General features: G+C 34.4%; 1 protein-coding gene and 1 long non-coding RNA gene across 3 annotated transcripts; both read left to right on the forward strand.

Moving 5' to 3' along the window:
• Positions 1 to 1,869: 1,869 nt before the first annotated feature.
• LOC120195554 (photosystem I reaction center subunit N, chloroplastic-like) lies at positions 1,870 to 20,389 on the forward strand. Of its 2 annotated transcripts, none has more exons than XM_039197546.1 (3): positions 1,870 to 2,244; positions 20,115 to 20,254; positions 20,348 to 20,389. In XM_039197546.1, the coding sequence occupies exons 1-3, from the start codon at positions 1,944 to 1,946 to the stop codon at positions 20,387 to 20,389; spliced, it is 483 nt and encodes a 160-aa protein (XP_039053477.1). In that variant the 5' UTR covers positions 1,870 to 1,943. The 2 variants fall into 2 exon arrangements, with proteins under 2 accessions (XP_039053477.1, XP_039053478.1); XM_039197547.1 differs by having other exon boundaries at positions 20,115 to 20,277; positions 20,352 to 20,367.
• A 642-nt stretch (positions 20,390 to 21,031) lies between these two features.
• On the forward strand, positions 21,032 to 21,452 carry LOC120195550. The gene is made up of 2 exons (XR_005523070.1): positions 21,032 to 21,117; positions 21,300 to 21,452. It is a non-coding gene; the product is annotated as an uncharacterized LOC120195550 (long non-coding RNA).
• The last annotated feature ends 50,637 nt before the right edge of the window (positions 21,453 to 72,089 follow it).

The raw sequence follows: 72,089 nt of genomic DNA on the forward strand, positions 1-72,089 counted from the left end.
ATAATTCAAAGTCTTTAAAAGTGAATTTGAGCATAAAACTTATTTTCACGTACAAAAAGTATCGATATTGTTCTTACAGTATCGATAATGTTCGTATGGTATTGATACCAAAAGTAAGGGAAGTATCGATACTTACTATGTAGTATCGATACTACCAGCATTGTTCAAATTCCAGAATGCAAAAATGGTACCGATACCCAAAGGGGTACCGATATTGCTTTACATAGTAGTATCGATACCATCAGACCCCAACGGCTAGTAACGACTAGTTGATTTAAAATAACGAAGGTAGTACCGATACTCCCTATAGGAGTATCGGTACCCTCTGTTATGGGTTGTTTTATTTTGCAGAGAAAAACATCCCCGACGGCTCCAAAACACTCCCAACGGCTAGAAACGGCCACAACTTCATTCCAACATATAAATACTAGTCCAAGACACTTGAAGAAGGGTTAGAACACCTATCCAAACAATCAAACACAAGAGAAGATCTTTTCACTCTTTATTCATATTCTCTTGTAAATATTTTGTTCTTTTGAGCCTTAATTTTGTAATCACCTTACCTTGTAGAGGTTTTATTTGTTTACTTCCTTTTACCTTGTGTAAAGGGGATTGGTTTTAGTTTAGCCAAGTGAAAAACTAGGGAGTGTAAATGTTACTCTTGATCCTTGAAAAATAAAGAACAAATTAGTGGATTTGTTGGAAAATCCTAAGTGAGGAGCTAAGGTAGCGGAGGTAGACTTAGTTGAGAAGTCGAACCACTATAAATCGCTATGCAAAAGTTTCTATATTTTTTTCTCCTTACTCCCTAAACTGTTTTTGTCAATTCATCCCTCTTGCAACTTTTTTAGTTGTTCAATTGAGCTTCATAAATCCTAACAATATATATATATATATATATATATATATATATATATATATATATATATATTGATATTGGTATGTTTCAATATACTGGTTTACGTTTATACTTACCGTTTAAAATATTTTTCATCTATGAACTTATATATACATACAAATATATCTCAATAATATATAAAAATATATCTAAATAGAAATAAAATTTAAGAATTACTGATTAGAATTAATTATTTAATTAAATGAATATGTTATTGAAAACATTATTTTTAAAATATTAAAATTTTGTGCTAATGAAAATAAGAAAGTACTAGATATTGTTAATTATAAATAAAAATAAAATAATATTATTAACAACTAATTTAAAATATTAGTGCTAATTATTAAAAGCAATCAAAATTAAACTTAAAACTTCCAACAATCAGTTGGTCTGATGGGATGAGATAATGATTGAAACATTTAAAAGCCAGGATTGAATGAAATAAACTGAGTTGGGAGGTCATCCTCGTCTCTGCATTACTCGATCTAAATTAATCGATTAATAAATCGGATACTAGTGGTTATAAAAAAAAAAGCCTTAAAACTAATTGAAATTGGAATTGTGATAACTATGGTGCTTCCAATTGAGAAATATTTGTAAATTGTAACGAAAAAATCAACCATAATTCTGACGGACATTAAGTATTTCCAGTGGATAAATATTTGTAATTGAGAAATCAGCCGTATTGATGTCGGATATTAAGTGTTTCCCCTAACCCTATGGTGTGCATCAGACTCTCCCATGTTCTCGTTGAACATAAATGTTAAACAATTTATGCAACAGTGCTACGTATTGATGTAATAGAAAGAACAAATTTTAGATTCAAAGTGGACCCAAAATTAAAGCTTTCCATTCCACCAAAAATAGCACATGAAGAATGGAGTTTGCCAAAACGAGTGAGGCAATCTCACCTTATCCACACTCCAACCATAATCTTTTATCCAAATCATCATCACTGCTTTTCAAATATCCCCAGTCACTAATCTATTATACTCAATGACTTAATTTGTAAACAAATTTAACATTCATTTTCCATTTTGTAGCAATGGCATCCATGAACTCCGTTTTGACATGCAGCTATGAAATCTCAGGCAGTGGATCATCCGGGCTAAATTCCAAGCTCGCCTTAGTGCCATCACTCGCTTCCGCGGTTGTGTGTGGTGGTCACAAGTTGCCTGTCGTCAGATCCCAACAGGCTAAACTCTCTGAGGTCAAACAATCAGGTGGCAGTGAAGGAAGAAGAGCTGCTATGCTGTATTTGGCAGCTACCCTTCTCACCTCAGCCGCCGCTTCTTCCGCCAGTGCAGGGGTCATCGACGATTACCTTGAAAAGAGCAAAGCTAACTGTCATAACCATTTTTTTTTAAAACAATTAAGTATTATTTTAAAAAAACGATTACAACTTTAATTTGGAAAATTTGGTGGATTTGAATAAGATTGAAAAGAGTCGCCATCGACCTTTGGGTTAGGTAGGTCGAATACCTAAAAACGTCCTTTAAAAACAATTTTAAGAAAAATAATTTTATAAGACAAAAATTTGGTCTACGTTACCAAAGATTCATTTAAAACAGGTTCGGGAGTCGGTTACGTGTGGGGAAGGGTAAACGCCCCACAACGCCCAAAATTGGTACTGTGTAGCTTACACATCGTCGTAAATGGTGGAAATTACAATTTGAATATGAAGTAAAAAATATGATCTATTTATTGAATATTTGTTAAAATTAAAATAATAGAAATACTTCACTTGGTAAGAAATCTCAAGATTTGCAATCCTCCAACGGGAAAGCTATCTCATCTATTTCTTATCTATAAAGTATATCCTATCTTTGAATTACCACTAAATAATATCGTCATGAGTAGAAAATACAATATGCTTAATTTTGTATCGTTAATATTGACATAACAACCATTAATACAATAAAAATTATGAAAATAGAATAATAATAAATTATGATTATTTATTGAATATTAGTTAAAATAAAAAAATCCTTTTCTCGATAAAATCTCGAGATTTGCAATCCTCCGCCGGGAAAGCTACCTCGTCTATTTCTTACTTGTAAAGAATATTTTCTCTTTAACTTAAAAGATAATGACGAAAATTGACATAAAATACATCATATTATACTTTTCCAAAACATACATCACTCATATTAAGATTCAATGAAGAAATAATAATAAGATTAAAATTTAAATATTAAACAATATGACCATCAAATAAATTAATCAAAAAATAATAAAAATAAAAATAATTTCTATAGCTTGTAAAGGAAGAATTTGCATTTTTATTTATTCAGTTTGAACGTCGTATCGGATTGTACCACTTCGATCCAGTGATACTTTCCACGCCCGTTCTATAAATGTGTTCTTGAAATTATTCGATAATATACAATAGAGAATACAATGGAAATAAATATAAATAAATATGCGAAGTAGAATCTTTACATTAAATGAAACAAACAACATTATTTACATAATACAAATACCAAATAATAAATTCATATATAAATGACTACAATGAAAATAAGTAAATATTGTAACCAAGATAAAATGATCAAAAAGCAAGTAAAAGGACTAGAATAACAAACACATAAACTCAAAGAGCAAAAATGGTAAAATCAGAAACTTAAAGGACTACAATGAAAGAAACAGAAAAAAAACTAAAATAGCAATTTCAGATAAATCAGAGTTCATACTAAAAAACTAAATAGCATATGTACTAAGCTAAAATAGCCCATAAATCATGTATAGGACTAAAATGAAATGAAAAAAAACATAAAGAACTAAACCACAATTAAGTCAAATATTAAACAAGGACTAAAACGAAACATGCATAAAATAATATGGCCAAATTCGAACTCTAATAAAAATGTAATAATAACAGATAAGGACTAAAATATAATGAAAGTAAAATAAACAGACATTAATCGAAATTTAACCCAAAATATGATAGTAGTGATCAAATAAAAGTTTCATAAATAAAGGGTATAATGTCTAAACTTTCAGAAAGATTAACAAAACCAGTCCAGTGACCAAAATGAAGAAAAACATAAATTACATGTCCAAATTCGAAGATCATAAAACCTACATATATAAACTAGTGATGTAACAAACAAAATAAAACTATAGGCTCGAAATAAGATCGCATGGATTTCCTTAGTGACCAGATTACACCCTTACAGAAGCTTGGGGACCTAAACTGTTGTTTACCCATAATGCTAAGGACACGCGTGCAAGTTACAGAGGTAAGAGGACCAAATAGGCTATTAGCCCTTAATCCCATCACTCGGCTCACTCATGCTTCAAACGACGCCGTTCGACGTCTGAAATATAACCCTTTTAAGGGTTATTCTGAAACCTAAACTCATATACTCTCCCCCTCATTTCCTCAGCCGTTCGGCTATTCCTCTCCCTTCTCACATCTCCTTCTTCCCCGCCTAAACAGAGGCCTAACTCCCCGGCCACCGTAAACGGTGGCCACGGGGAGTATCCCAAACCCAGAGAAGGTTCTCTACGACCTTAGATCCACTCACTACACTGACCTAATACCCAAATAAATCCTTTGATTTCGAACCCAACAAGCCCCAAAAAAGACAAGTTTCTTTTACCTTCGGCGAGGGACGCTTGGCTCCGATGAAGCAACGGTGGTGGTCGAAAACCAGGGTAAGATTCTTACTCTATCTCTCTCTTTTTATTTTTTTTCGAATGGATGTTTTTTTCTCTTTTTTCTGTCCCCCTTGCTTTTCTTTTTTTCTCTTCTTTATCTTTGCTTGCCCCGGATTTCTGGTGAGATGATGATATATCTAGGTAGAGCCTGGCTTTTTCTGATTTGGTAGGATAGAAATCCCGAATATTTAGGGATTTATTGGTATTTAATTTGGAGTTTAGATTTTGTGAGATTGAACTGTATGTGATATATTTTCTTGACTGGTTTTGCTGTAGATGATAATAGTGCAACAGTTGGGGTCAGATCGGAACAGTGATGGTGGCGGCGCTGAGGCAGAGAAGGGTCACACGGCGGCTGGAAGGGGATTAGGGTTTGAAACCCTAATATGTTTTAGGGTTTAAAACCCTAATCTGAATTGGGCTTCGGGTCTCTGGGCCAATTGGGCTTCGGGTTATTGGGCCTCTGTAATCTGAATTGGGCTTCTAAGCCTGCAAAAAAAAAAAAATTGTAATAATAATAATAAAATATAAGATAACGATAATAATAATAATATAATAAAATAACGGAAAAAAACCCGGACAAAAACGGGTGTCTACAGCTGCCCCTCTTTGCATATTCTTGTGTTAACAAGAATAGGGCAAAGACGACAAGAAAACACGTTTTTTTTCTGGTCCTCCTCCTTTTGGTTTGAAAAAAATGGATAATTTTGTTGGTGGGGACGACACTGCTCGTACGCAATGAAGAGGTCTGGTCGTCTAAGGGTGACACGGCTCCTACGTGATGAGGAAATCTGGTCATCTTTAGGGATGATAACTCGTTCCTACGTAATGGGACGACTGGTTATCAGGTTGACACGGCTCTTACGTGATGAGAGATCTGGCCATCTAAAGGTGATAACACGGTTCCTACGTGATGAGGACGACTGGTATCTATGGTTGACACGGCTCTACGTGATGAAGAGGTCTGGTCTGGGGATGACACGGTTCATACATGATGAAAAACTCTGGCCACCTTAGGAGGGTGATAACTCGGTTCCTACGTGATGAGGACGGCTGGTTATCCTAATGTTGACACGGCTCCTACGTGATGAGGAAGTCTGGTCAGTTGATGTTGACTGATTCATTGCTTCAATAAGTCTTGATGATCCTGTAAAATGGTCATATGCTATGATTCATGTTATCAATATGCTCTAAGAATGATCTAAATGCATGTTTAAAGGGTTATGTTCAGTTCGTTCCTGGCATTGAGACTCCCTCATACTCTTTGATCGAAATATGCGATATTTATGCGTTTGTCCATGCCTGGTTACTTCCTTGACCTCTCATTAAATATTCTTTGACTTGGTCCTTCTGATCTACCCCGAGAGAGTTTCTTGCCTTTTGATTCTTTGGTCATTGATTGATTTTCAGAGAAAATTCATTCAGAATGGCTTTCCTTGTTGCATGCCTTTAAATTGGGACTTCTTTGCTTGGAAAAGTATGATTATGTTGAAACTGATTTCTTTAATTTAAACCCTCTTTTTTCTCAATGATTTGTTTAATGATTGATGGGAGCGTGCCTTTGTATGTGTTCTCTCTGGCGAACACCTGTTTCAAAATCCCATAATCTGACACTTTTCAGAGTAAAGCATAGTAACCGATGTTGTTATTGATTAGTAATTTGGTGAATATATGCGAGGACATTGAATCAAATCAAAATTTCACTGAAGATAGATAATGAGAAAGTACAATCTTTTGGGACAAGAAAACAAGTATACAAGGAAAAACATGGACAAATATAGTGAATATCAATGCTGAGTCCTTCTATTTCTTCACCCCAAATCTTTCTCGAAAGTTGACATGTGTTTCGAAGATTCAGATCGTACAAAAGATGTGTGAGCATGAGAGTCTTTCCCTAAACTGTTAGCCTCCAAGGGAAACCACCATTTCAATTTCTGATTATTCGAGCCGTCCATTACAGATTTTCAACTCGAATCCTCCTTTGGTTTCAAGATGCCCATTTTGGGTTTTCATCTTGAACCCTCCTTTATTTATTTTTCTTCTTCATTTTTCATTTTTTTCATTCCTTTTTTTTTTTATTTAAGTATAATATCGCTTGACCGAATCTGAATTCACGGGATTAGGCAAATCTTCTCCATCCATTTCTGTTAACACCAAGCTCCTCATGAGAATGCCTTTTTTACAACATAGGGACCTTCCCAGTTCGGCATCCACTTCCCTCGAAAGTCTTTTTGCATAGGTAGGATCTTTTTAGTACAAACGCCTTCACGAAATTCTCAAGGTCTGACTTTCTTGTCATATGCTCGTATCATCCTTTTCTGGTACATTGGCCATGGCAGATAGCTTTCAGCCTTTTCTCCTCAATCAAATTAATTGATCAAACCTACTTTTGTACCCACAGCCTCGTCCAGTTCAACTCCATCAATACTCTCAAAGAAGGTATTCCACCTCAACAGGTAGAACTGCTTCCATCCATATACCAAAGAATGGTGTTGCCCAGTAGATGTACGAACGAACGTGCGATAAGCAAGCAACGCAAAAGGTAATTTCTCATGCCCCTATATGTTTCAGTTGCTTTTGTGATGATCTTCTTGATGTTTTTATTCGCTGCCTACTGCCCCATTCATTTTTGGGCGATAAGGAGCCGAATTGTGATGTTTGATCTTTAACTTTGTGTAACTTCCTTCATTAATCGTTGTTCAATTCAATGCATATCTGTGATGATCCTTTCAGGTGTTCCATATCTACAATGATTCTCTTTTTAGAAATCTGCACACTGCTCCTTTTGTGACATTAGCATAAGAGGCAGCTTCAACCCATTTGGCAAGGTGCGTTCATTACATGGAGTGGTGAAGGAGGAACATGTATTTGGTTATCATGAATCTGGCATTTATGACATCTTCGAGCAAATCTGATTCAATCTCCTTCCATAGTGGACCAATATTACCCAAACCTCATGATTTTTCTAACCATTGTGAATCCATTAGCATGTGTTCCACAACTCCTTCATGGACTTCCTCAAGTATTTCTTGGCCTCGATTCTATCCACACATCTCAAAAGCACTGATCCTTGCCTTTTTATACAATATATCTCCATCAAGGACATACCCCATTGCTAATCTTCTTAAGGTCCGTTTATCATTCTCAGTTGCCTCCGCTGGGTATGCCCGATACTTCACATACTGGAGAATATCATAATACCATGGGAGATTATCATCCTCTTCTTCCTCTATGTTGCAACAATGAGCTGGCATTCTCTTATACTCATCGAATAGGCATCATTCGAGATTGATCATCGCCTTAAACATAGCTGCCAACGTAGCCAAGGCATCTGCCATTTGATTTTCTTCACGAGGAAGATAAGCAAAAGAAATTTCTTCAAACTCTTTGATCAACTCCATCACTAAGTTTGTATTCTATCAACTTGGAGTCTCGAGTCATCCATTCCCCACGAAGCTGATAAATAACCAGAGCAGAATCGCCGAATACTTCTAGGCTTTTAACTTTGCGCTCAATTGCAGCTTGAATACCCAAGATACATGCTTCATACTCTGCCATATGTTAGTGCATTCAAGGCGAGCCTACTAGTACAAGGATATGATCTCCCTCAGGTGAAACTAGTATTGCCCCAATTCCATGTCCCAAGCATTAGAAGCGCCATCGAAGTTCATTTTCCATGCTTCATTTTGGAGTATCTTCTTCAGTAACAAATATACTCATCAAGTCCTCATTCGGAAAATCGAATTTTACTGGCTCATAGTCTTCTAATGCTCTGCTTGCCAGGAAATCTGCAATAGCACTTCCTTTAACTGATTCTGGTTCATGTAGACTATATCAAATTCGGACAACAACATTTGCCATCTCGCCATCCTTCCAGTTAGAGCCGTTGATTCCATCAGGTACTTTAACGGATCCAGTCTTGATATCAACCAGGTAGTATGATACAACAAATACTGTCTCAGCCTCTTAGTAGTCCATACTAAAGCACAACACAGCTTTTCAATAGAGGAATATCGAGTCTCACAGTCAGTGAATTTCTTACTGAGATAGTAATAGCTCGTTCTCTTCTTCCAGTTTCGTCATGTTGGGCCAACACACATCCCATTGACTTCTCAAAGACAGTCAAATATAAATCAATGGTTTGTTTGGGATTGGTGGCATCAAGACAGGAGCATTAATTAAGTAACTCTTAATTCTATCGAAGCATTCTTGGCAACTATCCATTCTCCTGGGTTTGCTTTCTCAGTAATCGGATTGGATCACATTTCTCGGTCAACTGAGAGATGAATCTGGCAATATAATTTAACCTTCCCAGAAACCTCGTACTTCCTTTTGCGTTCTAGGGGGAGGTAATTCCAAAATTGCTTTGACTTTATCAGGATCTATTTCTATCCATTCTCACTGACTACAAATCCCAATAACTTCCCTGAAGTAGCTCCGAATGTGCACTTGGTTGGGTTAAGCTTGAGCTGGTATTTCTTTAATCTTAAAAATAGTTTCTTTAGACTTTTACATGTTCTTCTCCAGTTTGTGATTTAGCAATCATACATCCACGTACACTTCTATCTCCTTGTGCATCATATCGTGGAACAACGTAACCATGGCTCTTTGATATGTTGCCCCGGCGTTCTTAAGTCCAAAGGGCATCACCTTGTAGCAAAACGTACCCCACATTGTCACAAAAGTTGTCTTTTCCAGTCTTCTGGGTCCATCTTAATTTGATTGTAACTGAGAAACCATCCATGAAAGAGAAAAGAGCATGACCAGCCGTATTGTCAACCAAAGTATCGATATGTGGGAGTGGAAAATTATCTTTGGGGCTCGCTCGATTGAGATCCCGGTAGTCAACACATCCGAACTTTGCCATCTTTCTTTGGAACTGGCACTATGTTTGCTACCCATTCAGGGTACTTGGCCACTTGTAAAAATCCAGCATCGAATGTTTTTTTACTTCTTCCTGATTTTTAATAGCATATCTGGTCTCATTCTTCGAAGTTTTGCTGAACAGGCTTGCATTCCGGTTTTATTGGTAGCTTGTGCATCACAATGTCAGTCTCCAACCCCGGCATATCTTGATAAGACCAAGCAAACACATCCCTATATTCCCGAAGAAGGCTTATAAGACCATCTCTTATTTTTGGTGAGAGTGAAGTGCCATTTTAACTCCTTTATCCTCTTCTGTTCCCAAATTATTGTTTCAGTTGTCTCTTTGTGGGGCAATATTTGTCTATCTTCTTGCTCCATCATTCTAACAAGCTCAGAGTTTAACTCACATTCCTCTTCATCTTATAACCCTCAGATTCTTCGAGACACATGTCATTTTCAAATCAATTTGTGGTTCAAAAGTTCATTATTCGAACAGTTGATATCTGAAGACCTGCGAATCAAAAGGAGTATATTTGGCTGTGGACACAAAATTTATCTAATATTTATTAAGGAATAATTATCAATAAAGAATAAAGAATACTCAAGAGATGAATAAATACTTGCTAAGATTAGAATGAAAGAAGAACACTGTTTCATTAAAGCAATGACAAATAACAATTTGTCCTTTTACAAAGCCCTATTATATTTGGGTCAAAAGGAGACAGATTTGTTATTATGCATTACTTTGAAAAGTGCTTATAGAACACAGGGAGTTCTTCAACAGTGTAATTGTTCTGTTTCAGCGTGTTAATCACAAATCCTCTAGACACAAAAGATTTGGAGATGGTGGGATGACATGGGTCCCCAAACAAGATCTTCTCCCTTTACTCTTGCCTTCCTCCTTTCCATTAGCTTTTGTGCATCCTTGACTTTATCATGGTACGTTGGTTTGTATCCGAGACCAAAATAATTCCTTTTAGGAACTGGAGCCGACCCTTCAGTGATTCCTTGCAGTTTCTTCCCAAGCCTTTCCCTACCTTTGCTCCTCTAGCTAATGTCTCTTTTAATTGCATCTTTGTATTTTTGAAAGATGAGGAATGGGAATTCTTTTGCCTTCAGAGATAAAAGTAGCATTAACAAATTCCAAGGACTGGAAGGAGGACTCTAGTGCATTTCATCTACCCCTACATATGGTGCATCTGTAGTGATAGAGGCAATGATGTCTTCTTCCGCTTTGATGGTCAGAGTCCCATCAACAATGAATCGGAGCTTTGGTGAAGGGAGGAAGGAACTGCCCCAGCCATGTAAATCCAGGGTCTCCCTAGCAAGCAACTATAACTCGGATGAATATCCATGACAACAAAATCTACTTCAAATGTGTAGGCCAATTCTGAGAGGGATAATCATCTTCCCCATTATCTTGCGTTCTGTCCCATCAAATGCCCTTACAGCATTGCCACAAACCCTCATTTGTGACATCCACAGGAAGTCTATTTAGAGTGGCGAATGGCATAACATTCAAGGCCGATCCGTTGTCAATTAACACCCCAGAGACGATGACTCCTTTACAATGAGCCGTAATGTGTAAAGCCTTGCCCCTGCCTTTTCCTTCTTCAGGTATTTCGTCATCATAAAATAAATAAAATTATCGCATTAATATGATTTACCATCCTGTCCACACGTTCCACTGGTATATCCTTCCCTACAAAAGTTTCATTCAGCACTTTGATCAGAGTATTCGATGTACTTCCGAATGCAACAGTAGAGATAACATTGAAATCCCGCTGGGGTCTTATGAAGCTGTTCCACAATATTATACTCGCTGTGTTTCAGAAACTTTAAAAATTCCTGAGCCTCCTCAATCTTAACAGGCTCATTCAATTTATCATCAGGATCTTTAATAACCACATCCCTTGCTTTATCAGCCTTCCCAGGAGCATAGCATCTTCCACTCCTGGTGAAAAATCCAACTTCAGCAACCTCTTCCTCCTTACTCTCAGGAGTATTAATTTGGCATGTATAGTCCCAGGGAACACTCTTGTTACTCTTATAGGCAAAAGGCGCAGGGGTTTTGATCACCACCCTAGATGTTATACTTCCACTGCTGGCCTCGTAATTTGGCTTCGATATGACCAGGACAGGCTTTTTAAAATTCTTTTCAGCTTCCCTTGAATTTTCTTCAGAAGCGCAGATATATCTTTCATTCTCACTCATTCTTTCTTCATAGAACTGCAACTCCTGCTTGTTCATTAATTCTTGGACTATTTGCCTGAATTCTTGACAGTCCTGAATCTGATGACCATTTTCACCATGGTATTCACAAAAGTTCTCTGTTTTTTCCATTGAGCATTCATTTCTAGGGCTCAACAACCCTCTCTCCTTTATTTGAGCATATACCCACTTCAGTGGTGTTTTTATTTCTTCAATTCTCCTTTTAACTCTCTGATTTTTCTCAATAGCGTTTACTCCCTGATTCTGATGATTTGGAAGCGGGTTTGCAGCAACACAGGGTGCTTCAGAATCATTAAAGGACACCACCTTTCTCTTGATCAGATCTTCAACCACTCTTTTAAAAGCGAGACACTTTTCAATGTTATGTCCTCTGAGATTTGCATGATATTCGCATGTCTCATTTTCGTTGAACCATTTTGGATAAGGTGGTTTAATTGGATCAATGAATTTTGGTGACACTACGTGAGCTTGGACTAATCCATGGAAGAGCTCGATGTAAGTCATTGGTATGGGAGTGAACGTCATCCTTTCATTGTTATGCTCGCGCTTAGTCTCTCCTTGAGATGAAGAAGAGTTTCCCATCTTCGGCTTACTCACAGAGAAATTTACATTATTCACCTCTCCTTCTTTCCTTTTCACATAGGGTTTCTTTGCAGGAGTTTGGCTACCGACAATCTGCCCCTTCTTTAATGCTCTCTCGATCATCTCTCCGCACATCACGATATCAGAGAAGCTCTTAGTTGCCACTCCTAACATATGATCAATATAAGGAGATTTTAACGTATCTATAAACATGGTTATAAACTCCCTCTCAATAAGTGGTGGGTGCACTTGAGCAGCAATATCCCTCCAGCGCTGAGCGTACTGTCGGAAGGTCTCATTATGCTTCATCTCCATATTTTGGAGAGTAACACGATCAGGCATCATATCGGTAACGTGTTGATATTGTTCTTTAAACGCATTGGCCAAATCCTTCCAAGACCCTATTTTAGCTCGGGTTAATTGGTTATACCATCTGACAGCTGACCCCGTCAAGCTGGCCTGGAAACAGTGAATTAATAGCCCATCATCCTTCACAAATCCTGTCATTCTTCGACAAAACATGGTCAAGTGAGCAACAGGACAAGTTTTCCCATCATACTTTTCAAATTCTGGCATTTTGAACTTTGGTGGTAATACTAGGTCTGGCACAAGACTCAATTCCTCTGCATTCATTCCGTCTTGAGAACCCTGCTTTCCCATTTCTTTAAAAAACCCTTTGCACCAGTCCTTTAAATGCTCTGGTACTTCCGTTTTAGGTTTCTCCATTTCTTCAGGATCTACATCAATATACTCATAAGGACTGTTTTGAGGGTTAGTCGTGGCCATTTGAACCTTTACAGCTGAAGACCCTGCAGGATGTTCAACTAGCTTTTCAGGTGAGATAACTAGTCTCGGGGTAGACTCCTGTCTAGAAACTTCAACAGGGGCCGTGCTTGGTTCTTTAACTGTTTCAGTACGTATCCCAGACATCTTGGTTATCATCTCATTCATCATATTAGCCTGGCTTTGCAGGATTTGATCTATAATTGACTTTTGTGACTGATCCATCTTTGCCTGCCATTCTTGTTGTATTCTTAGTAAATCTTCTTGCATTTCTTTCTTTAATTGATCAAGCTTGGCCTCCATGGCTCTACTTCGCGTGTGATAAGGATTGGAGTTCTTACTTGCCAGAATCGTCTGTCACATAACCTTCGGAAATTAATTTTATTGTTCTTTTAAATTCGAATGCATATTATTGGTAATGTGCTATAAATGGTACATTTTATTGGTGATGCATTATAAATGATGAATATACTTATGCATAATGAATGATGCAAGTATGAAATGCAAATAAAAGGCGTTGACCCAAGCAGTAACCATTCGGAAATACTTCATTGGATAAAAAGTTTCACTCATTACAAAGGAGTTCTATTACATATAAGGCCTAGCCCTCAGACTCAGCTCTACAATTTCATTCATAATGGCGATGATCTCCCTTGTATATTCAGAAACCGGATTTGTGCGCAGTTGGATGATCTCCGCTCTATTGGCTAATTCATTCATGTACCGAGCCACTTCACCCATTTGAGCAATAGCTTCCCCCATCATGCGCTCGCGTTCTTCTACCAAGGATCGATAGTGCTCATATGTATTTTCCCATCCCTTATTGATGCGTTTGATCTCTTTTTCTAGATTGGTAATATGAATTCGACATTTCTAGAGTTCACCTTTCAATTCTCTGATTTCCTTCTGGAAGGATTTGTTTTCTTCGAGAGCAACTCTTAGGTCCACTGAAGCGGGAGGAACTTGCACTTGCAGAAGGGATTGCTCAAGGTTCGATACATGACTTTTGAGCTCATCATTCATAGCTCGAGATTGGTTCATCTCATGTTCGAATCTCATCTGTAATTCTCCCATTTCTCCCGTGAGCTCATCTACTTGCTGACTTTTTGTCGAGAATCTCTGCATCCACGATCCAATCTCTGCCTGCTTTCTATCGAGGAATCGATTCCATCCCTGTCTCTCAGACCAAATCTCTTCTTTCTTTTGCTTTCTTTCTTCTTCGAGCTCTAAAATTCTTCGATCTTTGTCCTCAAAGTCCTCAATTATACTGTTCATCTCAGTTTTTAACCCCTGGACTTGATTCTTTTCCTCTTCTAATTCTTTCAGGCCGACTTCTTTTTCTTCATGGAGTTTTTGAGCTCTACGAGCCTCAGCTTTATACTGCTTGATCAATTCCTTTTTATCGGCCTCTAGCTCGCATACTTTTGCTTTTCCAGCTTCTATCTTCTTGATCTGACACTTGTTCTCCATTTCCAGACTTTTGATTCGCCGTCTTGCAGCCGCTAATTCTCTGGATCCAAGTTTCTTTCTCACTTGCTGCACTCTTTGATAATCTTTTTTTTAAGTCTTCTAAATCGGCTTCCACCTCCTCTTTCCGTTCTCTCATCATTATAAACTGTCTGGCATGAAATTCAGCCTCGATAGTCAACATGAAGTTTTCTCTCTCCATCTCTTCTATTTTCTTGGAATCCTTAGCCTTTTCCATTTCAAACTCAATTCTTTGGATTTCCAAATTCGAAGGGATATTTCTGATTTGTTCTTCTATCGACCTTGATCCCTCTCCAGATGTTAAAGGTATCTTATCATTTACCCTCCTGATTCTCCAGGCTTCATAATCAGGCGTCAAGATAACATCCGCTCCAATTACTTTAGTCCTAAAAGTCATCTTCCAGGAATCAGCCGCATCTTTGATTTTCTTTCTATAATTGCCTTCTTTATAATCAAATTCAGCACCAGTCAACCCATGAGTCACGGGAACAAACTGTCGGGCACCGTACTGTCTCAATATCAACAAAGGAGCGTATCCCACTCCTCCCCCACAGTCCCAGTAATATAATCCAGTCCAAATCTCCACACTTGAACAAGATTTGTGTATGCATCAGCCACGGGGTTCGCCATGCTATGTTTTGACTTTGTAGATTCCGGAAGAAATCAATCCATTGATCTTTCTGAGATACTTCAGGCCACTCCTTCGTAAGGTACTCAGCAACGGGAGAATAATCTTTCAAAAAACGGTTATAGTTGACCTTTTCTTCCTTCCAGAAATGGCTTCTGATCCACACAGTAAGCAATTGAGCACAACCCATAAAATGACCTCCCCCCAACCTTCTACATATATTCAAAGATCGGAAAGTTTCAGCAAGAATTGCATGGACTGGATTCACCTCTCTTCCTAACTTCTCAACCAAATCGACTACTGCTAGCTCGATCAGCCCCAAACATTTTGGAAAGATTACCAAACCATATATACCCAAAGCAAATACATCTCTACGCACGTTTTCATCTACATGTGCTTCAGCTATCTTTTGTAAGTGAGACCACGGCACTCCCTCACTTTCTCCCTTGCGTTGCAAGCGATCATTTACCCATTTGTCGCTTGTGCCCGAGATCTTTGCAAGCTTTGACTTAAAGGAAGGCCCTTTTATCGACCGGGAGTAAACTTTGTCCACTTTAACGCTTGTCAAATTCAACAGAAATTGGTATTCCTCGAGGGTTGGAGTCATGTCCTCTCGGTTGAATGTGAAACAACTATAGGCCGGATTCCAAAACTGTATTATGCTTCGTATGAGAACCGGATCTACCTTCACGTATATCAGATGAAATATATCCCCATAAGTCTGCTGAAAAGCTTGCCTCTCAATAAGATTCCAACTTTCCCAAATTGTTTTCAATCCCTGAAGCTCATTCTGTTTTAAAGAAGCTGGTGTATAATCAGACAGATCCGACACGTAGTTCCCTGATAGACTATCTCCCTGCTCTTTCTGCTTGGCTTCGGACCAGTTCCTTACATCTGCTGGATTCACTTCTTTGTTTAGGAAACTCCTTTCCATCGTGAAAGTCTTTCCACTTTATCGATACTCACAGATCAATCGCCTTTTCTAATGATATGTCTATGCAGTACGAAAAAAATAAACAAAACAAACAAAACAGTTAGTCAAAACAATTGTATAAATTTAACATAAAAAGATATGTAAAACGGGAAATAAATCTATTCTATTTATGTATTATCTACCCGAATAATATTCCTCAAAAAGGGTCCTACCCAAACATGCTCTCTACCCTCCTAAATTAATTAAATTCTAACTGCACCTAAATTCTATTTCACATGCTTTAACAGAATAAATCTATTCTACATACTCAAAAATAAATAAATAAAATAAAATAAAAGGTTAGAGGGTTTCTCCATTGTGTACGCCTATTTTGGGTACCTATTGACGGACAGAGGTTCAGTATGACTCTACCTAGTGTGACCGTTCTATGGTTCACTATATGCATGGTTTCAGCTCTAACAGGAAAAAAAGGAACTCGAATTGTCCTTGATGTCAGTGCCCCCTTGGGCTACCAAACCCTCAATCCTCACCCATTACAGGTTTCAAACGGACCGAGTTCAATTCGAGGGGATTCACTGCCTTATACCCATACGAGGAATAAATTCCTACGAAGGTATAAGGTATGTATCCCATGGGTTATTTGCCAAAACTCATACGAAGAATAAATTCTTACGAGAGTAAAGCAATCACCCTAACTAATTTGGATCAAAACTCATATCTAGAGCTCATGTTATGCTAATGAAAGTGATGTGTGTGAGGAGAAACAAACAAACCTTTGACTCAAAAACAGGAAAAATAAAAAATAACACCCAACGAGAATTAAGAAATATCTGAAAAAAAATGAAAATAATTGAAATGTTAGTAAATAAAAAAAATAATACATAAATTCAATAAATAGATCATAGTTTTACTAAAGGTTCGAACTTATAATTTCCACCATAACGACCATATATAAGCGACCGACAGCCTGACTCTCTAGACGTCCCCAGTGGAGTCGCCAAGCTGTCATAACCATTTTTTTTTAAAACAATTAAGTATTATTTTAAAAAAACGATTACAACTTTAATTTGGAAAATTTGGTGGATTTGAATAAGATTGAAAAGAGTCGCCATCGACCTTTGGGTTAGGTAGGTCGAATACCTAAAAACGTCCTTTAAAAACAATTTTAAGAAAAATAATTTTATAAGACAAAAATTTGGTCTACGTTACCAAAGATTCATTTAAAACAGGTTCGGGAGTCGGTTACGTGTGGGGAAGGGTAAACGCCCCACAACGCCCAAAATTGGTACTGTGTAGCTTACACATCGTCGTAAATGGTGGAAATTACAATTTGAATATGAAGTAAAAAATATGATCTATTTATTGAATATTTGTTAAAATTAAAATAATAGAAATACTTCACTTGGTAAGAAATCTCAAGATTTGCAATCCTCCAACGGGAAAGCTATCTCATCTATTTCTTATCTATAAAGTATATCCTATCTTTGAATTACCACTAAATAATATCGTCATGAGTAGAAAATACAATATGCTTAATTTATGTATCGTTAATATTGACATAACAACCATTAATACAATAAAAATTATGAAAATAGAATAATAAATAAATTATGATTTATTTATTGAATATTAGTTAAAATAAAAAAATCCTTTTCTCGATAAGAAATCTCGAGATTTGCAATCCTCCGCCGGGAAAGCTACCTCGTCTATTTCTTACTTGTAAAGAATATTTTCTCTTTAACTTAAAAGATAATGATGAAAATTGACATAAAATACATCATATTATACTTTTCCAAAACATACATCACTCATATTAAGATTCAATGAAGAAATAATAATAAAGATTAAAATTTAAATATTAAACAATATGACCATCAAATAAATTAATCAAAAAATAATAAAAATAAAAATAATTTCTATAAGCTTGTAAAAGGAAGAATTTGCATTTTTATTTATTCAGTTTGAACGTCGTATCGGATTGTACCACTTCGATCCAGTGATACTTTCCACGCCCGTTCTATAAATATGTGTTCTTGAAATTATTCGAATAATATACAATAGAGAAATACAATGGAAATAAATATAAATAAAATATGCGAAGTAGAATCTTTACATTAAATGAAACAAACAACATTATTTACATAATACAAATAACCAAATAATAAATTCATATATAAATGACTACAATGAAAATAAGTAAATATTGTAAACCAAGATAAAATGATCAAAAAGCAAGTAAAAGGACTAGAATAACAAACACATAAACTCAAAGAGCAAAAATGGTAAAATCAGAAACTTAAAGGACTACAATGAAAGAAACAGAAAATAAAAACTAAAATAGCAATTTCAGATAAATCAGAGTTCATACTAAAAAACTAAATAGCATATGTACTAAGCTAAAAATAGCCCATAAATCATGTATAGGACTAAAATGAAATGAAAAAAAAACATAAAGAACTAAACCACAATTAAGTCAAATATTAAACAAGGACTAAAACGAAACATGCATAAAATAATATGGCCAAATTCGAACTCTAATAAAAATGTAATAATAAACAGATAAGGACTAAAATATAATGAAAGTAAAATAAACAGACATTAATCGAAATTTAACCCAAAATATGATAGTAGTGATCAAAATAAAAGTTTCATAAATAAAGGGTATAATGTCTAAACTTTCAGAAAGATTAACAATAACCAGTCCAGTGACCAAAATGAAGAAAAACATAAATTACATGTCCAAATTCGAAGATCATAAAACCTACATAATATATAAACTAGTGATGTAAACAAAACAAAATAAAACTATAGGCTCGAAATAAGATCGCATGGATTTCCTTTAGTGACCAGATTACACCCTTACAGAAGCTTGGGGGACCTAAACTGTTGTTTACCCATAAATGCTAAGGACACGCGTGCAAGATTACAGAGGTAAGAGGACCAAATAGGCTATTAGCCCTTAATCCCATCACTCGGCCTCACTCATGCTTCAAAACGACGCCGTTCGACGTCTGAAATATAACCCTTTTAAGGGTTATTCTGAAACCCTAAACTCATATACTCTCCCCCTCATTTCCTCAGCCGTTCGGCTATTCCTCTCCCTTCTCACATCTCCTTCTTCCCTCGCCTAAACAGAGGCCTTAACTCCCCGGCCACCGTAGAACGGTGGCCACGGGGAGTATCCCAAACCCAGAGAAGGTTCTCTACGACCTTAGATCCACTCACTACACTGACCTAATACCCAAATAAATCCTTTGATTTCAAACCCAACAAGCCCCAAAAAAAGACAAGTTTCTTTTACCTTCGGCGAGGGACGCTTGGCTCCGATGAAGCAACGGTGGTGGTCGAAAACCAGGGTAAGATTCTTACTCTATCTCTCTCTTTTTTTATTTTTTTTCGAATGGATGTTTTTTTCTCTTTTTTTCTGTCCCCCCTTGCTTTTCTTTTTTTCTCTTCTTTTATCTTTGCTTGCCCCGGATTTCTGGTGAGATGATGATGATATCTAGGTAGAGCCTGGCTTTTTCTGATTTGGTAGGATAGAAATCCCGAATATTTAGGGATTTATTGGTATTTTAATTTGGAGTTTAGATTTTGTGAGATTTGAACTGTATGTGATATATTTTCTTGACTGGTTTTGCTGTAGATGATAATAGTGCAACAGTTGGGGTCAGATCGGAACAGTGATGGTGGCGGCGCTGAGGCAGAGAAGGGTCACATGGCGGCTGGAAGGGGATTAGGGTTTGAAACCCTAATATGTTTTAGGGTTTAAAACCCTAATCTGAATTGGGCTTCGGGTCTCTGGGCCAATTGGGCTTCGGGTTATTGGGCCTCTGTAATCTGAATTGGGCTTCTAAGCCTGCAAAAAAAAAAAAATTGTAATAATAAATAATAATAAAATAATAAGATAACGATAATAATAATAATAATAATAAAATAACGGAAAAAAACCCGGACAAAAACGGGTGTCTACACTAACAAGGTATGTTTTCTATGACAACTGAAAACTTAGGTGATTTATTGTAGTTTTTACATAGAATAAGATGGGAAAACGCAGGAATTGAATGACAATAAGAGGTTGGCCACAAGCGGAGCAAACTTTGCGAGAGCATACACTGTTCAATTTGACAGCTGCAAGTTCCCTGAGAACTTTACTGGATGCCAGGATCTTGCAAAGCAAAAGGTTCGACTATTCTCATTCTCTTAGTTTTTTCCAGAAGATTTGGTTGATGATGATGACATGATATTTGGTTAAGAATTTGTTTGGTGGATGCAGAAAGTGCCCTTCTTCTCTGATGATTTTGGCCTTGGAGTGTGAAGAGAAAGACAAATACATGTGCGGCTCCAATGTGTTCTGGAAATGGTGATGACATCCCTAATGTAATTTTCACTTAAAACCATTTATCTAATTCTTCTCATTTTTCTGTGCATTGTTACGCTGCTGCTTAAACTAGTCAAACAGTTTCCAGATGATGCGTGGTTATCTTATTTTTCCATGGGTTCAATAAATCATGTCATCCACAATCATTAACTATGCAAATACCATAATCTATGTATCCTATTCCTATAAGATATCAGTTAATACTATATACCACCATACATGACACATTTTGTTACAAATAGATCAACCCTAATCTACCATATTTGTAACACAATCGGAACCAGACAAATCTGTCAACCCAAGCAATCTCAACTGTTTAATGAATATTACTATATTTTGTCAAAATTGCAGTATACATGAATCTCATATCTAATGTCACAAGATTGGACAATCCCCTCCATCCATACACCCCAATTTCATGAACAACTGAAACTCTTTTCATGCCTTTCATATGATTCACCTTTAGATTCCACTTTACTCAAAGTACCCGCGGCCATGGGTGAAATTTCCATGCCCTTGGGAAGGAACTTACTGCAAAACTTGAACCTGTGAGCAACATGTGGAGGAGCCATTGTTCTTCAAGTAGGGACACGGCAATGGAAACACAGCATCTGCACAACCCGAAACTAACTCACAGTGCCATGCTGTAGTTGGGGAAAGTCCAAGTAAGGTAACATTCTTTAAGCATATCCCTTTGAAAGATGCGTTGCAGATACCGGCTAATACTGGAGCCTTTGTTGAATTCAAACTAACAATGTTACTAATGAAAATCCCCTTTATTTTAGGCATGGCTTTAGGATCCCATCCGTCATCAGGGAGATCATCAGAGCCACTAATAAGCTTATAGGATTTTTGACTCGTTCCATCGTTACATTGCTTATGGTAATATTTGCAATGTATCCCCCTCTTCCCTTGTCGGTTTTTATACGGACCCCAGCTGCTGAATTCCAAACATGCATATCTTCGATAGTGACGTTAAAAATCCCTCCAGACATCTCACTACCAATGCCAACACCTGATGAAGAATTAAATGATGGTTTTTATGTTTTTAGTGTTGTAGAATAATTTCCAAGCCTTTGTGATGATTAAAATCAAGTAGAAATGCTTATAATCAATTTGGTCAACTTAGGGTTTATGGAAATTAGTTGAAATTGGATTTAATTTGATGTTATGATGATTGAAATTTGATAGTCATCGTTTTGCTATCAAAATAATTTTGGCTTCTTAATAAATAGAAAGGAAAATGTACTCTAGAGAAGCAGGGTCGATCCACAAGGACTATGGTTTTTGTGATTTAATAAAACTCTTTGATTTAGAGGAGGGTAGAATTCCAGATGAAGTTGAAAAGATATAATAAAAAAATAGTATAATTTTAAAAATAATAATAATAAAATAAATAATAATAAATAAAAAGGGAAAATAATAAAATAATAAATAATAGTAGTAAAGATAAAAAAGGGGTTTTTATAAGTTTTTTTAAAATAAAATATAATAATCAAATAAAGGAAAATAATTAAATAAACAAATTAAAGAGATTGAGATAAAGAGAAACTTATAGTGAAAGCAGCCTCAGACTTCAGCTTTGTCTCAAATTCCTCGGAACATCGAAACATATTTTTACTTCAAGATTTACGTCGGCTTACAAGGACAATTCTTCGTTGCCAACTCGGATTGTGTCGTTTCAACAATAACTGATTACGATCTCGGTTTTCTCTTAACAAACAATCTTGCTAAGTGTGTTCATGTGAAGTCGAGTATGCTTCAATAAGCAAATCATTCTTCAAACGTTAATCATAACAACATCCGGACCAATGTCAAAATCGTTTTGATTTGAAAAGTAAGCTCGGAAAACAGAGAGAAAAATCCCGAAGCGATTTAAATGCCTTACAATTCTCACGTTTAGAATTGAGCCTTTGCTTTAGCCTTCGGCTTAAAAGAAAATTAGCTAAGCATGACCAATGTCGTACTTAGCATACTTGAAAACGAAATTCTAAAAGAAAGAAAGAATTAGGTGGAAAATAAAGAGAAAGCTAGAGAGAAAAATGAAGATTTTATTCTCAAATGAGAGAGATATGTTTCTAGGCTTACCCCGAGAGGGTATTTATAGCCTTCAAATTCCTAAAAACAAGCTAAAACATCTTAAATCCTAATTAAAACATTAAAAACTATTTAAACTAAAATACCTAAAACAAAAATAATATTCTAAATAATATTCTAAATCCTAATTAAAATACTAAAACTTATTTAAACTAAAATACCTAAAACAAAGATAAAATATAAAAATAATATCCTAAAACTTAATTAAAATACTAAAACATATTTAAACTAAAATACCTAAAACAAAGATAAAATAAAATGTTTAATATATTATCCTAAAACTTGAGTTTAATCCAAATCTGAATTCTAGAATCATGAGGTCAATCCATTAGTGCTTCTAGAAACGCTGATTGGATCTTCTAGAAGGTGCTGACATCATCGCCTCGTCGGATGTTTCATGTCTGAATTCAGGCCCACTAATCCATCTTCGATTCCGAAAATAAAAAAACTACAGAATTCTATCCTTTTTGTGCAATTTCCAGAATCTGACGTCCTGCACAGAAAATGAATCAAAACGAACAATTAAGCCACAAAAACAAATGATTAAGGAGTAATTTAAAAGAAAAATATTAACTAAATTAAGCACTTATCAAATTTCTCCTCACTTATTCAATGGTTATCCTCAAGCATTCATCAATTAACATATCAAAATCATAAGTTGCCATCTTAATTTCAATTTATTCCTCAGACTTCCAATCAAACTAAGTCCATGATATTTGTCGAATTCAAGTTACAATCAAGCAAAGATACAACCAAGAAAATTTAAAGTAAGCAATATATCACAATTAATTACCAACTTCAATGAAACATGACTCAATACCTCACAAAGATTCACACATATTTTGTAACATCCGCAATACCAGGTTAGTGACTAAATTGAAAAGTTTCAGAAGTTGGTGACTAAAGTAGAAGAATTAAATAATTCAATGATTATTGGAAATATATGATGAAGGTTATTTAGTAATTATTAAATGAAATTAAGGGTATTATGGTCTTTTTCCTTTAAAAGATATTTTTCCCTTTTATAAGAGTGAAAAAAACGTGGGAAGAGAGCTATTTGGAAGCTTTCTTCTTCTTGCTTTCTCTTCTTCACGTGGGGTTAGCTACAATAGGTAAGTTGGGTTTTTATAGTTATTTACTGTAAATATTAAGTGGATTTTGATTCTTTGGGTATTAAATAAGCTTAAGGAAAGCTTATATGGGATTTAAACAATAAGATAAAGGAATTAAGAAGGAATTTGTAATATGAGTTTTAAGATGGAATTTTGATATGGTATGGTTGTTGAAGTTTTATGGATGAATTTGACTTTTCATCAATCTAATTAAGAAGTATGAAGTGTTAGAATTAGAATTAGAACACATTGAAAAATTAGTGTGATTCTTGAATGCCATGTAAATGATGGAATTTTGGGTTTAAAGAAGTGATTATGGAATGGAAATGAGTTTAAATATGTGTATGGAAGTTAGGAATATTAAAGGAAGTAAAATATGAAGGTTTAAGCTGAAATGAAGTGAATTTCGAGCTCAAAATAGGATTTCTGGGCTAGGGGAATCGATACCCATTCAAGGGGAATCGATACCCCCTCAAACGAACATGGAATTCTAGAATGCCAGAGGGGAACCGATACCCCCACAGGAGGGAACCGATTCCCCCTAAAGGAAAATTGTAAATATTGGTTTAATAAGTTCGTTTAGGTTGCTAGTATCAAATTACAAGGTTTAGGTATCTAATAATTGTCTTAAAATGTATAATTATGTAGATTCAGAGCCTAAACGAGTTCCGGAATCATTGACAAGTAAGATCGATAAAAAGGGAAGATAAGAGATTGGAATGGACTAGTGAGGCCAGGTGAGTGCATATTAGTATTATATGATGTTAAATGGAAATAAGACTTGCGACAAGTCTATTTTCCATAGTAAAATGCATGAATTCATAAATAGAAGTATATATGTGTATGATTTATACGTGTTGACATGTATTGTATATATGTATTATATGGTTGATGTGAATGTGTGATATGTTATGATGATATAAACCATATGATATGATAATAAATTATATGAATATAAAAGATAAGTTATGTGATAAGATCTTTGATATATAAATGAAATATTACTACGTGAATACATGTTATGAGATAATTTAAGTAATAATATGAGAATATGGTAAAAGTGAGTTTATGAGAAAGGATATGAACTAAGTAAGCAAATGTTACATAAATAATATATTAACTAGGTGACTTGAACTTCAGTGATACTATGAGCATATAAAATAAGATAGAGGAGAAAGATTCATATGCTTAAATAAAATTATGATACATTAGTTGTATAATAGAAGCTATGGAGTGATATGAAATGATTATAAGAGTTGTACGGAATTGAATTAAGTAAATAGATTAAATTGTATATAAAAGAAATAATAGAAGTAATATATTCAGGTTTATAAGTATAATGTAGGTTAGGTAATGTAAGTGCATACTAAGAAATACAGAATAAGGTAGATGATATGATGTAAATTATATTATGAATTAGTGATGTAGGAATGAGATATAAATATGCAATAAAACTTATGTGTTATATGATAAATATGAATATATGAGAATAAGAGATTAGATAAGTGAATTGGTGATAGAAGCTATATGACCATGGATTAGGTAAATATGAATAATTTAAGTGATAGGTAACTATGAGTATTTGAGTATGTATTCATGTGAGTTGATTCATGAGGTTATATGAAATATTATACTATATGACTATGTGAGTATATGAAAAGAATATAGGTACATGCAAGTTATATTGAAAGGAGTTGTGTAACTATGCCTGATATGTATTACATGTGTGGGAATATAAGAGAATAAAACATAAACTATATGAAAAGATATGATTCATGTGATGTGAACCATGTGAACATATGAGGAAGTGTATAAGTTATATGGATTACATGATATATGTGATTTTACAAGAAATGACATGAGCTATGTGATTACATGATTATAAGAGATCAGACATGTGATAAAAGATAATTAAAATGCATGTATGAATATGAAATGATATAAATGACAATGCCCATGTTATGTGTCATGAGAGCAAGGGGTATAGTTGGCATGCCAAGAGTTGAGGGTCTATGTGGTCCTTCGGGACATATATGTATTCTTTGGAACATGTGTGAAGTCTGGTGAGACACATACTTGATCCTTGGCATATGTATATGATTCTTAAGGAATGATATGTGGTCCTTCGGGACATATATGTATTCTATGGAACATGTGTGAAGTCTGGTGAGACACATACTTGATCCCTAGTATATGTATATGATTCTTAAGGAATGATATGTGGTCCTTATGGACATTATTATATGGCACTACGGTGCAATTCTACGCGGCACTACGGTGCAATTCTATGTGGCACTTCGGTGCATTTATATGAGTTGTGGTGATAGCATTAGTGCACAACCTCCATAAACTCACATATATATAGTTCTCACATATATATGAGTTGTGGTGATAGCATTTATATGTACATGGGCTAATCAAGAGATATAAACAAATATATGTTAGTGATATGATAAATGTTATAGAAATGATAGGATGTTGTGTGTGCAGAGTGTTTGATTGAAAAGGTTAAGCATAAAAGTATGTGATTACATGATAAATTGTTAATGATGAGTTATGCGTATGTATTTATTTATTGTAATTAATCTGATATGATTTTTCATGATATGAGGGAATCATGTAATTTGGTATAGCATGATAGAACAGAACATGCATGTATTGATATATGTTATAAAGTGCATTATAAGTTTTTATGCCTCACTAAGTCATAGACTTAGCGTGTGATTGTTTCACACGTAGGTTACAGAAGCTAGAAGAGAAATGAAGAAGAGTAAGACAGGTCAGCACCTCCCTTACAAAAATTTTAGATCAGAAAATAGAGAATTTAAATGTTTTTTGTTATTTTGAGTATAGTTGGCATGCACTAATTGGTTGAATTAGTTATGCTCTGATTGATTTTGGGTATTGTGGTCAATTTATGTAACTAAACCGCTTTTACTTTAATGAAATGTTTAAATTTTCTTTGAATTTTGTCAAGAGTCAAAGTTTGAAAAGTCAATGTGACACCTCATACTCGTATCTGGGTCGGGTACGGGTTTGGGGTGTTACATTTAATGGTATCAAAGCTACGGTTTAGTCGATTCTCGGCATAAACCGGAGTCTAGAGTGTCCTATAATGTATACATGCCAACAAAAAAAAATCTGATCTGAAATTGTAAGGAATATGATGTCTTGCTGATAGAATAAGTTTAATAGAATACAATAGAAATGTGATTATAAGAAATGACAAAGTGAATCGATAGCTGACAAATCTGATGGTGATAACAATTCACCTGCCCTGGCCAGGCAGGATGAAGATCAGAAACCTCATAAAGTGTCTTATAAGATTAAAGGTTGATTTCAGAAATTGAAATCATATTCGAATAGTTATAAAAGGTTCTCACTGTTTCGAATCGAAAAAGTGATACGGAGAAGTTTTGTTAAAAAGTGAATAAGATAGAATTTGGTGAGCAAGTGTCACCATAAGGATGTGGTTAGAATTTGTGGAAAGTTCGAGAATAAGTGCATCAGTGACAAGCATATAAGATATATACAGTCAGAGTTGATGAGTTTGAAATAAAGGAATAGTATGGTGTATTAATAAGAATGTGGATAGAATAAGGGTTTGTAATTTGGATGGAAAGAGTTAGCGTTGGCTAACCAGATTAGGTGATGGAAAATGTATAGAATTTAATATTTTTTTTAGATGTTGTCATGATAAGACAACCAAATATGAAATGGATCTGGATACAATTGTATATTTGGATCATAGTACTGTAGTATAGTAAAGGGAATAAGGATTTGTATATTTGAGTAAAACTGAGGATTGATAAGAAGAGTTTAGGAATGGGTATATCGATGATCAGTTTATAAGACAAAGTAAGTCAGAATGTTCAGTTGAACAACGGAAATTATAGGATGTATGAGAATGGAGGTGAAATTGACAAGTTAAGTAAACGAATTTTGAGATAATTTCGATTGAAAAGGATGTATGTGATTGGTTGATTAGGGTTGTGTTCTAGATTGGATAGATGTTATTGATTAACTGTCAGAGTAAAAGTGATAGAGTTATAAGATTGGAATAAAAGGTAAAGTTGAGTTAATCAATTATGATTTAAATCTGAATATAGTTGGGTTCTGATCAGATAGCTATGATGTAGAAAAGGAGATAAGTTTTTTCATGTAATTTTAAGAAATGAAAATACAAGTATAAGAAATGATAAAGAACAAAGTTCTGTATAAGAAATAGGTTATCAAAGTTATGAGGATGCAATGAAGATTGGTATATAGCGATGAATATAGGTGATAAGACAAGAGTATGTGAACATGAAAGGAAAGATATGATTTGTGTATAAGGAATAAATAAAGGAAGAATGTAATAAAGAAATGAAATGGGATTGAGTTAAAGGATCAGACACGATAAAGGTTATATGGAAGTGTAGGTGATAATTTTGGATATACAAGTGAGAAAAGAGGGATTGGTGAGGTGAAAAGATTTTATAAAGTGTATGTTGAATCATATTTAAAGAAGATTTAAGGTCGTGTTCTTGGTTAAATGATGATGGAAAACGAATTTGGTTATTATTATAAGGTAGTTAAAGATGGATTTATGATGTTGATTGATGAAAGTGGATTGAAGTTACTGGTTGTTGTTTAAGTGATAAGTGACATAATATGAATGTATAAAGGAAAAAGGTAATTGAAAAGTTAAAGGATTGAAAAGTATGTTTCCTGATGATGACAAGAAAGAGTAAGTAAATGAAGCAACATGAGAACATTAGAAGATATGTTTTATCAAACTGTTTAGTGAAACTTCGAGGGTGAATTTTCTTAAAAGGAGGGGAGATTTGTAACATCCGCAATACCAGGTTTGTGACTAAATTGAAAAGTTTCAGAATTTGGTGACTAAAGTAGAAGAATGAAATAATTCAATGATTATTGGAAATATATGATGAAGGTTATTTAGTAATTATTAAAGGAAATTAAGGGTATTATGGTCTTTTTCCTTTAAAAGATATTTTTTCCCTTTTATAAGAGTGAAAAAAACGTGGGAAGAGAGCTATCTTGAAGCTTTCTTCTTCTTGCTTTCTCTTCTTCATGTGGGGTTAGCTACAATAGGTAAGTTGGGTTTTTATAGTTATTTATTGTAAATATTAAGTGGATTTTGATTCTTTGGGTATTAAATAAGCTTAAGGAAAGCTTATATGGGATTTAAACAATAAGATAAAGGAATTAAGAAGGAATTTGTAATATGAGTTTTAAGATGGAATTTTGATATGGTATGGTTGTTGAAGTTTTATGGATGAATTTGACTTGTCATCAATCTAATTAAGAAGTATGAAGTGTTAGAATTAGAATTAGAACGCATTGAAAAATTAGTGTGATTCTTGAATGCCATGTAAATGATGGAATTTTGGGTTTAAAGAAGTGATTATGGAATGGAAATGAGTTTAAATATGTGTATGGAAGTTAGGAATATTAAAGGAAGTAAAATATGAAGGTTTAAGCTGAAATGAAGTGAATTTCGAGCTCAAAATAGGATTTATGGGCTAGGGGAATCGATACCCATTCAAGGGCAATCGATACCCCCTCAAACGAACATGGAATTCCAGAATGCCAGAGGGGAACCGATACCCCCACAGGAGGGAACCGATTCCCCCTAAAGGAAAATTGTAAATATTGGTTTAATAAGTTCGTTTAAGTTGCTAGTATCAAATTACAAGGTGTAGGTATCTAATAATTGTCTTAAAATGTATAATTATGTAGATTCAGAGCTTAAACGAGTTCCGGAATCATTGACAAGTAAGATCGATAAAAAGGGAAGATAAGAGATTGGAATGGACAAGTGAGGCCAGGTGAGTGCATATTAGTATTATATGATGTTAAATGGAAATAAGACTTGCGACAAGTCTATTTTCCATAGTAAAATGCATGAATTCATAAATAGAAGTATATATGTGTATGATTTATACGTGTTGACATGTATTGTATATATGTATTATATGGTTTATGTGAATGTGTGATATGTTATGATGATATAAAAGATATGATATGATAATAAATTATATGAATATAAAAGATAAGTTATGTGATAAGATCTTTGATATATAAATGAAATATTACTACGTGAATACATGTTATGATATAATTTAAGTAATAATATGAGAATATGGTAAAAGTGAGTTTATGAGAAAGGATATGAACTAAGTAAGCAAAGGTTACATAAATAATATATTAACTAGGAGACTTGAACTTCAGTGATACTATGAGCAAATAAGATAAGATAGAGGAGAAAGATTCATATGCTTAAATAAAATTATGATACATTAGTTGTATAATAGAAGCTATGGAGTGATATGAAATGATTATAAGAGTTGTAATGAATTGAACTAAGTAAATAGATTAAATTGTATATAAAAGAAATAATAGAAGTAATATATTCAGGTTTATAAGTATAATGTAGGTTAGGTAATGTAAGTGCATACTAAGAAATACAAAATAAGGTAGATGATATGATGTAAATTATATTATGAATTAGTGATGTAGGAATGAGATATAAATATGCAATAAAACTTATGTGTTATATGATAAATATGAACATATGAGAATAAGAGATTAGATAAGTGAATTGGTGATAGAAGCTATATGACCATGGATTAGGTAAATATGAATAATTTAAGTGATATGTAACTATGAGTATTTGAGTATGTATTCATGTGAGTTGATTCATGAGGTTATATGAAATATTATACTATATGACTATGTGAGTATATGAAAAGAATATAGGTACATGCAAGTTATATTGAAAGGAGTTGTGTAACTATGCCTGATATGTACTACATGTATGGGAATATAAGAGAATAAAACATAAACTATATGAAAAGATATGATTCATGTGATGTGAACCATGTGAACATATGAGGAAGTGTATAAGTTATATGGATTACATGATATATGTGATTTTACAAGAAATGACATGAGCTATGTGATTACATGATTATAAAAGATCAGACATGTGATAAAAGATAATTAAAATGTATGTGTGAATATGAAATGATATAAATGACAATGCCCATGTTATGTGTCATGAGAGCTAGGGGTATACTTGGCATGCCAAGAGTCAAGGGTCTATGTGGTCCTTCGGGACATATATGTATTCTTTGGAACATGTGTGAAGTCTGGTGAGACACATACTTGATCCTTGGCATATGTATATGATTCTTAAGGAATGATATGTGGTTCTTCGGGACATATTTGTATTCTTTGGAACATGTGTGAAGTCTGGTGAGACACATACTTGATCCCTAGTATATGTATATGTATATGATTCTTAAGGAATGATATATGGTCCTTATGGACATTATTATATGGCACTACGGTACAATTCTACACGGCACTACGGTGTAATTCTATGTGGCACTTCGGTGCATTTATATGAGCTGTGGTGACAGCATTAGTGCACAACCTCCATAAACTCACATATCTATAGTTCTCACATATGTACATGGGCTAATCAAGAGATATAAACAAATATATGTTAGTAATATGATAAATGTTATAGAAATGATAGGATGTTGTGTGTGCAGAGTGTTTGATTGAAAAGGTTAAGCATAAAAGTATGTGATTACATGATAAATTGTTAATGATGAGTTATGCGTATGTATTTATTTATTGTAATTAATCTGATATGATTTTTCATGATATGAGGGAATCATGTAATTTGGTATAGCATGATAGAACAGAACATGCATGTATTGATATATGTTATAAAGTGCATTATAAGTTTTTATGCCTCACTAAGTCATAGACTTAGCGTGTGATTGTTTCACACGTAGGTTATAGAAGCTAGAAGAGAAATGAAGAAGAGTAAGACAGGTCAGCACCTCCCTTACAAAAATTTCAGATCAGAAAATAGAGAATTTAAATATTTTTGGTTATTTTGAGTATAGTTGGCATGTACTAATTGGTTGAATTAGTTATGCTATGATTGATTTTGGGTATTGTGGTCAATTTATGTAACTAAACCTCTTTTACTTTAATGAAATGTTTAAATTTTCTTTAAATTTTGTCAAGAGTCAAAGTTTGAAAAGTCAATGTGACACCTCATACTCGTATCCGGGTCGGGTACGGGTTGGGGGTGTTACATATTTACTCAAAGTTTTTGGGGTAAATGAAATCGCTCAAACCGAAACTAACCAAAATATTACCATAGACTTGGAATCCATCAAGTCTCCACTACAAAAAATGAACATAATGCAATAATCAAGGGGTCTTTAAACAAGGTGTAACGAGGCTTAGGTTAGGGTAGAGAAAAAGCCGAAAAGAAAGGTTTAAAATACCAAAACAAGAGATCAAAATAATTAAGAATAATCCACGAATTAACATGAAGAGCATTGAAGAACAAAACAAGGAAAAAGAATAGATGAAAGACTATTGAAACGATCGATTTTTCCTTCCCTTTTTTCGAACAAGGGTATGTTTTTTCTGCTGTTCGAAACAGTGAACAACTTGCTATTTTTTATTTTTATTTTCTAAACAATAAATTTTTTTTCTTTTTTTTATTCGTGGAACAAGAGTGATACAAGATATCAAGTCTTGGTAAGGGTGTGAAAAGAGAGGAAAATGAAAAGAAAGACTTCGGGTTTAATTATGAGTTGTAAAACAAAGAAAGGGAAATATACTCAAATTCGGTTCACTAGTGGATATATAAACGGGTAGGCTTTTTAGGGAAAAGTGGGTTTATCCTAGGTGCCCCTATCACATTAAAACATTACGTTCAACATGTAGTCTCGATATGCATTGTGATTACAAGTTCTAGAATACCCTAATTAGTTCGGCACACACAAGTCAAACAATGAGCAAGAAAGAAAATGTATGCTCGTTAGACCTAAATCTCACAAGAAAAGTTTATGTCCATTGAGTCAAGTTCATCTCTATCGACAAAAGCATAAAATATCAATACTCAACAAAAATTCACTAGATATTTCAATCACCAATCATGCAAATTAAATTCGATAAAAACATGGTCATAATCCAAAAGGAAGCAAGAGTATAAAGAGAAATTCAAGACTAGCAACCAATGATCCCAACATATCAACATCAGAATAACTCATAACTCAATTTCAAACAATTAAAAAAATCAAGGAAAAATTTGATGACATGTTTTTCCTTCCCCCCTCAATTATTCCGTTTTGTCCCAAAACGTATATCAAATTTAAAAACAAAGAGAGGGAAAATGAATACTCCCTAATCTAGTGGCCACGTCGAGACGAGCTGTTGTAGAGTAGAATGTCCGATATTGCACTGTTCTGTTCGACTTTTCTGCACAGTTCGAACCAAATATGTTATTTTTCTACACTGTTTTTTCTACACTGCATTGTTCAAATCTTATGTGTAGTTTTCTGTATTGATCGAACCAAATCATTTTTTTGTACTGTTCTGTTCGAATTTTTCTGCACAGTTCGAACCAAGTCAGTTTTTCTACACTATTTTTTCGTTAAATATTCGATCGGAATTCGGATCTGTTCAGAGAAAAATAAAATAAAATAACCTAAAATAAAATAAATAGAATGGAATAAAGTTCGCTGAAAATAAAAAAAATGAAAATAAAAAATATATAACGAAATGGGTTGCCTCCCATCAAGCGCTTTTGTTTAACGTCGTTAGCTCGACAACCTGATTTTTCAAAGTATGGGTTCCTCTAAATTGATTTCTTCGATTAGACCAACCGAAGCATTTTCATAATATGGCTTCAATATTTGACCATTAACTTTAAATTGTACTCCTGAGTTATCTTCAATTTCAACAGCACCGTGAGGAAATACTTGAGTAACTGTAAACGGTCTGAGCTATTTTGATTTGAGTTTTCCTATAAAAAAGTTTAAATTTGGAGTTAAATAATAAAACCTTTTGACTAACAGAAAAAGTTTTAAAAGAAATTCTACTATTGTGAAATTCTTTTGTTTTTTCTTTAAATATCTGAGCACTGTCATAGGCATTTCTTCGGATTTCTTCAAGTTCTTGATTGTGTAATTTCCGAGCGTCATCAATTGCATCCATGTCCATGTTACACTGTTTAACGGCCCAATAAGCCTAATGTTCTAACTCAACTGGTAAATGGCATGGTTTACCAAAAACAAACCGGTATGGTGACATCCCAATGGGACCTTTATAAGAGGTTCGATATGCGCTAAGTGTATCAGTTAATTTGAAACTCAATCTTTTCGGTCCGGTATAACAATTTTTTTAAGAATTGTTTTTATTTCTCGATTTGATACTTCTGTCTGTCCATTTGTTTGTCGATTGTAACCGGTAGCAATTCTTTGAGTTACACCAAATTTCTTCATCAATGATTCGATCACTCAGTTTATGAAATGTGTTCCTCTGTCGCTTATTATAGCCCTTGGCATGCCAAACCTGGAAAATATAGTATTTTTCAAGAAAATAACTATAGTTTTAGCATCATTATTCTGAGTGGCCTTAGCTTACACCCATTTAGAAACATAATCTACAACTAAAATAATATAAATATTTCTGAATGACAAAGTAAAAGGACCCATATAATCGATTCCCCAAACATAAAAAATTTCACAAACTTGTATAGAATTAAGTAGCATTTCATTCCTACGGCTTAAATTACCTGTACGTCGACATCTTTCACAAGTTTTACAAAACATATAAGAGTCTCGAAAGATGTTAGACCAAAAGAAACCACATTCAAGAATTTTATGGGTTGTACGTTATGGCCCAAAATGACCACTGCAAGAGTAAGAATGAAAAAATGGTAAAATTGAATTTACCTCACTTTCGACAATACATCGTCGAATTACTTTATCTGAGTAGTGTTTCCATAAATAAGGATCGTCCCAAATATAGTATCGTGATTCCCGATTAATTCGATTGATTTCAGCTCTCAGAAAATCTAATGGTAACTTACCTGTAGCCAACTAATTAACCATGTCCGTAAACCATGAGATTATGCTTTGTGCCACCATCAGTTTTCTTCAGGAAATTCTTCTTTAAGTGGTGGTTGGATGTGGAAAGGGGAATTCGACTCAAGTGATCCGGAACCAGATTTTTGTATCACTTTTTGTCTTTAATTTCCAAGTTAAATTCCTGTAAAAGCAGGATCCATCAGATAAGCCTCGGTTTTGCTTCGGTTTTGCTTATCAAATACCTTATAGCTGCATGATAAGAGAAAACTGTAATTTTAGTACCAAGAAAATATGATCTAAATTTTTCTAAAGCAAAAATTATAGCAAAAAGTTCTTTTTCCATAATCGAATAATTTTTCTGAGCCGAGTCTAAAGTTTGGGACACATAGGCTATGACATGTGGCTCTTTCCCTATTTTCTGGCCGATAATGGCTCCAACTCTAGTATCCGATGCGTCACACATAAGTTCAAACGGGTAATTCCAATATGGCGGCTGAACAATTGGAACTGAAATAAGCTTTTCCTTTAATGAATCGAAAGACTCCTTACATTTTGAATTAAAGTCAAAGTCTTGATCCTTTTGAAGTAGATTGCATAAAGGTTGTGCTATCTTCGAAAAGTCCTTAATAAACCTGCGGTAAAATCCTGTATGGCCAAGAAAAGAACGAATTTCCCTCACATTTATGGGGTAAGGAAGTGAGCGTGTAACATTTGTTTTAGCTTTATCAACCTCAATCCCTTTTGAGGAAACAATATGACCAAAAATTAACCCGTTATCAACCATAAAATGACATTTTTCATATTTTAAAACAAGGTTATATTCTAAGAATCTTTTAAGCACATTAGCTAAATTATCAAGACATTCATTAAAAGAATTACCATAAACCATGAAGTCATCCATAAAGAATTTGATGCCCTTCTCTACATAGTCGAAAAATATACTTAACATGCATCTTTGGAAGATGGTTGGTGCGTTACAAAGACTAGAGGACATTCTTCTATATGTAAATGTGCTGAAGGGACAAGTAAAAGTTGTTTTTTTCTTGATCCTCTAGCGCCACTAGGATTTGGAAAAAACCTGAAAAACCATCAAGGCAATAATAATGATTTTCCCATCTAATATTTCAATCATTTGATCTATAAAATGAATAGGAAAATGATATTTTCGAGTAAGAGAGTTCAACTTCCTGTAATCAATACAAACTCGCCATACATTTTGAACTCTTGTTGGCAATAACTTCCCTTTCTTGATTTTCGACCACTGTGACTCCCGTTTTCTTGGGAACCACATGAATCAGACTTACCCAATTACTAGCCGATATCGGATAGATTACGTCAGCATCAAGGAATTTATGAATTTCTTTCTTTACTACTTCCATCATCGATGGATTTAATCGGCATTGTCCTTCTCGTGATGGCTTTGCTCATTCTTTGACTTTGATCTTGTGCATGCAAGTCGAGGGACTTAATCCTTTAATGTCGACAATGGTCCATCCTATGGCTTCTTTGTGAGAGTGCAACACTACTACCAAAGCTTCTTCTTCTCATTCAGATAATTTACTTGAGATGATCACTAGAAAAGTTTCATTTTCATCCAAAAAGCTATATTTCAAATGCTCTGGTAATTGCTTCAATTATACCTCAGGTGTAACACCCCAATTTAGGGGCTAAAATTTAGAAATTATAAAGTGGTGAATTTAATTTGATATTTTGAAAAAAATTGAGGATTATATTGTAAAATTTCAAAGTTGGCAGCCCGTTTTATGAAGTGCAAGAAATTCAGTGGCTAAACTATTAACTTAGCCAATTTTCTATAGGAGAGAATTATAAACTCTTCCCCCCGTCAGTTCCAGAGACATTTTCCAATTTTCACTTCTCCAACAACCCTCCTTTCAACTCCGATCAACTCGCCGTCCGACCTCTGATCGATGAACCGAAACCACCATCGTGTTCGTTGTCGACCGAGGAACAAAACCCCTCAAACCTTTCATTGTGAATTATCGTCGTTCGTCGTTAATTTCAGTTAGAAGTATCGTCGGTAATAACTCGATTTCCGTTGGTTTTTCGTCGATTCACGACGATCCGACCATCCGTTTTCGACACCTCCCATACCATCGTGTTCCTTGTGCCATTCCGAGTCTGCCGGGGTCCTCCTTGTCTCTGTCGACGGCGGCGCTTGAGGAGGTGAAGCCGTCAAAGTTTCCGACAGTTTGGAATCGAGCTCTCCACCGTTCAATATTGTGAACCGAGCTTTGTAAGTGCCTCAAAATCGCTTAAAATAATTTTTAGGAATTTTTTCGGGAATTTTCCCACACCGTAGTACTGTTCACGCGCCACACGCGCCACCCGCCGAGAGTGGGCATCGTCTGGGTGATAATTTTGTAATTAATTTCTGTTTGGGTGCTATTTATGTAAAATTCGGGTGTTAGTTTGGTGAATATTTACAGAATGTGGCTAATTTGGTAATTAATTTCTGTTAGGGTGATATTCATGTAAAATGGTCGAATGTTGACTGTTGACCGGCGTTGACCACAGTTGACCAAAACTTTGACAGGCGTTGACCGGGCATTAAACGACCTTTGACTTTGACCGAATATACCTATCCTGACATTTTTCGACGTTCCAAATCCGTTTCCGCAGTTCGTTTTTCGAAATTCGGACCCGAAGACCTCGAAATTGCTAGTCAAACCCATTGACTTTGATTTTGACCGAAAATTCCAAATTTTTGAAAAGTCATATTTTATGTTTTCGACGTCTTGAATCCGTTTTTGGGGTTTATTTTGCCAAACTCGAACCCGGTAAGCTATTTTTGACTGATTTATCACCCGATTCGATCCGTTTATCGCAATTAAGATCCATTTTTTATATAATTTATGTTGATATGTATCTGAGGAATTATTGGAAGATAATTTCAAGATCGAGGGCATTCGAATGGAATTTATATGGTCGATCAGTATTGCATGAAAATCAAGGTAATACTTTACTACCTCTTTATGCTTTATGGAACATGTTGATATTGGTAAATGCATGAATAAGATAATATTGGTCACTTTTGTGGAGTTGATTAATTTATACACTCGATATGAATGTGGTATAAATTCGGTAACTGAATACGAATCGAATGACTAATATAAGAGATTGAAGGATTGTTAGAATTAAATTACAAGTTTGTGATTAGTGACAAAGAAATCAACCATGGATTTGTAACTTATATTTTATATCATCAAAGGTTAAATGTTAAAGGTACTTGGATGGGAAATTATGAGAATACTCTAGTAGGGTAAAATTATGAAAATACCCTTATGTTGTAGGATGATAAGAATTGTCTCTAAAAGTTGGTTAATAACACTGAAAAGACATATTGATCCAATATAATTACATATGTGCATAAGAAATAATAGTTTTGTTTAGAAAATTTGGATAACTGATTTTTTAACACCAAAAAGGGTTTGCGCAAGATTCTAGAAGTTTGTTAAGGAATAATTTCAAGATCAGAGAATGTTCGGGAAAGCAATTGACCATATAATCTTTAAATTATAATTATTTTTGTTAAGATCTAATATCGAAATTATCTGGTTAAGAAATTACTAAAATGCCCTTGAAAGGTAAAATAGTCTGAGTTGACCCTGAATGAGAAAGTACTTTGAGGATTTGTACTTAATTCGATTAAGTACGAATTTGATTGTTAAGATCCTGACTTAGTGCAGAAAATTCTTGATATTCCGTTGGTAAATATCTGAGAAAGCACTTGACCCGAAAATATCCGAGTTACGAGTAAATACCTGAATAATAATTTATTGGGGGTGTTCTGTTGTCAGAATTGTTCAAAAAGACTGAAATAAATGATAGGATTGAATTCAATAGTAAGATCAGACGAAAGGAAAGGATTAAAATACACTGAATCTATAAAATGACCAAAATACCCCTGTAATGGAAATGACCCAAAAATACCACCAAGCTCAGGAATGATGGGATATCTTCGAGCTCTATAATGATTGTATTAAAACTGAACACCAAAATGACCAAAATACCCTTATGGCCTATATTAAGTAAATGTCTTGGATTAATTAAGGAATCCAAATAAGCATAGGTTTTGAACTACCTTTAAAAGTTATGTACACAACTTAAGTGAGTCGATCAACCTTAACAAAAAGTCATTACATGAACGAAATAGATATTAATTTGAATGTGTGTTCGTTTTCACAAGTTTGGTTCGATGATAATTTTAAAAATACTCAGCTCAACTGAACTCTAGATCGCGTTCGATAATAAGAAATGGATATTTGTTATACAAATCAACCACGAAGACCAAATTGAATTGAACAGAAGTACAATATGTATCTGAAATTCAGAAACGTTTGGATTATCTAGAAAGCTCTGAAGTAACCGGGATAGACTTGACTGCTAAACGAACTGAGTAACCTCAATGACTGAAGGATTAAATAGGTGATTGGATGAGTTTGGGAACATTGTTGAACTTACATGATGAATTGTCCTTATGGGTCATAAAACATGAATCAAGAACGTGTGTATTTCCTGATATCGTCGAAACATGGAAATGAAATAAAGACTATTGGAAGATCTATTCAGCGATGATTACGAAGATGATTTATGGACAAGAATTGTTAGTATTAAAGAGTAAATACTCTGAAAAGGCAGTAAATTAATGGGTCGATATGCATTAGTTCTGAGAGATTGTTCAGTTCGAATTGTTCGATAAATCGATCGATCAACATGGATTGTAAATGTCTTGAAGCTTCGTTTCTCCTTTATTAGCTCAAATAACTCCGCGAATTCTGGAACTTTTTCCTGATGCACATGAAAATATAGTGGGATTCTAAAGTATCAACCTTATATGTCTGGCTAGATCGATTAGTAATCGATTCTCCTCAATAGAACCTTATTCCTAGAATCCGATCAAATTGCTCGAGTTTCATGTTATCCTTATTGATAACGATAAATGCCTCTAAAAAATATATGTGGATACTCTAGTGTGTTCCAATTGAATTACATGATGGTTTTATATGTTTTGAAATGAGTTTAGTACAAATATTGATTTACTTGTTTATGAACCATGGCAACATGGTAAGTGATTTATGATTATGGTTTAATCGAAATATAAATTGTTTCTGATTTATAGAATCACAGAAACTACTGGTTTATGAATTATGGTTTTATGTTTCATTGGTTATACTCGAACTGTTTTACTGGAATATTATATGGGTAGACTGGAGATACAGCTCTGATCAAGCTGGAAATTTCTTACGGACCTAAGGGGATTTTTGGGTAGGCTTTCAGGCCCAAGGTACTCCATTGGGTTAATCATTTGACTACTTATGGTGTACAGGTGGAAATTTGATATACGATTTATTTCATGATCATGGATATGACATATTACTGGATCACGATCCAGGTATTATGATTTACGGATAAAACTAATTTCTACTAGATTTTTATATGGATAGGAATCTAGAGTATGGAGGCTCAACCCTGATCCGGCTGTAAGTCCTTACGGACCTAAGGATATCTTGGGTAGGTCCCATGGTATATCCTTAGGTTGCTTCCCTTTGCTGTGTGCATAAGGTAACCCTACGGACCTAAGGATATCTTAGGTAGGTCCCAAGGTATATCCTTAGGTTGGTTCCCTTTGTTGTGTGCATAAGGTAACCCTACGGACCTAAGGATATCTTGGGTAGGGCCCAAGGTATATTCTTAGGTTGGTTCCCTTAGTTGTGTGCTTAAAGTAACCCTACGGATCTAAGGATGTCCTTGGGTAGATCCAAGGTATATTCTTAGGTTGGCTCCCCTTTTTGCTGTGTGCTGAGGGCAAGCCCTATGGATGCAGTTCTGGGGAACTGTATAATGGAGTTTGGTTGGGGGTTCAACTATGGTTTTAAAAGATTTATATCTTTTAACTGGTTTTGATTAGAACACACTAGACATCCTATTCGATCTCCTGAAAATGTCATACTTTGAATGCTTCCTATGAACTGTGATCTTCTTGGTTTCAACTTGATGAACTACTGATGGAACCCTAGATTATTCCGCAACGGGTATACGTCTGATTCAATAAGGAAATTATATGGCTTTCCATTTATCTGCATGTCATGTAGCATAATCTGGTAGTTCTGTATTACTGAGCTTTCCGAAGCTCACTCTATTATTCACCATTACAGGTTAAAAGAATTGTACCAGTATAGCTATCAACATCAGTAAGGGAGTTCTTCCGGCGTTGCTTGCAGAGTATGGTACATGTGATTAGGGGGTATGTAATTGTATTTTGTTTTATATCTGAGTTTGAAAACCCGTTTTATTTCTGAATAATAATAAATCATTTTATTATTTGATATGTTTTAAGAAAAGTTTTAAAATTTCCGCAATTTTTACAGTGGGTCACTCTGGTGGCCCAAATGAGATACTCCAGATCGGATCGGGTTATCTACATCGATCTGAGAGGGTTACATCAGGTGCCTGCAAAACAGAAGGTAAAATTTTAGTTTTAGAGGAAGATAAAGATAAATCAGAATTAGTTGAATTAACATTTTCAAACTCTCTTTCTTCCTCTTCGTGTCAATGTTCAAGATCCTTAAAAAGATCATAAGAAAAATTAGATTCAATATATTCATCAATTATAGGATCTATAATATCAACATAATTAATTCTTTCAATATGATCAGGGCATTTCATTGTTTTGTAAACATCAAATTCAATGATCTCACCATCAAATTCCATTATTAGTATACCACTTCTAACATTAATCTTTGTATGTGATGTGCTTATGAAAGGTCGGTCTAAGAGTACCTCGAAATAAGAATCTGACCTATCATGTTCTATGTCCATGTCAATGACATAGAAATCTGCAGGAAAAAAATAATACAACCTTTACTAATACATTTTCATTACTCCCACTGGGTAGATCACAGATCAATCAACCAACTGTATGGTTATTCATGTTTCCTTCAAAGGCTCGTTAGTAATCATTTTATATATAGAAAATGGCATAACATTAATTGAAGCTCCTAAGTCACACATTGCACATTTAATTTTAAAATCACCTATTTTACAAGGTCTAGAGAACATACCTTGATCCTTCATTTTTAATGGGAGCTTTCATTAAAAAATTTCATAGACATGTTCTCCAAATTTACCTTTTCGTGTCCCATTAATTTCCTCTTTGTAGTGCAAAGTTCTATTAAAAATTGAGCATGCCTTGGTACTTGTCAAATTACTTCAAGAAGAGGTATGTTGACTTGAATTTTTTGGAACACCTCTAAGATTTCCCTTTCTTCACCTCTTTTATCACGCTTCATCAACCTTTATGGGAAGGGTGGTGGTGTGATTTCATGAGAAGAAAGAGAAGGATGTAAGTCAGATGTACATTGTATTTCTGAAAGGTGGTGAGTCCTCTTGTTCTTTCTGATGTGCGACTTTTTCTGTTGGTACTTCGGGTGAGATAACTGTTCCAGTTCTTAGTGTGATGGCACTAACATTCTCTCTCAGATTTAACTCCGTTTGAGAAAGTAGTCTTCCTTGTGATTCCAATTTTCCCATATTTTGATCAAGTCGTGGAAGATGGGAAGAAGAAAAATGAGTCTCGTCTTTAATTGAAACGGAGTCTCGTCTTTAATTGAAACGGAGTCCCGCCACTAGGAAAATTGATGTATAATGGCATCTGAGTGATAGAAGCTCTGGCTAGCTCTCAGATTGTTTGTTCTTCTTCTGTTATCGAGATGTTGTATGTGTCTGCTTCAGAGTCTGTCTCCATATTTGATTCTACTTCTGAACTCTGTTCTTGTTTTTCTCGTCTTTATCTCTTTTCTCGAAGCGTTTGTGTGTGGATTCTTCGTGCTCATGCTTCGATCTCCAGATCTAGATCTACTAATTCACCTGGGTTTCTTCTGGTCATAAATAAAAAACTAGAAAAATAAATCAGTACTTGTCGTTAGTCCCCGACAACGGCGCTAATTTGATAGCCTTCATTTTGTTATCAAAATAATTCTGGTTTCTTAATAAATAGAAAGGAAAATGTAGTATAGAGAAGCAGGGTCGATCCACATGGACTATGGTTTTTGTGATTTAATAAAACTCTTAGATTAAGAGGATGGTAGAATTCTAGATGAAGTTGAAAAGATCTAATAAAATAAAATAAAAATTATAATTTAAAATAATAATAATAATAAATAAAAAGGGAAAATAATAAAATAATAAATAATAGTAGTAAATATTAAAAAAGGGTTTTTTAAAAGTTGTTTTTTAAAATAAAAGATAAGAATTAAATAAAGGAAAATAATTAAATAAACAAATTAAAGAGATTGAGATAAAGAGAAACTTATACTGAAAGCAGCCTCAGACTTCAGCTTTGCCTCAAATTCATCGGATCATCGAAATATATTTTTACCTCAAGATTTATGTCAGTTTACAAGGACAATGCTTCACTGCCAACTCGGATTGTGTCGTTTCAACAATAACCGATTCCGATCTCAGTTTCCTCTTAACAAACAATCTTGCTAAGTGTGTTCTTGTGAAGTCGAGTATGCTTCAATAAGCAAATCATTCTTCAAACGCTAATCATAACAACATCCGGACCAATGTCAAAGTCGTTTTGATTTGAAAAGTAAGCTCAGAAAACAGAGAGAAAAATCCTGAAGCGATTTAAATGCCTTACAATTCTCACGTTTGGAATTGAGCCTTTGCGTTAGCCTTTGGCTTAAAAGAAAATTATTAGCTAAGCATGACCAATGTCATACTTAGCATAATTGAAAATGAAATTCTAAAAGAAAATAAAGAATTAGGTGCAAAATAAAGAGAAAGCTAGAGAAAAAAAGAAGATTTTATTCTCAAATGAGAGAGATATGTTTCTAGGCTTACCCCGATAGGGTATTTATAGCCTTCAAATTCCTAAAAACAAGCTAAAACATCTTAAATCCTAATTAAAACACTTAAAACTATTTAAACTAAAATACCTAAAACAAAAATAATATTCTAAATCCTAATTAAAATACTAAAACTTATTTAAACTAAAATACCTAAAACAAAGATAAAATATAATGTTTCATATATTATATTAAAACTTGAGTTTAATCCAAATCTGAATTCTAGAATCATGCGGTCAATCCATTCGTGTTTCTAGAAACACTGACTGGATCTTCTAGAATGTGCTGATATCATCACCTCGTCGGATGTTTCATGTTCGAATTCATGCCCAATAATCCAGCTTCGATTCCGAAAATAAAAAAACTGTAGAATTATGTCCTTTCTGTGCAATTTCCAGAATCTGACGTCCTGCACAGAAAATGAATCAAAACAAACAAGTAAGCAACAAAAACCAATGATTAAGGAGTAATTTTAAAAGCAAATTGTTAACTAAATTAAGCACTTATCAAAATTGCATGAATTTGATCATAGGATATTGAATTCATGCTTGAAATTGAATGAAAATCAAGTCCTAGTATACTAATTATATCCGGCCATAAGGGAATGAGTTATGGAAAATGTTGAAAATTTTCCTATAGTCTAGAATTGATATTAGAAGTGTTATATATGATTTGGAGATCAATTTGGAACCTTGAGATAGTAAAAGGGCTAATTTATAAGTTTTGAGAATTGTAGGATATTATTATATAAATGTGATAATTGGAGTCTTCAATTTTAATATTTGAAATGTTTGAATTTTAAGTTAAATAAGTAATTTGGGATCAAAGTGCAAATTTGGATAAATTTGGTGATGGAATTCGAAGTATCAAAAGGTTGGGACTTAATTGTGAATTTTCAAATGTGATGGTATTATTTTATTATGAAATTTCAATGCTAGAAATTTATATCAGCATGCTGATTTTTAAGTTTAAATATTGGATTTGGGATCGAATTACAAGATTATTAAAGTGAGTGGTTGAATTCGAAAAGTCTAAGGAAATAGAGGATGAAATTACAGGTTTTTGAAGGTTAGAGTATTGAATTGAGTATATATTTAAGGTGATGGAAATTTTAATAATTAATGTGCAATGATCACAATGGTGAAGGATCATTATGAATTTAATGGAAAAGTTAAGGTGAAATCTAGAAAGAATTCATAATTAGTGGTTTGTGCAATTGGAAAATGTTGAAAAGTTGAGGAATGAAATAAATATTTATGGAATTGAATGAGCATTTTTGAGTAGTTTGAAATTTTGATGGAAAATATGATTTAGTTTTTATATCGATTTAAGTATCGATTTTATTTCTATCAAATTTTATATTTAAGCTTAGATTATGTTAGTTCAATACTAACATATAGTTTGTATATTTTATGTTATTTTATGGTGTCGTCAGACCATGATAAATCTAGTGATTCAAGTAATTTGAAAGGGAAGGAAAAGTGTGGCATTGAGAAGATTATCGTAGAGAAGATTCGATAGCGAGGCAAATGTGAGTGCATATTTAATTCATATTTATGTTATCAAACGAATATTGGTTTGCGATGAGCCAGTGACAGAGTTACTATGGTAATAAGTGACTCCTGAATAATATGTGATTTGTGATTCATGTTTATATGTTCGTTTGGTAAGCTAATAGAATTATGAAATAAGCTAAGGATACTAATTAAGGAAAGTTGCCTAGAAATTATGATCCGAACGGTAAGTTTAGAAAATCACCATAAATTATAAAGAAGTTATTAGAGGATGATCTCTATACCATTGGATTCGTATATCAGTATAGTTTCATTTAAAAAAATGATATTATTTTGAGGAGCATACAAAAATGTATGAATTTTTAATTGAGGATATGTCAGAAAACATGATAGCGAATTCTGCTCAAAACAACTTTTGTATGTCAGCTTTGAAAATTCACTATAAATTATACAAGTTGAAATAGAATTAGTACCTTTATATGATTAGATTTTTATTTGAGTCTAGTTTCAATTGATATAAGTGGAATAATTTTTAAGTATGTATATTAATACAAAATAATATTTATTTTAAGGTAGTCCAAACTATCAGAGTATGAAATTTCGATAAATTATGTAGTTAAAGTAATTGAAAGCAAATGATTAAATCTAAACCTTAGTGAGGCTTATATTTTGACTTGTAAATAAAGTGTCAAAGTGAGTGCAGTTTATTTATTTAGTTATTCTGATTGAGGACGACTTGTGACAAGTCAACCCAATACTATTTAAAGTATGTTTATATTTTAAATACAGATTATTTTCATAAATTTTATATAAAATTTTATGAATGATTTAAGGTGTGAGCTTCCCAAGTTTATGTTTTACGATGACAAATTAGAAATGATTTTGATTTTTAAATGTTGATTATGATATGATTTAAAAGCCCATTGTATGTTGTATTGAGAGTCGTAGGTACATTTGTCATGCAATTAAGCTGAGTTCAGTCAAGTTATGGCACATTCATGTACATTATAATCCGCACCGTTGGTGCATATGTTATTATTTGCACTTGGAGTGCATCTTATGATGACTATTACGATTGGCACCGTGAAGTGCTCAGTGCGCACCTTATGTTCAACTCATGTACCTTGTATTATCTTACATATACATTGGGCTATAAAAGTAAATATGAAATTTATGACAAGTATATGAAAGAAAATAATTTGAAAATGAAATGAAAGTTCTAAAGATTGCTCGAATAAAAATATATTAATAGTTTATGATATTTGACGTTGATTTACACGATTTTTGATAAAATCATGATATAATGATTTTCAAGTTTTCAAGAAGAAAACGGTTTGAATAGCTCGATTTAAAAGTTTTAATGTTTTATTTAAATTAAAATTTTATATTATAATACTTTATGAAATTTATGTTATATATCACTTTAGCTATGTTGTTTCCTCACTAAGTTTTTCTTAGCACGTGATGATTTTCATGCGTAGGTATAGATAAAGAAATGAACGTAAAGTGAGGAACCTCTTAAGTCCCTTTTCTGAAAATCATTCCTAATAACAGTATCGGTAAGACATCTTATCTTTGACTTATTAGTGACATGTATATTGCTTTATCAGATTTGTTTTTCAATGGTTGTAATAGTAAATTAATGCTATTTTATTTTAGTTAGTCTAGTTATGTCTGTATTTATGAACGAATAGTTTATATAAAATTGTGTAAGAACTGGTTCTCCTAATTATGCAAGTGTTTAGGAAATTTTATATAACTTGTGAAACAGTGCTAAATTGCCTAATTATTTTTTAAAATTTTATTCATCTTGAACGTTCAAATATTGTTATTTTATGATTATACACAATTAATGAAATGGTTTTAAAGTTGATAACGAAATGTTTTAAAATGAAATAAATTTTACGTGTTTATGATCAGTGAATGTCGGTAATGTTGATGTAACATCTTTAACTCGTATTTCGAGACGTATACATGTTATGGGTGTTACAAACTTACTACTTGTCAACATCATAACTTGTACCAAAGGAGTAAAGACAAACAACACCTAAGCATTGGAAATTGAACAAAGAACAATTGGATAGTAACCCACGAAAAACTAAATTTCAGCAGTAACAATGCCACTGATATTTTCCTATTTTATTCGATCAACCCTAGACACCAGTAAACCAGACTCCAACATTCATTAACAGTAGGGTATCACCTAACACATCATATACATACCAAACCACAACATAACCAGGTGTGGGAACATCAATCGACTTTGACCGACCTGCACCAGTTAGATACATTAGAATACCACTAACACCATCTTCCAATCAACACTACAGCAAAATAGGTTTTTAGTGGCATCTTTCAGTAATATAGCATTGTTTTTAAACGCCACTAAAACATTAGCGACGAAACAAAAAACGCCGTAAAAAGTGCCTTTAAAACCAACGATGTAAAAGGTAGTGGTGTTTGTGGACAACAAACACCGCTAAAGGTTATGATTTTTAACAACATTTTTACCAAAAACACCGCTAAAGGTTATGACGTTGTATATCTTTTCTTTTGTGGCGTTTGTAAAAATGCCGCTAAATGTTCTAATATATAACGGCGTTTGTTCCCAAAAATACCGGTAAAGGTAATGACATATAGCGACATTTGTGAATGTAAAACGCCGCTATTAACAATGGATATAGTGGCATTTTCTGTATAAATGCCGCAAAAGATCTAGTCTTTAGTGGCGTTTTTCTAAAACGCCAGTATTGATTATGTATTTAGTGGTGTTTGTTATACAAACGCCGCTAATTAACACTGATTTTCCAAATGTTGTTTTTTGCTCTTTTGTTACCCAAATTTAAATTTTTAACATGTAGCTTTATCCAATAAACTTGACATCCATAACAACAAACTTGAAATCCATAACAACCAACTTGAACTCCATAATAATAAATAAAAGTTTACACTAATGTAATATATAATATAGTTCAACATTGTTAAAGGGAATAAGCAAAGCATATATATAAAATAACATCTAAGATGGTGTACTCTAGGCATGATATCTGTAATAAACAAACAACAATTCTAGTGAAAATATCACTATTAATGAATATATTGAAGGACAACATGTTCTAAGTTATAATATTATAAAATAATAAACTAAGATATAAAATCTTACTACATTGTTATGTCATATCAATTCTTATAAATATCTTCATCCATGTCCTCCTAAACCCATTGAAATTGTGTAGTATTAGTGATAGTTTCATCTAAGTTTTATGGTACAAAAGGTAAATCTTCTAATCTTGTTTCAATGTCATCTCTACTTCCATCCCCGATGTCTATCAAGTCTCTAGGGGTATTACGGAGCTCAACATACCAACCCTCATCCATTGGATCGTGACAGTAAAAAACATATTTAACTTGATAAGAAAATACATTTGGCTTATCCATCAATTGTTGACCAGTGTGAATTAATCGAGAGAAATTCACCATTATAAAACCAAATTTATCTCTTTTTATGCCTCGAGTAGTATTTACATCAACCCAGTCACACCGAAACAGCACAACCTTTGGTTTTCCATAATAATCAAACTCAATAATGTCCGTAAAAATTCCATAATATTCTACATCTCCCTCCACATGATGATTGTCCCTGGCACTAGCATAACTTGTAGTTGAAGAAGTAATAACTACTCCACAATTTTGTGTCCTCTTTAATCTTTCACGAGATTTCGTGTGGAACATGAACCCATTAATGAGGAAGGCATTATATCTTTTAAAAATTCTATTCGGACCTTGAGAAAACCATTTAACATCTTCACTAACTTCTCTCCCACTCAAAACCTAATACACATGAAAGGTTAATTAATTAGCATTTATGTCGATATATTAAAACAAGAGTTATATATTATTTACAACTATGTCCAATGATTTAGTTGCTTACCCTAAAAATTCATGAAAAGTTTTTGTGAATAATTTATGTATCTCTTGCTGATGTAATCTTTAAAAGTGTGCACGAGATCTCAAGATTTCTTTAAACTCACTATAAAGTATATTATATCATTAAAGAATGAGAAATATAAAAGATTAAGTAAATACATTAGGATTTAGTCCGTAAAACTTACGTGCCAAAGGGATCTATTGAATCCTGATGAAAAAGAACATATCGGTGTGCTTGTACCCAAGACTTATCATATAAGTGTGCAATTTCAACTTTATTGAGTGGTTCACCATAACTTCCAAACCAATAAGTCTCAGTTAAGTCATTAGTACTGAACACATCATTTTTATTTGGTCTATTCAATCTTGTTTCAACATCTTCCAAATATCTAGAGCAAAAAGTCATACATTCCTCTGCCAAATACCCTTCAGCAATTGATCCTTCTGGATAACACTTGTTACAACAGTAAGACTTAAACTTGCACAAGAACCTTGACACAAAACAAAATAGTAAGTAAATAGTTATGATAGAAAAGGTATAATCCCTAGTCATTTAATACATATAAGTCAATTAACACCTCTCTATAGGATACATGCATCGATAGAAAACTAGTCCACCAACTTCTGCTTCGTGAAGAAGATGAATTAGTAGGTGCACCATAATTGTGAAGAATGAAGGTTGAAATATCTTCCCCAAGTTGCATAAAGTCAAAGCGACTCAATCTTGTAGTTTCTCAACTTCTTCAACCATCATAACTTTCCCACACATAGCTTTCATTATATTAGAAATTTTAATGATACAAGACGTCACCTTACTCGACATACAATTGTGTAAAGATACTGCCAGTAAATCTTGCATCAATATAATCTTGCATCAATATATGATAATCATGTGACTTTAAAGAATAAAGTCTTCGATCTTTAACACTGACACATCAAGATATATTTGATGCATACCCATCTGGGACCTTTATATCCTTCAACATCGTGCAAAATACTTTTTTTTATTTCTTCGACATCGCAAAAATAGAAGGCGTCAAGAAATATTTTTCAATTAGGATATAACTGCAGATGAAGATCATGTCGAATTCTGATGTCGACTAAGTCAAGTCGACTCTTTAGATTTTCTGTTGATATTGTGAATGGTCCCGATAATATTCTCACTAACATTCTTCTCAATGTGAATGACATCAAGATTATGTCTCAAAATGTGATCCTTCCAATAAGGTAACTCGAAGAAAATACTCATATTTTTCCACAATTCTACCTCATTTGGATCATCCTCGTCATAAGACTCATCATCATTCTGTTGGTCAACATCATAATCATACACATGCTTTGCCTTTTTATTTGATCGTGTATCGGTGGCTGATTCATCTTTCCATAAGTAAACTTGATATGTTTCAACATGGAGAAGATATCAAACCTGATTGTTTGCTCAGGAGCTTTTCAGAACTCTTCAGTACCATAAAATATATTCTTTTAACTTCTAAATCAATGATATTTAGCTAACCACCGACGATGTCCTATATAAGAGAACTTCTTTCCATTATACAACCACTTCGAACATGTTTGTGCAGCATAACAAGGACAAGCATAACGACCTTTGGTACTCCAACCAGATAAATTTGCATACGCAGGGAAATCATTAATTGTTTATAACAAAGTTGCGATTAAATTAAAGTTCTCCTTCTTCAACACATCATATGTTTCGACTCCTACCCATAACTGTTTCAACTCTTCAATAAGAGGCTGCATATAAATATCAATATCATTTCCAGGACCTTTCTCGCCAGGGATTATCGTGGATAAGATAAAAAGGTGATTGTTTCATATAAATCCACGGAGGAAAATTGTATGAAACAAGTATAATAGGTCAAGTACTATACTAAGTACTCATGATTTTGAAAGGATTAAACCCATCAGATGCAAGATCCATCCTAACATTTTGAGGATCTCTTGTAAAACATGGAAACTTTTTTCAAATGACTTCCAAGCTAAGCAATCTACATGATGTTGTAATAATCTGTCATTGGTTCTTCCATCATGATGTCACCTCATAGACTCAGTAGTTTTTGAGGACATAAAAATTCTTTGAAGCCTAGGTATTAGAGGAAAATATCGCAGAATCTTTATCGATTTCTTTCTTGATCGTGCTTCAACTTCATCCTCACTCACATTTTCTGCGTCCCTAGTCATCCATCGAGATTTTCCACATACATGACAAGACTCCTGATTTTTTTAGATCACCCTAATACAACATACAATCATTCAGACAACTATGAATTTTCTCATAACCAAGACCTAATTTTTTATCATTTTGTTCATATCTTTGCATGATTGAGGGATTTTTGCAAAAGGAAATTTCTTCTGAATGCAAAAAGAGAGCTTTGAATATTTGATCCCTCATAAAGTTGTTCATTCATTTCATTAAGCAACCTGTAAAACTTTGTCGCTTCTCCATTTAGCTCTTCAGCACATCCACTTCTTCCCATCTTAGTGAAATCGTTAACATCATTGTCACAATCATTTTCTCTAATCGATTGATGATGACTGTGTGTATATTAAATGCATCTCGCAACATACCTTCCATGTCATCTTCTCTAACAGGTCAATGGTGAGAATTAGAAGGATAAGTCGAATAACTCATGGAAGAAGATCTATGAGATGTAAACAATCCATGAAATATCCATTCTATAGCCCCGAACAAAGCCAAAAACAACTCGATGCTCGTAGACAACTTCACGAATGTGCCAATTAATTTTAGCACACTTCTTACAATGACAAAGAATGATATTATCTTCGGTTGCATTCACAAAAGCTAAATTTAGAAAATTTTCGACTCCATTTCGATATCCGTGGCTTACCCTTAACAAATCCATCCAACTCTTATCCATTTCGTATTTCTATAATATCAATTTCAAATGTTATTTTACCTATATACATAAGGTAATAAAAAAGTTATTTTACCTATTTGTTGTTTTACCTATATACATAATGGAATCTGGAATGAGAAAAGGTGAAAACAACATGTAACACTATCTCAATGCCATTAAAATTCAAAAGTAAAAAATCATACATATTGAAAATAATAGTATATATACCTTTAATATTTGCTTAGAAGAGAAGAAATGTTGACAATCCAAGCTCCTAAACCGGTAGAAAGCATGCATTTAACAATAAAATTGACGGTAGCATACATATTACTGCAAGCTTATGGAGAGCTTGAAAATTTTATAACTCGGGCTATTAACAAGTCAAAAGAATGCATCATTATTAAGAGAAGCAATGTTCTGTATCTGAAGTGCTAAGAATCCTTCCTTTTGTAAACCTCAAAATCACAATGTAAAAATTCTTTATTCCGTAAACATATAAAATGATAATCATGCAGTTTCCAAAAATCTTCAAGAGCGATTTGACAAGAGTGATGATTCGAGGATTTTCTTTCTTCACAAAGAGATTTCTACTAGCCTTCAAGGTGATCTTTCTGTTTTAACTTATTTCACTCGGTTAAAATCACTAGCCTTCAAAATACATCAAGCCGATATAACATGTATGGCATCATAATAAGATTGAAACAAAATTGCCTTAGCTAAGCCATATGTATATTCAATGACCTCCCAGTAATTGTCTATTCTTTATGAGAGAGATCAATTAACATATGTTACTGCAACTATAAACATATATGCCTCTGTAAACATTAAAGAACATCTCATTGACGTTCATTATTTGTCGAAGCTTATAACGTCTCCAGACAGTTTTCTCCTAGCTTATTCTAAGACAGTTACCTCTTCTTTTGACACAGTAAATTGTAGTTGAGGTGTGGAGGGACCATAACCGAGGTAATGAACAAGTGTTATAGGCCTAATGGTTTTGGTTCTGCTCATGGGCTGAGTACCTTTCCCTTCATATCGTATCTTAATTTTACCAACTCAAAATACAATTTTTTATTGGATTGTATGATATCATTGATGAGTAAACCTAGCTGAAAATAACATTTGAAAAGAAACGAAAGGAATAAAATGGTGTTTGACAAATGATATTTTGGTTGTGGACCAAAAGTTGTGATTTAAATGGCTTCATGGTTTAAGTTTCAAAAAATGAAGACAGAATTGTAATCCTAGAAAGAAAACATTGTAAGTAGCTAAGGAAAACCGATAATTACTCATTGTTCCATTTTAAAGATCTTGGACTGATTAATAAAGAACCTTTCAGAATTGGTATATCAGTAATCAACTATGCTCTAAGGTTAGAAAATCCAAAAAGAAAATATCATTTTTCCTGAATCATACCAGCAATTAGGAAATGAAAAGCATAGAAAGAAGAATGGCTTAAATAGGGGGGAAATCTCACGTCCGTTCCAATTTATTGGAGTTTACAAGTAATCCATTCAGTTTACTTGTTGACTTGTCATCCTGAAAACCCTAAACCCTGCATGCATAAACAATGGACAAATGAACAATTTCAGAGATCATTAAATTGTAAAATCCAACAGAACGCTGAGGTTAAGGAAAAAGGATCATGCATAGATCCATGCATGCTTATCACATTTATAGCTATAATTGGCTAACCTAGCTCTACCCTTTTTGGCTTCCTGAAGTTTATAAACATCAAGAGAACCATTAGTGGTTGAATTGTGTCAAGAAAGCAGTCATTATGTTCAAATTTTAACATTTAAGTGGGTTCATTGGCAGCAAATTTAAAATGAAACAGAATCTTCAAAGGAATGCTACCACATTGCCCATCCAAAATTATAAAACCACAAACGAAAACATTGTAAAGCATGCCTGGTCCATCTATTGAACAATTGTAATTTAAGAAATCACAACGAATACCACAAAGCTAAATTCAAGAATGCAAATTACATTTACAGCTTGAATTTAATAAGCCAGGGCCAGACAGAGAGAACATTATAGATCTTAAAGCTAATTGTAATTCAACATTAATGTACCAAAGACCACTTATAGTGTTATATGGGAGTAATACCTTGGGTAAAGGAAAACAAAACAGCTATTCTGTTCTAGTTCAAAAAGATAAACACTACAAGTACAAGATTATTCTGACATATGTTAAAAACAAACTTGAATCAGTTGAGTTAGCGCATAGAGTGAAATCCATGATTGTTTTTGGAAACAACATAGATATAACTTTTAACGACTTAAAACCATAACAGTGATTAACCCAAAAATAACAAAATACTTTTAATAATGTGAAAAATAATATTTAAGCATATTTGGCAAATACATGTATTGAAAATAAACCCTAAATATGGATGTTCAGTAATAATTATTTCCCACTGTAAATTCTTGAAATATTGTTAAAACAAATAATAACTATTTCTCAACATTTGTAAGAGTGACTTAAAGATTAAACATTTGAACTAATAATATAATGTTTGTATTGCATGAAAATGCTTTAACTTTTAAATGTTAGGTTGACATGAAACATTTATAATGATCAGTACGTCATATAACATTTGAGAAAACCATACTAAATTAGTCAGAAGGTAATCTCTGCTTTTATATTAACTCAATATTAGTAAAAGAAATAAATCGAGTTTATTACCAAACATCAATCCAACTAACACTAAGCTTCCATACCAGAACAATGGTATTCATTGGAGCCAAAAACAAAAACAATCTAGCTGTTATTCTGAATACAACTTGCAGTGAGATGAGAACAAGGAGCAGTACACGTGTAATTGCACATTGAGATACTAAAATTTCTTAGCATTTTTACCAACTACTGAAACAAGTTAAGTATGAACCTATATTTCCAACGACGAATCAAACCAACAATTTTATATTCCTTAGAGATAGCAGAAAACAGACATCGTAAATAATCTTATAGGGATATATAGGTAGATAAGGATTGATAAAAAAAAAACATAGAAAGTTTCAGCAAAGCCCAAATGGGTAATTAAAGCATGAAATTCCCAGAATTCTCCAGTACCTGATTGCAATTCCAGAAAAGAAACATCGCCATTGAAGACCTCTTGCACCAGGATATTAAAGAAGCGAGGAACATAATATGGAAGGAAAGAAATCGACGACATATCTGATGGTCGGCAGTTGGTGACTGGACTGGCGACGACGGTGTGTTGCAGAGTCAGATTTCTTTACGTATTGAAAGGAAGAAGCAGGTACAAATAAAATTAGGGATTTGGATCCTGATATGTAAAAGTAGTGTTCAATAACGGCGTTTTTACGTAAACACCACTAGGTTATATGACAATTGCGGCCTTTCGTATTAAAAGTCCACTAAAGTACGAGTCTTTAGCAGCGTTTATATAAAAACATCACTAAAGTAAGAGTCTATAGTGGCGTTTGTATAAAAACACCACTAAAGTACGTGTCTATAGCGGCGTTTGTGTATAGTACAAGTCTATAGGGGTGCTTGTATAAAAATGCCACTAAATTACTAGTTTATAGCGGTGTTTTTATAAAAAACGCCACTACAGTACGATTTTTAGCGGCCTTTGTTTACAAACGCCACGAACATCTGAGTCTTTTGCGACGTTTGTTCAAATATTGCCGTTAAAAATGTCGCTATAAACTCATTTTGCTGTAGTGCAAGCACAGTTAATTAGTGATAGAAAAAAACTTGCTAGTGTCATTAATCGAAGGAAATGAAACAGGCCACTTGCTGTTACATCATAAACTAATTCTCAAGTAATTAAATCGAATAGTTGGTTCTCGCAGCATACTTTGTTTTTGAACATAATGTCATTTCTGTATAACCAGATGCTCTAGATTATCCCAAGTAAAGTCATTTTCCATAGGGGTTTGAGAGCTTTTTGCACCGGTTGATTATCCCAAGAGAGAATTTTCTCACATTACCTGGACATACAAATATTAACTTCCATCGAGCGCACCACCTTTTCCACGTTCTTCCCGACACCTTACGGTGACAAAATAAATGGTCAGAGGATTCCCGGCACAAAATGCAAAGGCATTCCCCCATATTCGAAGCTCCACGTCTAGCAAATTCTAGTAGAGTTGGAGTTATTTGCATCACAACTTTCTAAATAAATGCATCCACTTTTGGTGGGGCGATGTTAGCCCAAACAAATTTCCACACAACATCCTTCTCCACTCTTCATTTAGGACACTATCACAAAAACTTTTAGGCGTATATACTCCACTTGGATGCCCTTTTCACACCAATCTGTCAACCTCCAAAGAAACAATCATTGGTCTGTTTATTTTTTTTCCATGAACTCCTTCCACATACTTTGTTCCCAGTAAAAAAAGAGCCTTTTGATCGGTATCTCCCAACGCCACTAACCTTTGCTCCACCTACTGAACTCGTTTACCTTCCCTAATTTTTTTTCGTGGTGACAGCATAAATGCATGAAAACGCCAATCTTAGAGATGGAACGCGTCCAATAATCATTCCAAAAGTCTATGGTACTTCCATCCCTCATCACACACCTTATATTTTTTAAAAACAAATCGTACTCATACTTCGCATCAACAACCCTCCTCCACAGTCGATCTTCATATCGAAGAAGCCCATGCCACCTAGCATCTTTGTCATGCACACCTTTTCCCACTTCACCCAGTGAATCGATCTTCTTGAGAAGACCCCCCACAGGAAATTAACAATTAATTTGTTCAATTTTGCAACCACTGAAGTAGGCATCTAAAACAACAATAAGAAATAAACTAGAAGGTTAGATAATACCGATTTAATCAGATTAATATGCCAACCAAACGAGAGAAGCTTTCGTTTCAAACCATCTAGTCGAGATTGAAGCTTTTCGACAATAGGATTCCACAAGACTATGGAGTTCTTCCTCTAATCTAGGGGAGACCCAGATAAGTGGATGGAAACACGTCCCAACCACACTTGAAAGGAGCAGCCCAATCTTTCAACTAAGTCTCCGTAACATGGATCCTAAACACCTTTGACTTTGTCAAGTTGAGTTTTAACCCCGAAACAACTTCAAAAATCCAGAGAAGTCACTTTATATTTTTTTACCATTTCAAGTTTCACTTCCGAGATGACTATTAGATCGTCCGCAAACTACAGATAAGAAATTCGCGTTTCATTAGCACCAACTAGCACTCCATTGAACAAACCAATATTTGTTGCTTTATTAAAAAAGACTGCTAAGTGCGTCTCCCACAATATTGAATAGAAGCGGGGATAGTGGGCACCCTTGTCTAAGGCCCTGGTTTATTTTAAGAGAAAATAATCTCAGTGACCAAAAATCCCATATAATATACGATTTTAACCAACTTTTTCCGGATTTGCCAAAATGACCAACAAAATCGCAATGCGATCGCTAATTCGCAACGCGATCTCCATTATCGCAAATTCGCGTTGCATTTCGCGTTGCGATAGTTGGAAATCGCGTTGCGATGGTATACAATGTCGTTGCGATTTTCCCAATTCGCAATGCGAATAAGTAAATCGCAACGCGAATTGGGAAAATCGCAACGCGAATTGGGAAAATCGCAATGCGATACTGACTATCGCAATGCGATACTGACTATCGCAATGCGATAATACAAAATCGCAACGAGATACTGACTTTCGCAACGCGATTCTGACTTTCGCAACGCGATTTACATAGCGCCATTCGTATTAACGCGTATTTTTTTTTCAAATTCCAAACACGAATTTTTTCTTAATAAATCGGAAACTGAACCGTCCACAGTAATCGCAACTCATAACCTCAAACCCAAAAACACAACACTCAGTCCCATCTCCATCTCTCACTCTCTACGGCGAAATCCGTCCCCATCGCCGGCGAAATCCCTCACAATCATTCACAGTCAAAAATCCCTCACAATCATTCAGAAATGGAAAATCAACCTCCGAGGGTTAGTTTTTTTTTATTTTTAATTTTAAAATTTTTGCATTATTTTAGGTTTTTCATATTGAGATTGATGATAAGTTTACTGGTAATTTCAATAATAGATTAACCATTTCACTTAGATTTCTAATTAAATTCATTCGATTGCTGCCAATACTGCTAAACTGTTTAGCCTGTGAAGTTAGTATTTGTCTTTGCTTTGTCTTTTGGTTGAAGTAATGCAGAAGAAGAATAGTTTCGAGAATGAAAATCGCAACGCGGAAATAACTATCGCAACGCGAAATAAAAATCGCAACGCGAAACCAAAATCGCATTGCGATTTTCATTTCGCGTTACGATTGTCTGGTCGCGATAGTCATTTCGCGTTGCGATTCTCTAGTTGCGATAGTCATTTCCGCGTTGCGATTCTCATTATCTCGTTGCGATTTTCATTTCAACCAAAAGACAAAAACAGTGTTGCAAATTTTAGTTTCAAGAATAAACTACTATTTATGTTTATTGTTTTGTTTTTGGTATATCTTGACAGTGTAATTTTTGGTATATCTAACTTGGTATGTTTATTGTTTTTTTGTAGAAATTTTTTTCGGCTTCATTGACATTAAGGAATAAAGTTAGCCTAGCCACTACAATTGCTTCGAAGCTTTCACCTGCACAAAGAAAATTGTTTGAAGAAACCTGCTTCAGGCCATGGCTGAGAGTACAGCATCCGGGTGGAGATGCTAGTTTGACCCATTTGTGGCTTCAGACCATGACTAGCGATCTACCCGACAGTATACAACGTGGTGAGGAAGAGATATGGTTTCATTTTCCACTGGCGTATACTTGTTTTGGGCGGAAGGAGTTCTGCTTAATCACTGGTCTACGATTCGGACACGATGATGTAGGCCGGTACACTCGTCATATCACCCGCCCATCATGGTTATCCAGGGTTTTTCCTGATGAGTCAATAGAGAAGCCGAACTTACACGTCGACGACATGAAGAAATTGTTTAATAAGAAATATAGTTTTACTCGGATGAATGACGTCGATGTTGTCCGAGTATGCCTTCTACTACTTTTGTATGCCGACTTTTTAGGCAGAGAGGCCAGACAACCTATTCCTCAGTAGCTAATATTATTGGTAGATGACCTAAATGCATGGAATCTGTTTCCGTGGGGTTCGTATATATGGAAAGCTACATGGACTAAGTTGTCGTCTGCCTTTGATGACCGCAAAAGTTTACGGGGAGATGGGTCGAAATACACTTTGTCAGGCTTTGTTTGGGCCTTTAAGGTAAGAATTTCTATATAATGTTTTCAAAATTATAATTAATTATTTAACAATTACTAATATTTGTTATTATATTGTTTGTAGATTTGGATATTCGAGGCTTTCCCCAGCATGCGGACATATGCATTAAAATCCTCAGATGATATTCCTAGGGCTATTTCCTGGAAGAACGTATTGGATTGGGAAGACTTAATACCATATGCGACAATAAATAATGTAATTAACACAAATACTATCATATAAACAAGTTATTAATAGTAGACGTTTAACTTTGTTTTAGTTTTTATTTTTAGGAGGCCAACACTCCATTAATGAGACTGACACCCACGGAGGCTGAGCTTGCCACTGATTGGTGGCAATCTAGTCAGCGTTTTTTTGATGGCACGAATGATGAGCAGCCTCCACTTCCTCCACTTCGAGAGCCATCACCTCACCCAGAGCCATCACCTGATCGACCCGACTATACACCTCTACAACGAGAGCCATCACCTTTCCCGTCACATCATCGAGTCTATTCTCCACCATCACCTCATGATAGGCGGCCGAAAAAGATGCCACGACTTCTATCTCCCTGTTCTCCACCTCCACGGGATGAGTCAAGGGAGTTACGTGATGAGGTCAATGCCTTGCGTGAGGAGATCGGTACTCTACGCGATAACGATGGTGCATGGCGTGTGGAGGTGTCTACTTTACGTGGTGATTGCCGCTCTACGTGAGATGGTATCGTTGCAGAATGAGGTTCATACTCTACGCAACGAGGTAAGCTTAAGATTTTCCATATTAACTTGATGATAAATTTACTCGTAATTTCAATTAAATTAACCATTTCACTTAGATTGCTTAGTAAATTTATTCGGTTGCTGCCAAAACTGCTAAACTTTTTACTTTAACAGTGTGAAGTTAGTATTTGTCTTTGTTTTGTCTTTTGGTTGAAAGTTTGAAATATATTTATCTTTGTTTTCACTGTTTAAATATCATGTCTGTTTATTTACTGATATTTGTATTTTTATTTAGCGGACCGATAAGGTGGATGCTTTACGTCGGGTTTTTCTTGCACGACAGAGTTCACGCATCAGACGGCGTGCACGTGCTATTAAGTCTCCGTATACCCCAATAGTGCGAAGACACCGCAAGAAGAAGCCCGACTCGCCTATCATCCCTCAAGAGTCCACTCCTATCGTTGAAGAGGCCCCTATCATTCCTCGAGAGTCCCCTCCCACCGTTCAAGAGGCCACTGTCATCGTTGAAGAAGTCCCTCCCACCATTCAAGAGCCCGATTCACATGGCGTCATATGTAGGATTCTTGAGAAACCCTCTGACGTGCCGGACATGATGGATTCAAGTTGGCTCTTGTATGGATTCAAGTTGCGAAAGTAAGTATCTCGTTGCGATTTTTTATTATCGCATTGCGATAGTCAGTATCGCATTGCGATTTTCCCAATTCATGTTGCGATTTACTTATTCGCATTGCGATTTTCCCAATTCGCGTTGCGATTTACTTATTCGCATTGCGAATTGGGAAAATCGCAACGGTACTGTAGACCATCGCAACGCGATTTTCAACTATCGCATTGCGAAAATGCAACGCGAATTTGCGATAATGTAGATCGCGTTGCGAATTAGCGATCGCATTGCGATTTTGTTGGTCATTTTGGCAAATCCGGAAAAAGTTGGTTAAAATCGTATATTATATGGGATTTTTGGTCACTGAGTTTATTTTCTCTTATTTTAAATATTTCTAAGGAAGACTCATTCACCAAAACTGAAATTAGGGAACTTTTGCTGTGCGGTGCCTAAAAAACGGCATGACCAGTTAAACAAGTAAACGGTTAAAATTTAGACCGGTTATGTTATATCATTTAACCGGAAATATTATCAAGTACAATAACATATTAGGTAGCGCTTATATAATGTAATAGGTAGCGCTTATATAATGTAATAGGTAGCGCTTATATAATAAAATAGGCATTTAACCGGAAATATTATCAAGTACAATAACATATTAGGTAGCGCTTATATAATGTAATATGTAGCGCTTATATTGACCTATTTTCTAAGTAAACCGGTATATTTATACCGGTAACATTGCAAATTTACCTATTACATTATAATTATCGGTTTCGATGTTTTTTGGATCGATACAATTTTAAATGTATCGACACTTTATGCATGCACCTCGTTGGGCATTCATTCTGGAAAAAAGTATCGACACAAACTTAAAAAGTGTTGATACATTATTTAGACCTATTTTCTCATAAAACCGGTATATTTCTATCGGGTACATTGTAAATTTACTTATCACATTGTAATTATCGGTTTCGATGTTTGTAGGATCGATACTTTTAATAAATGTATCGACACTTTATATGTGCACCCCGTTTGGCATTCATTATGGACAAAAAGTATCGACACAAATTTAAATGGTGTCAATACTTTATGCTGACCTATTTTCTTATAAAATCGGTATATTTATACTAGTTACATTGTAAATTTACCTATTACATTATAATTATCGGTTTTGATGTTATTTGGATCGATACTTTTAATAAATGTATCGACAGTTTATATTCTGGACAATATTTTCCCGGGACTTTGATTCAAAGTAGGTGGATTAAGGATGCGAAGGCTTTTGCACCTAGTTATGTTGACTTGAATGTGCCTCCAGAAGTGATGCAAATGGCAAGGTTCGCTGCTCTACGTTTAACTTCAAGTAGGTTATGCTACATTGCATCAAAGACAGACGCGTCTTTCAAAACCGCAAGAGATGAGATGAAAAGACTAATAGAAGAATTTGAAACTCGTTTGGTTTGAATGATTCAGTCAACCAAAGCAGTGTAGTAAACAACGTTCGCGACCCTCAATGAAAACAACGCAAGCAAAAAGAAGTACCGAAGAACAAGGTCGAGAACAAAATTAGGTGATGTGGGTACTGCAACGGTGAGGGACATAACAAAATAACATGTCCTCAAGTCAAGCTCAGTTTGAATACAAGCACACAACCTACATCAACTGATTTTTTTGAAGACGTAATGGATTGGCCATTTAATCCCGCACGTGATGACCATATATCGTAAGTATCAACATGACTCCATTTATGTATAAGAAACATGTACAACAACCTATTGCTAACTTTTCTCATCTCATACATAATTACATTCACATAAAAAATTTTAAATCGTATGTAAAATTATAAATCTTATACAAAATTAACCCTACATTAACAAAATTTCCTCTCTTAGTCTATTTTGATTGTGGCTTATGAGACCGTTTAATATTTCATCTGCATCATCACATAAATGCCAAACAATCTGTAGAATATAGTCTCCCGCAATCATGGTCGGAATCAGTTCTGTAACTGGGATTATGTTGGTTAATCATGTTGACTGCATAGCCAATAAAACCTGGGGCTCCAAATGGTAAACTAGGAATTGGTAAGGCAAGCTTTCTTTGAGGGTTTAGGGTTTAGAGCCCTCCAACGTAAGGAGTGCATGATTGAACATTACATATAATAGTTGTATTCAGTTGTTGAAGAATTGTTCTTAATTTTTTTATATAAGGATAGTTGTTATGATATACGTTCACGTTTTGGGACCAATTAGTTAGATCCGTGCAGTAGCCTGTATCCTCGAGGCAGAGCACAAGAAATCAGTCACTTAAAGATTTACCAAGAGCAATACCTTTTGCTCTGAATGAAGACCGAACCTAGAATCAACTTTGCAATTATGCCTATCATGCTGAAGAGAACCTACTGAAAAATAGGATTTGCACACAACTGCAAGCATTTTAAACGCTAAACCCAACTCCTCACATGGAAAATTATACAACAGAGATGTCAGGATTTCCCATAAAATGATTGACATCTTTTTTGCGTAATTTTTCATGTGAGTAGTTGGGTTTGGAGTTTAAAATGCTTGCAATCCTATTAGTTAGTAGGTTTTCTTCAGCATGATAACCATAATTGCAAAGTTTATTCTAGGTTCGGTCTTTATGCACAGTAAAAGCTACCGCTCTTGGTAAATCTTTAAATGTCAGATTTCTTGTGCTCTGCCTCGAGGATAGAGGCTATTGCACGCATCTAACTAATTTGTCCCGCAACGTGAACGTATATCATAACAACTATCATTATATAAAAAAATTAAGAACAATTCTTCAACAATTGAATACAACTATTATACGTAATATTCAATCATCCACTCCTTACGTTGGAGGGCTCTAAACCCTAATCCCTTAAAAAAAGATCGTCTTACCAATTTCTAGCTTACCATTTGGACGCAAGGGGTTTTATTGGCTATTCTGTCAACATGATTATGAGCTTCCTTTATCCTTTCACTTTCAGTCAGACTGTAGAGATTTGAATCAATTAAATTGGATTAAATACTTTAATCCAATTACCATTTCAAGAAAAAATACATGAATACATTAATACTTACTGGTCGCTTTCGATTTTCTTCAATATTGATACGCTAGGGCTCCATTTGAAGGTCATCATCTTCGTGAACAAAGATTGAACTTTCAACCTATAACCATTCACAAACAACAAACTTTAAAACCTAACCCCTCTTTCTAAAGACTTTCTAAAAAATTAGGGTTTCGAAAACATATCTATCGAACACAAGAAGGGAAAAAAAGTGTCCAATCTTGAAATCAATACCATAATATCGATAAATTTACATGAATAACTGATCGTAACTGTTATAAACGCTGGTATTCCTCAGAGTGGAAAAGAATAGAACTACCTTTAGGGTTTGTCAATTTAGGGTTTGTATAGCATTACATATAAATAATGAAGGAAAAAAACAAATTATTTAAAAAGTATCGACACAAATTTAAAAGTGTCGATACATTATGTTGACCTATTCTCTCATAAAACCGGTATATTTATACCGATTACATTGTAAATTTACCTATTACGGTATAATTATCGGTTTCGATATTTTTGGGATCGATAGTTTTAATAAATGTATTGACACATTTTGCCTGCACCCCATTTGGCATTCATTCTGGACAAAATGTATCGACATAAATCTAAAACGTGTCGATACATTATGTTCACCTATTTTCTCATAAAACCGGTAAATTTATACCAGTTAAATTGTAAATTTATGTATTACATTATAATAATAGGTTTCGATGTTTTTGGGATCGATACAATTTCAAATGTATCGACACTTTTTACCTACACCTCGGTTGGCATTCATTCTGGACAAAATTATCGACACAAATCTAAAACGTGTCGATACATTATGTTCACCTATTTGCTCATAAAACCGGTAAATTTATACCGGTTACATTGTAAATTTACCTATTACATTATAATTATCAATTTCGATGTTTTTGGGATCGATACTTTTTAAAAATGTATCGACACTTTATGCGTGCAACCCTTTTGGCATTCATTTTAGACAAAAAGTATTGACACAAATTACATAAGTGTCGATACATTATGTAGACCTATTCTCTCATAAAACCGATATAGTTATACTAGTTACATTGTAAATTTACCTATTACATTATAATTATGGGTTTCGATGTTTCTGGGATCGATACTTTTTATAAATGTATCGACACTTAATGCGTTCACCATTTTGGGATTCATTCTGGACAAAAAGTATCGACACAGAATTCAAAAGTGTCGACACATTATGTAGACCTATTCTCACATAAAACCGATATATTTATACCGATTATATTACAAAATTACCTATTACATTATAATTATGGGTTTTGATGGTTTTGGGATCGATACTTTTTATAAATGTATCGACAATGTATGGGCGCACCACGTTTGGCATTCATTTTGGACAAAAAATATCAACGCAAATTCTACAAGTGTCGATACATTATGTATATCTATTTCTCAAAAAATCGGTATATGTATACCAGTTACATTGTAAATTTACCTATTATATTATAATTTTCGATTTCGATGTTTTTGGGATCGATACTTTTTAAACATGTATCGACACTTTATGGGAAACTTTAAGTTTGGAAACTTTAAGTTTGGAAACTTTATGTGTCAATACATGTTTGTAAGTTACCGATATTTCTAAGTATGAAAACTTTATTGTGGAGATTATAGAAAACGATTCTTTAATAATGTGTTTCAATACATTTGCACGCAGATGTAAAATACATTAATAACTAGTATTGATATTTCAACAATCCTCAAATGTATACGTATACATTAATAAGTTGTTACCTTATAAATGAAATTTGAAACACTCCCGATGCTTCCATTGAGTAAGTTGTTGTTTGCATGGAACAAAGGCTCGGGCTAATATTTATAGTAGAGCCGAAATTTATATTGAAACTCAAATTGAAATTGAAATTCAAACTCCAATTACATATGAAATTGAAATTCAAACTCCAATTACATATGAAATGAATTTGAAATGCAGTGTTAAATTAAACATGGAAATTGCATAATTGATTCATATTGTTCAAGTAACATGCGTTATGAACCATCAAGCAGGTAAAATACTATTGATTGAGTTCAAAGTTGAGTTTTGAGTTGATGGGGTTGTCACACTTGTCACATGGTGGGAATAAAGTACTCACATGGAAGAGATATATAGATTGTTTTGTTATGCACAGCCCATCCCATCCGAATGAAGATATACACACAATATAATCAAACCAAAACATACATGCACAAGAAATTTATACATAACAATGTTCAAATAATGTACCCACAACAAAATTAATCCGATGAAAAAGGGTTATTTCTAACGAAGTCTGGAACATTAGGCGCTTTCAACAAATTTTCCAAATACTCTCGTATGTTTCCGCCTTTTTCTGATGACATATATAAATAATTTCAATTATAAAACTAATGAGGTTCAATTTTACTAACAATAAACTAAATTCGCATAAGCAGGAATAAATTTGTGTCATACCTAGAGCATTGTCACCCGAATAGGAAGCAGCGTCAAAGGAATGTGGACATCTGTAATTGTATTTCTATATAAACGTATAAATTGTTAATCAATCGATGTATGAACACCTGTTTATCTGGAAAAACATATTGCATAAATGTAACTTACTGGATTATAAATCATTTTTTTCGATGAAGCATCGACCAACAGTGTATTTAGGTCGTTAAAATGAGGAAACGCGTTCCAAACATCATTGAGATCTTTACAGTAGGTAACATTATCGTATGTTTTGCAATTTTATTGATCATGTTCACAAACATTCGAACATAAATATGTAGAAATCATAGACAAATAAAAGTCAGCAAACTGTAATGACATTCATCTTACCCAAGTGAATAGAAAATGGTTAGACAGCAAAGGTAGTTTCTCAAGTACAGAGTCGATGTTATGCCTGAGATTGTAATCAAGTTTGAATGTTAACATTTAATTGTATATTAATGATTTTCTCTACAGTAATTTAATTGCTCAACAATTCTACCTCATCTTGGAAGACCAAATGGCAACAACAGAATTGTCTACACAAAAATGCATAAATTCATATAATCATGTTCTGAGGACAACATCTACGTAATGAAGAAAATGAGATTAAAGTTTTACACTTATATTCTTAAATAATGGATACAAAAGAACATAATTAAAACCTTTTGGTTGTCTTGGGAAGTAGGCAAGGACACCATTGACATAAAAAATTACAAGTTGTCTTGCAGGTGGCGTTGCATTCACGATATACTTGTTTGGATCATCATCTTCGTCGTCATCTTCATCTTCATTGACCTCTTGGTTGTCCACATATGTTAAAAGAAAATAAAATACATTTCAGAACGTGTAAATGTTTAGAAACATGAATAATTAATAACCTAACTAGTTTGATGTCGTTGACGTAATTCGTCACGTAACATGGAGACTTCATCGCGCAATGATGAAATATCAGCTCGCATTCCACTCACAAGGGAATCAATATGCTCCCGAAAATTGACCATGTATTTCATCACCGTCTTAATTGTGACATCCTCTTCAACTGGAACTTCTGGAGCTTTTGAAGCTTCTTCCATCATTGTGCCTCCAATTGGTTGGTCATCTTCATGGCCAATGGGGTCCATTTTCTCCCTCTCTTGATCTAATCTGACATCCTTGACACGTTTGCAACAGACTTTTTCAACAAAATCATATCCCGCTTTTTTAATAAATAACATGTCAATCTTGCAGTTTAATCGAACAGGGGCGTCATGAGAAAAATCAACTTCTTTCTTATTCAACAGATGGGTGATGACACATCCATATGGTAGTGAAGTTGAAATTGTTACTCCCTTTGTGACCATATATACAATTGTATTAAATATCAGTTGAGCAATGTTTGGAGCCGTTTTGGATTTATACTTTGCTATCCACCAATTATCGCTGTCACGAAGCGTTGAATGTTTTCTCCCAGTAGGCCAGATATACCAAGTGAGCATTTTGTGAAACACTCTCGACTCTACATCTAGGTGAATTGGGCTATTTCTAGCAACCCGTTGTATTATAGTATCTAATGAATTTTCATCTGAATCCCTTTTATTCTCGACACCTAAACCCTCCAAATAGTATCCGAAGATATATATATATCCTTCCTCATGACATGGGTATTAATTCCTATTATATTAGTGTTATTAGGCTCGTGCTCTAAGGAAGCATTGTTGTAAAAGACTCTAACTAGGTTGGGGTAATATTTTGGTTCTACACCAAGGATTTCAAGCCAACCCCAAGTTGTAAATGTGAATTTAAAACTAAATGCATATTTAACATCGAACAAGAAACTCAGGTCAATGACACGTTCAAGACGAATCTTCCTTACTTTAAAACTCCTATGCCATATTTCTTTCTCCGTATCATATCTACAGTTCAGAGTTTCGAAAGACCTGATTTCCTCAGAAGAATCGATTGTTTGAGAAGGAGTTTGTGGTTGAGAAGAACTGGGTGGAGAAGACGTTTGAGAAAGACCGTGCTTCTGACGCTGACGTTGACGTTTTGGAGCCATTTTGGGTGTGGATGATGTTACATTGGAACACAAACACATTCAGGAAAAAAAACTGAAAATCAATCAAACCCATAAAATATCGATAAATTTACCTGAATATCTGATCGTCACTGTTATGAGAACGCTGGTATTCGTCGGAGAGGAAGAGTTCTCTTCTGCCTTTAGGTTTAGGGTTTGTCGATTTGGATTTTGTATTGATAGTATAATTACCTATTTCTTTGAAAGTATCAATAATTTATTACGCGTACTTATTAAAGTATCGACACTTTAAATATATCTGGTAGTGCTTTACCGGTTTTGTCATATTTTTACATGTTATATCGTTGTGGACCGATACATTGTTATAAAGTATCGATACTTTATAGGCGCTAAAATTGCTTCTCTTTTAAATTCACAAAGTGTCGATACTTATATTAAAGTATCGACACTTTAAATATATCTGATCCCTCTATATCGGTTTGTCCTTTATAGACCGGTTTTGTCATATTTTTACCTGTTATATCGTTTTGGATCGATATATTTTTATAAAGTATCGACACTTTATGGGCGCTAAAACTGCTTCTCTTTTAAATTCACAAAGTGTCTATACTTATATTAAAGTATCGACACTTTCAATATATCCGGTTACTCTATATCGGTTTTATCTTTTAGAGACCGATTTTGTCATATTTTTACTTGTTATATCGTTGTGGATCGATACATTATTATAAAGTATCAGCACTTTATGGGCGCTAAAACTGCTTCTCTTTTAAATTCACAAAGTTTCGATACTTATATTAAAGTATCGACACTTTCAATATATCCGATACCGCTTTACTGGTTTTGTCATTTCGTGATCGGTTTTGTCATATTTTTACATGTTATATTGATGTGAATCGATACAGTTTTATAAAGTATCGACATATACCGCCAAGCTAAGTTTGTCTGTTGCCAAATTTTTTTATATTTCTTCATAATTTAGACCTACTATATTATTATTACTCAACATTTCCGATAGCGCTAAACCGAATTTATTACTACATTATTATATTAATGTGGATCGATACGCCGTAGATTAGCCTGCCTATTGAGACAATCCCCTGAAATTATAATAGTCGAGATACAATTAAAGACCCATTTCGTCCACCTTTTCCCGAACCCCATCAATTTCATAGTGAGATCTAAAAAGCCCAGTCGGCTGTGTCATAGGCTTTACTGAAGTCAGCTTTAAAAATTACCGCTTCTCGTTTATGTTTGGGTAGGTCGTCAATTATCTCATTTGCTATAAAAGAACAATCTGTAATCTATTTTCTGACAGTAAAGGTGAATTGGCTCTTCCCCACTACTTCATTAATACACACTACAATCTTTTGGATAGAATCCGCGCTACAAGTTTGTTGAGACTACACACCAATAAAATGGGTCTAAAGCCTTCGATTCGTTTCGGATTAGCTTTCCTCGGAATGAGAGTAATGAACGACTTATTGAAGGACTTGTCCTTTAGATTTCCTTTGTAAAAATCATTGAAGAACGCCACAATGTCTCCTTTTATTATCTCTCAATACTTTTGGTAGAAGTCTAGGTTAAACCCATCAGGCCTTGAAGCTCTTTAACCATCTACAGACTTTAAAACTGACCAAATCTCCTCTTCTAAGAACGCTAACCCGAAAATGGCTTCAAAATGCCTTAAAATTTTGTTTTTGATCGGACAGCTTTTCTGTTCTGATAACCGCGATGTGATTCGAACTTCCTCTCATGGTTGTTATAAGGTGAAAGAATTTCGTACCCTTGTCTCCGGTCTTGAACTATTTAAGTATTTTTTGTAACCATTTGCGTTCTTCTCTTCTATACCTTGCCCAAAGCTCCCCTTTAAGACGATTTATCTTTTACATAATCTCATTGTCATTACCTATCCCTATTAGCGACTGTTCCAGAAAATCGATCTTTGCTTCTAGTTACTTCGTTGACTCCGAAGCTTTAGATTTTTTTTCCTGTGCCCACTATTTTGATGTATTCTGTATCTTGCTCAAGAATGTCCTGAAGCCTTTGTTCTTGCATCTGGCTGCCACTCTTTTAACTAAATCTAGAAACCCTTGATCCTCAGACCAATATGAGAACCATTTAAAGTACATGTTAATAGTCTTTCTTTTAGAGCTTTAAGGATAACCGAGTTGTGGTCGAACAAGCTTCTTGGAATAGTAACTTGGGTGAGATTGGGGAACCTTAGCAGAATCTCTGGCGATATTAGATACCTGTCCAACCTACTTGTTGGTGTTTCGCCCTCCTCTTAACCAAGTGAACTTACTACCCGAGAGTGGTAGGTCAATTAGTTCTCTTCTCTAGATGAATTCGTTGAATGTGGTCATCGAGGTACCATTTGAAGCTGCTCCAGTTCTTTCCTCCTTAATGTTAATATTGTTAAAATCACCCCCTACTATTGCAGGGCAACCCACAGCTTCTAAATACTAGTTGAGTTTATCGAAAAGCTCTTTCTGTCCCTTCCCACGTTCGGCTCATAGATGTTGACTACAACCACTTTGATGTTTCTTGGATATAACTGCCCTTCAAGTGCAATGTATCTGGGGTTAATGATTTTCTTTTCCACAGTGAAACATTTTGTGTCCCACAATGTTATCAGCCCTCCCGAGGCTCCCTATGAAGGCACCAACACAAAATCATCAAACTTTATTCCTTTTAATCTTTTCAATATCGTCGGTTTTACTAACACCATTCTTGTTTCTTGGATGAACACCAAACTAGCCTTCTGTTTTCGATGACCTTTTTAATTGACCTCAACTTCTCAAATATTCCCATGCCTCTGACATTCCATGATAAAAAAAACAAAACTTCTTAAGGATAATGAACACACAGAGAGAACCACTTATGCACCTGATAGGTTATTGGTTCAATTCTGCTTCCAATGCACGAAAACCCCTCTCCACTTCTGAATCTAAAGCATAGAATTCAACACTAATTGCTTTGCAAATAGCTCTTGTTGCAACTGGTTCTAAGCTTTCCTCAATATGATAATACGAATTCATGTGACCTGGTGAATTCCTACTCAGACCAACACCATTAGCCTCCAACAGAGTTGGCTCTTACTATCTCGATTGTTTTTTGTTCTTTTTTTGTTTGCCTTCTGCTTTCGCTTACTACTCTTAAAATTTGCCCTTCTCCCTAATTTTCCACCACCGATCAACCTTGGGTAATGGTCGATGTGCTTAGAACAGGCTCTACTTGTTTGATATGACTTATGGATAGTTGCATCGTATTCAATTTCTGTAACACCCTAATCCGATCCGACCCGAGGTCTGGATGATTAGAATGTCACACAGAACCATTAAGTGACTAACCATTTTTTTAAAAACATTAGTTGGTTTTAACGTTCAAACAAAATATATTACATTTACAAAATATAAGTAGTTAAAATATGGGGTGCTCCCAACAATAGTCTCCATAATACATGAGTACAAAATAGAGTTATGACTCAATTAAATAACTTGAATCTATGACAATACATGCCCTCTACAATACTCGAGACGTACTCTGATAGGATGATCGAGTATGGAAATTTGAGATCTGGCAATGAGCTCCTCGATTGGTACCTAAGAACTTGAGCACAAAAAAACATTCCATATGCTTAGCTTTACAAGCTCAGTGTCACACAAATAACTAAACTATACTATATGCATCCAACAAGCAAGCATGCTACAAGTATGGTTATGAACGTTTGTATCCACTAACACACAACAAGAGTAAGCATCATGGTGTAGCTTTGGGTCACTTAGCATCACAGAACTCACACTCATCTTTACTTACTAAGAACCTTAGGTAAGACATGGATCACATAGCATCAGCGCCTCCATATACGTCGGGTTAGGTCCGGGTCACAACATCAACACCTTACCCGGCTAGTCTACTCCTCTAGAGTATTCGGGACATGTAAGGGTCACTTAGCATCGGTACAACATCCAACTAGCATTTTAACTGCCCAAGCACAAGATTAGATATATCCGGATAATCCTCAATCTACCATACAATCGTCATACAAGTGACTTGGGTGTCCTCGTCATTTCCCGAGCATCATACAAAGGCATAAGTTTTATGGAATCCTACATCATTAAGATCTTATTTTATAACATAATTAATTAAGGTGTTCCACTTGTGACTTTATTTGAA

This window comes from Hibiscus syriacus, unplaced genomic scaffold (genome assembly GCF_006381635.1).
Source record: "Hibiscus syriacus cultivar Baekdansim isolate YM2019G1 unplaced genomic scaffold, ASM638163v2 tig00117016_pilon, whole genome shotgun sequence".
Taxonomy (NCBI): domain Eukaryota; kingdom Viridiplantae; phylum Streptophyta; class Magnoliopsida; order Malvales; family Malvaceae; genus Hibiscus; species Hibiscus syriacus.

Coding starts and splice junctions, on each gene's coding strand:
- LOC120195554 (XM_039197546.1), top strand. CDS start 1,944: ATGGCATCCATGAACTCCGTTTTGACATGCAGCTATGAAATCTCAGGC. Junction 2,245..20,114: donor TGAAAAGAGCAAAGCTAACT/GTCATAACCATT, acceptor ACATAGAATAAG/ATGGGAAAACGCAGGAATTG. Junction 20,255..20,347: donor AGGATCTTGCAAAGCAAAAG/GTTCGACTATTC, acceptor TGGTGGATGCAG/AAAGTGCCCTTCTTCTCTGA.